This window comes from Scaptodrosophila lebanonensis, unplaced genomic scaffold (assembly GCF_003285725.1).
Source record: "Scaptodrosophila lebanonensis strain 11010-0011.00,11010-0021.00 unplaced genomic scaffold, SlebRS2 tig00000080-arrow-pilon, whole genome shotgun sequence".
NCBI lineage: Eukaryota > Metazoa > Arthropoda > Insecta > Diptera > Drosophilidae > Scaptodrosophila > Scaptodrosophila lebanonensis.
In genome coordinates this window covers 5758815-5830903 of record NW_022060561.1, presented here as the reverse complement: position 1 = coordinate 5830903, position 72089 = coordinate 5758815, and the positions used below count along the sequence as shown (strand labels likewise).

Here is a 72089-nt window from a genome sequence, read left to right as displayed (position 1 = left end):
AAAGGATCTTGCCTGGTTTCTTATATGATATTCCTTTTCTTCAGCGAATTCTACATCATAAGGAGATTCTTAAAACTTTCTTTTTGAATATTCCATATTCTATCTCTTAAAATGATTCGAATACCTAAAAATATTTGACACATTCCGAATAATATAGGTTTTCTAGACTGGGTGTTCAGGGCATTTTACAGTCGATTGCGCTGGAATAAAGAATCGTGTCCTGTTTTCTTTTCCTCTCGTGTGTGGCATTGGATGGCCTCATTAATCAAATCTACAGTCGTTTGATGCATTTTTAATTCAATTTTTCTGTGAAATTTTGCTACAACAGGCAGTTAATGGGACTCTCAATACTCCGCCTAGGCGTGAAGACTTAAACGAATTTTGTGAATGTATATATACTTGTATACTATGCTCGTATATATACAATGTATATGTGTGTGTGCGCGCGTACGAACAAATTTTACTTACTTTTGTCAATATTTGACTTGGGTCCCGACGCGTGGCTGTTTGCATTTTCACTTTGGCAGCAATTAATGAGAACTAGGAGAGAATAACAGGAGCAGCGACGAGGTCCTTCGTTGATGGCTTTTCAATTGGGCCGAAGGAGAAAGTTCTGCGTCAGCAGGTACATAAATTGAATTTCATTTCAATTTCGTAGCCATTTGAAAATTTAATATTTAATTTGCCACAAACTACGCACACTTCCAAATGCCCAAGACGAGCAAATTTTCAAAAGAGACAGCAGTAAATGAGAAGCATAACCAAAAAGTCCTAACTCGAGCAAAACTGGGCCAACAGCAGTGTGCGGTATGGCTGTTAACTGTGTTGTATGTCCCTCAGTGCTCATTTCTTTGCGGGCACCACTGTGCATATGAGATGGCCACAGTCCGTGCCTCTCCTCGCCTCGCTTCGCCCGCTTCCTTCTTCACACACAATTTTAAGCCAAACTCAATTTATTTTGGTAATAAGACGAAATAATGAGGGTCATTTGGCATAAATGATACCGATGTGGATGTACATGTATATGTGAATACATGTGTATGTGTATATGTGTGTAGCGCACCATGTGCTGGGCCATTGGGGAGTCATGAGCGGGTGAGACAGAGGGAGTGTGAGTCCTTTAAGTTATTTGTTTGCTTAAATTTTGGGCGCTTTGACAAATTTTTCTTGAGCACAAATTTGCTCGGTTATAAATGGAGCGTGTGTTGTCGAGAACATGCGGGTTTGTTTAGTAAATGTGTTGCCAGCAATTGGAAACTTTTGAGCGACAATCGGTGAGCGAGATGGAGAGAGTGAAAGGAAGTGGAGCAAACGGCATTTTGCTGTGTCAGCACTTTGTCAGAGAGCATAAGAAGTGGTTTAAGTGCAAGATGGTATCACAATATTCGGTTGATTGGATGCTTGGGTTCGACAATTGATTGATATCTCATCGCTTAATGCTAAGAGGTTTGACTAAATTTAAGCAGCCGCCACCAGTCTCTTCATTTTCTAAATTACTGTGACCCTTGTAAGCGTTTTTAAAATGGGTTGCCGTCTGGTAAACTTTTGATTTATAGTTGACACCAGCTGATCTTTCTTTCTATCAGTTAAAACGAAGTTTACATGTTGTTTTAAAATGAACAATTTATAAGCAATAAAATTGTGTCGCAGCGATAGTTTCGCAATTCTTTTTCATTATGTTAAAGCATTACTGCATTCTTCTCAGTTAAATCCTCAGTGAAACAGCAACATCTGCGTGATTAACTATATTCAATAATTTATCTACTGAAATCTTTGTTGATTCAAGCTTTCACGATTTTGACGAAATTTATTGGCATTTAAAGAGCAAAACAAATCAACTCCTATATCATTTAAAGCTAATACAAGTATAACCTATAATCCTGCTAAAAGTTTTTTAAAACTTCTGAGAAGCTATCAGAAAGGGTTTGTTAGTTCAGCTTCATTTAATTACTGATAATATATTAAGCAATGTTATTGTTTGTTAAAATTAAACAAATTCGAAACTCATCGCTTTTAAACCGTAACAAAATCTGATCTCAAGACATAAGTTTATCGAATCTTTGCATTTAGATGCACATCAAAATATTGCGATTATATATCCTTTCCTTTGGTTTTAGTCCTTTAATACAAAGCCTGTCATTTCCACCAATCTTTTTATTTCGTTTCAAACAATTTTAAGGGTCATTTAAGATATTTAATATTACTTAAGAAAATTAACGTAACCCCATTCACTTCAATCTTTACGTTTTTTTTTTTTCCAATTTTAAATCGTATTTATTTAGTTTTAATATTTTGTAAGTCTGCTACCGTTGTCATTCATCGTTATACTACAAGAATATTAAGGCGGATCTATTCCTAGTCGTTTGTTTTTGAAACCCAAAAGCTTAATCGTGTGCTGCAGCACATTTCAATCGAATTTTGAAAAGAAGATGCTTTTAATCCACTGTAATACACTTTGCCAGCGTCGCCATTATTGATTAGTTTTTTGTTTTTCATATTGCTCCTTATAACCATACCGAGAAACTGGCAAGCATTCAATTCTGGTTGCCGAGCAAGTCTTAAAGTTGTTGCTCTCGGATTGCCTGGCATGTAACCAATCGCTAATCAGGTGAATCGCGAATAATGTGGCATCATTGTAGTTATTTGCTGTCTTCTCTTTATTATTATTATTATTATTATTTTTTTTTTTTTTTTTGGAAACAATAGCAGCAATTTTTTATGATAATAATTTTTGAAGTAGTTTTTTAAAGTTAGTTTTCATAACTGTCGAAAACTATGGCAATCGATTTATTGCAATATTGAATGGTTTCGCATTTATTACATGTATATAGCGATAATTAAACAATGATAAGCTCGTCATTGTAAAACCGTTAAACTTCTGAAATATTTAAACAATTAAATAGTGTTCTTTAGTTAAGGCAGCAAAGGTTATATGAAATTATTTCTGAAGTTTGCGGTGTTGGCATTAATATTCAGCATCTTAATGGCGTTCATTCTTTTCATAGAAAATTATTTAGTGTTATTACTGAAGGCTTAAGGAATAACTTGGTATTTTATATAATTAATATTTGTAATTATTGTTATGTGCGGGTAACATAATTAGAATCTTCTGCAAAGAAGTTATAAGGAAACAATATTAAAAGTTTGTAGTGAAAGCTATAACTACGAAACTATATTTCAGAAGAAGTATATAAATCCGTCTGGTAGTGTAAGCAGCTCTACGAACTAAGTATCTCATCTTTTTGAGAACTGAAAGTGCCAAATTAAATCATCAGTAATTTATATACCCGCTCATAAATTGATTATTTGTTTCAAATTAATGGCTGCTTATGCTTGATCGAACGCTGGTTTTAATCATTCTAGTGGCGCATTGACAAAGTTAATCAATTTGAAAAGCCAATGTTCATTGAATTGCCAAGTCGAAGATGAATTATTTTGATTTTCAATACCCCACTGCCTTCAAGTGATGTGCCCCAACCCCTTGAAGTGCAAAATTCTGTTCAATTCAATGCACAGAAAAGAGGAGCTGTATGCTTCAGGCAAATGAAATATAACATACTCGTATATGCTACACCCTAGTGGCCACACCCAGCTGGCAGCAGCAACAACAACCACAAGAACAGCCCGTTCACGTCTATCATACAATTCACCAATTTTCATTCAAATAAAATGTACGTGGCTTGCGAGAAAAAAATGCGCGAAAATTTCAACATCAATGGAAATGCGTAATAAAAAGCGTCTATAAAAATCAGCAATACACACACAAACACGATACGCGATATGGATGCCGGAGCCGAACCGAGCCGGGTTGAGCTGGGCTGGGCTGGCACGGTTGTGTGCGAAAGTAAATGGCGCACTTCGTTTAATTTTTAATTCCGCGCAGCATTATCCTTGATTTATTTTATAGGCGGCGGCAGCAGCAGCAGAAACGCGGACTTCACTCAGCCGCATTCAACAATTATGACTTTCAATGTAAGCAGCAGTAGCAGCAGCAGTAGCGGCAACGGGGCGTATGTGCAATGTGGCAGATGAGCCATTGAAGCGCGCCAGCTGTGCAAAAAAGTATGCAACGGTAATGCCAATCGATGGATGGATAGACATAGCCATGGCCGAGCATTCGAGCTTCGCCTGCCGGCTTGCCAGCCTGCCAGCCACCCATATCGTTAGCCATTTTTTGTTTGTTTATAGCACATTTGTGGCCATGTCTGATTAACTGTAAATTTAATTTCTTTTTTCCCCCAGTCCACACAATTTTTATGCATTGGCCACTGGGCAATAATATTTACAACTGTTGCTAACGAAAAATGCAAATATAAATAGTATTGGGATTGGAATCGAAGCCCGGCCAATGTATTGTAAATTGAGGTAGCATTGAGGTTTCGAAACAGCAGACGAGACTGGGAATTCGTAGCTGTGTGGTGTAAATTGCAGCAGAAATGCGGAAAAGTATAATTTCATTTCGCAGAAAAATAAAAATTAATTGTCTTTGATTTGCATAAAAGGAGAAAAATATGATACACAAAGTGAAAAAGACAGAATATCGATTTTTATTTTTAAAGTGTTGTTTTAAGTTGAAGAAAAAGTTGGTTATAAAATACAATTTGAGGCTTACATGTGGCATTAAAATGTCAACGGTCTTTAATAAATGAATATAAATAAAACATGGTTTTATTTAAGAAAAATCCTTGTCACTGTATAGTTATTTTGGCCTCTGATGGACGATTTCTATTACCTGTATTTAAGGTGAAGAAAAAAGGTTTAGAGAAGAGTATAACAAATTCTTGTTTATACAGCAAGGTAGACAAAAGCATATGCTGATTTGTAATGCATAGGAGAAGTTCCCATCCCCTACGGTACATTTAAATAAATGTATCATCTTTCAGCCCAATTGTGAATTACTATTTATTGCCACTGGTGTGTGCAAAGTAAAAATGTAGCAGGCAGAAGGAAGAAGGCAGAAACAACTCTGACCCAATAAGAAATATATTATTAACTAGAAGAGAGCAATCGATACAGCCATGTTCATCCGTCTGTCTGAGTAAACGCCTGCATTTCGGAAACTTCTTGGTATGTAGCTTTGGATTTTCTCCCCTTCTACCGCTGCAGATTCGGCAAGTCTGTCCATTATTCCAAAGCTATATAAGCCAAGCTTTGTCCACGTGATTAATATATATATCTGTATTTCACTGTCGGGATTGCTTGACTATAGCATTCCCTCTTGTTTTTCCATCTTTTTTTTTATCAATGTTTGTTTACATTTATATAAATATTAATTTCTTATTTTAAATTCTTCCCTTATAATATAAGGACATTTTTGGGTAAATGTCAAAACTTTCATTACATGTTTCTTAGAATTGTTGCTGACGCACAAAGTGGCATTAATTTTATTTACTGTTTCTCAGTCATAAGTATTTGCTAACCATTTCCTGGTATTATAACCAAACCGCCTGTCAAAGAGGCAGCGTAATTTTCATTGCACGCCAATTTGTTTCTATTTTCAAATTCAATAAATTTTCTTCATACAAATGTGCTGCTTACTAGGCCAGTAAGCAACCCCCCCTACGCCTAACCTCCTTCCAACTCTTACCAACTTCGTTCCACGCGCATTTTATCGACGTCAGTGCTGCTGGCAATGCCACAAACACCAACCCACACATAGGTATATGAACACGGCAAGGACATTACACAGCCTCCGTAAAATCGCGAGGCTGATAAGAGGAGAAATGTGCCCTAAAAAATAACAGGAAAACAAAAATGTCGCCAGCAAGCCAAGGGCGCTTTGAATAACTTGCAACACGCAGATAAACAGCAAACAAGAAAGGCTGGCAGGAATAGGGGAAGGGGGATGCGCGAGAGGAAGAGAGAGAGCCAGCCCCGGGCCTGTCATTATCAAGCGGCGGCAAAAGGACTTTAATAAGTTGGCGCTGGTGTGGGAGGTGTTGGCTGCTTTTCACGGCTACAAAGCAGGTGCAAAACTGGCTATAAAGCAACTGAGTTGGAAGAGGGGAGTGGGAATGGCTGGAAGAAGGCTGCCACCCCCAAACTCATTTTGTCCGCAGTTGCATTTTAAAATTGTTCAATCATAATTAATGCAAGTTTGCAATTAAATGCGATGCATTCAAATTATGATGACGGCAACGATGCGCGCACACTGGGACCGCACCAGACCTCACGAATATTACTTGTACTTACAGAATTCAGTGAACTAAACCTACATTAGTATACAGTTTTAGGTGGAGTTTTAGGAGCAAATGTTTTTGTAGTCTGTTTAATTGTTGTGTGCTTTGTACTTCCAACGTAACTTTTTTAAAATTAATTTTATGTTGACAAACACAAGGAAAGGCTTAGTAGGAACAATCTAATAGAATTACAATATCTTAAAAACGCCTCCGAATCGATTTTTATTTGCCAATCGGCCAGCTATGACACCGATTCACCGCCAATTGTAGTCAGAGATGATGCAACTAACAACTAACTAAAGTAAATAACTAAACTAACTAACTAAAAATACTGATTTTAAATGAAAAGAGAAACTTTGAATTAATTTATAACTAATTAAAGCTTAATAAAGCTAAGAATAAATAATGTAAAACAAATATTGAAAAACAAAATGGTCAGTGATTCCGAAGATGCTTGAAAAGAGAGGCTTTTCGAATGGAAAGTGAGAGTTTCATTGAGAGCAAATGGAAATGTCCATAATAAATTGAGCAGGAAACCCGTAAACGATTGTACAATGAATAATCAGCTGTGTAACTATATGGTATAAGAAGAAGATCATTTCTTTCCTAAAAGGGAAGGAAGAAGAAACGACTGCCACGACCATCAATTCATGAGCGAACACAAGTACAGTCCTCCGTTTAACTAGCAAAGAACGTTAAATGAGCAGCAGTCTCTTTGAGTAGCGTAGCAAACGAAGATTGGGATCCCAGTTAAAGCCACGAAAACAAAAAAAGGGGATTGCCAAATCAATATTCTAGAAAAGCCTGTACGCTAGTTTAGTGCTATAAGGATCATTAAATTTTTTGGACCAATGTTTAACGAGTTCAAGATAACAATCCAGTAATAACAATAGTTTCACTGCCCTATATTTTAAAATTCTCATCTTCTTTCAAACCTACATTTCTTGAATGCAAATTTATAATCTGTTCCTTTATTACAAATAAACTCGTCTAGGAAATATACATATAACGGTCATGTCTAGATCGATTTTCCTCACATGGCAATTTAGAATATACTATATTTCCTTTATGCTGTCGCAGATAATTCCTCCTGCCTGTTTCATATTTTAAATTTTTTATCATTTTTGTCCTAAGGGTTGCCTTAATTTATACGAGTACATGAAATGTATATGTAATATTTATACTTTATATTTTACTTTATTATATTTATATTTATTATTATTATAATTTTATACTTTATTTATACAAAGTATCTTTTAATTTCTTTTCATAAGATTTTTGCTCTAAACCAAACGAGGAAAGGCTAATGTTGTATTTCCATCAAATTCTCATATATTTATTTGTGTTAAAGCACCTATGTTGGATTTTTTGATAATCGTATTTTATTGAGATATTAAAACAAAGTTTTTTTGATTTTATGTGATTGTAAGCGAAAGTATGTAAAACCGTGTGTCAAATGTGCTGCTGAAGTCTGAGAATCTGAAAAGATACCACAAAATCAGAAGATAACATTATAATAGGGGGTCCAAATATTTGTTCATTCAATTAAATCTAATTTTAAATTATCCGGCCATAGCTATGTTTAGTCAGAGGTTTGGTTCCAAACCAGATTTCTGTTCGACTATTCTATGTTCGTTCGCGCTGACTTACAGTTTCCACATGCTCTTTTATGCAGCCTTTATCTATTAATTCCCAACACAAACTCGATCCCACTGTTCTGCATTATCAGCCACAGCAGAGTGCGGCTCTTGCTGTTGGCTTTGTTCTGTGTTGCTGCAACAACAGAAACAACAGCAGCCACAACTGCAACACATTTGCAGGAACAATATGAAAGCCGACAGCATTTCCTTTTTACGATGGCCGCATTTTAATTGAAACTGTTTTTGCAATTTATGAAGCGCATAACTTTAAATGGCACTAAAGTTAATTTCAATGCGGTTGCCACAGACAAAAGGCAACTCTATAAAGAGTGCACTAGTGCGTAAATGGGGCGTGGCCTCGCCGAACAGAGAAGGTACCCCATAGGAGACAATGGCAACAGAAGCTTCATCAGTCGCCGCCATTCAAATGGCATGTGCATTGAAAAGGTTTTGTGGAGCTTAGCTGTGAGAAGCGAGTAGGAGAGCTTGTCAGTGTTGCCACAAAACTCGAAAGCTGCTTAAATAAACTGAATGAACCGAGCGCTATTGAAATGCCAACCGACTGTGTGTAGATAGATAGTGAAGCTATAGAAAGTGCACATACTGAAAATGAAGTGCCGATACTTAATTATTACAGTTATGAGAGGTACAAAGATACAGATAATGCTGCGAATCTGGTTATTGTGGTTGCTGCACAAATCATTGTATAGTATATTTAGTATATTAGTACATGAAGAGAAACTATCAGATATTAAAGAAGTACACTATGAAGTATTCCAGTAGCGCGAAATAGTTGTTACAAATGGAATATTCGTATTACGGGGACAAATATAAAGGCCCAATATAGTGAAAAAACCAAAAATTCAGGTAAAGCTTTATATTTGTTATAGGCGTCTAGTAGATGCCAGTTGTGGAGACTAATACTGTGGCAGCTTCTTAATAAACAGATGTTGATTTTTCTAATATGTAAACAATATGATTCATTTGATTTGAATATACAGTTAGCTTCTCAATTATTCGTACACTCCCTAATTGTAATTTTGAGTAGCAGAATCAGATATTATGTCCACTGTAATATTCAATTAATATGCAAAACTTCTTTTTAGGGCCTTTTGATACCTAAACTATAAACTACTTAATGTTAGAAATTACAAGTGGAAAGTGAGAAGGAATAGTGCGATTGTCTAGAAAACCAAAATATTGTATGACTATACATATACTATTATATTATAATTATTACTTAACAATATTTAACTAACTCGTATATTGAATTTAGTAGAAGCTGACCACTGCTTCTTCCTGGATTTGCCGACACCGAATACCTACAGCTTTTATTGTGTGTTTGTTTTTTATACTCTGTACATGAAATGTACAAGAGTATATTAGGTTTGCGGGAGCTGAAAAATGTAACAGGCAGAAGGAGGCGTGGCAGACCCCACAAAGTATATATATTCTTGATCAGCATGACGAGACGAGTCGATCTAGCCCTGTCTGTCTGTCTGTCCGTCTGTCCGTCCGTCCGTATGAACACCTGGATCTCAGAGACTATAAGAGATAGAGACACCAAATTTTGCACAAAGATGCGTTATGTGTGTATTCTATACGAGTTTGTTTTATTTTTTTGATTTTCCCCCCCACTTCCCCCCTATGGGGGTTTTCCCGATTTTCCATTCGTATAATCGCCTATATCTCGGAGACTATAAGACCTAGGAACACCAAATTTTAGTCCCAGATGCCTTATGTGAATACGCAGAAAATGTATATTTTGGAATTCCCCTCCCTCCCCCCTCTACCCCGCAAATCGTAACTCCCGTAATTCTTGGAATTTCGAACTAAAATTTTGGAAATACCCCCAGTTGGTTATTCATTTCATTATGATAGACCGATTAAACAAGAAGTTATAGCCGTAAATATATTTGCTGATGCAGCGCTGCTGCAGCGCTGCTCAAGCGCTGCCCGCGGCTGTTGTTGATGTTGCTGTTTGGTTGACTGCGAAAATGCTTACACAGACACGAATAGATGCGCATAGGCATACATACACTCACACAGACGCAATTGCTATGTAAATGTGCAATTATACACCCTTTACGTGAGTTCGAATACCGAGAGAGGTAAAATCGATCAATTTTTTTTTTTATTTTCTTAATTTTTTTATTTTCTATAATTATTGTAAACATATGTACAGAGTATTTCAAAGTCGGGACACCCGACTTTAGCTTTTTTACTTGTTTTTATTGTGAATTTGCTTGATAATTAGGCCAAAAGGGCAAAAGCTAATACAAATGTTAAGTAAAACTTTCTTGGAACGGCAACAGCACTTTCCTAATTGACAATTACTTAAAACAATATACAGTACGTTCCTATAACAGAAAACCTTTGATAGCTATAGGCGATGAGAAATAAAATAAATAGTTACCTAGTTATCAAGTCTGCCAATCATCGCCTTTTTTAGGTCAAGGTGCATAGTAGAACCGAGAAAGTATCAATCGCATTCAGTTCTCAATTAGTCCGTTTGCGCTGCAGTCATTCCCCAAATCTGGAAATTGTGTGTCCAAGTCTTCCTTTCGAAGCTTGGATCTGCTGCATAGTTCAGTTGGTTTTCTAAAAAGGTCCACTGAAGCTTTGCTTGTTTCTATTTGTATGCTCGTGGGTGTCTATAGTATACAAGTATAACGATATAGTATGCATACAATTTAAATGGAAAAGTAAATGTGATTTTCAGTAAGTGTGTCACACGCTTTAAACTGCATGACAAGTTTACACAATTGAATGAACGACTCTGTACATAACAATAAGCAATTAATTGACATTTTTATTGTTGTTATAAAAATTAATGAATTTAAATGCATTTTTTATGCATCGATATTATGGCTGTAAGCAATAATTAAAGCATCATTATTGTAGTTGCAATGCACTTACTGTCACTCGCAACAATAATAAACAAATTATTTATGAAGTGTTTACAATGCTAGTAAGTAGTTTTTAACGCGACCCCCCAGTGTCCAACCAACGACCTCGCCCAATGCGTTCGGCCAACGCCAATAATTGCATAAAGTTTTAATGCTCAGTGACCTGTGAGCGTGTGTTCGGGAATGCAACTGACAGTTGATATACATATCAGGCTATATAATAATTGAGCTCGAAATCATGTGAATCGATAAATGAACGGCCACAATGCTGCGGCGCCCTTTGGGGCCTTATCCAATTGGCCTAACTGATATCGCGGACGCAGATAATGTATAAGCATCATTATGCGAATCAACCAGATGATACTATATATATGTATACACACAAGTACATTGCTAAAATAAATTGGCAACGCTCATGCGCCTAGTTTTCAATTTTGGTTTAGTCATAGCCGAAAAAAAAACACAACTAATTAAGCTAATGAGTATTTGTATTTGAAACTTAAAACTGAAGCCACGCCACTTGTAAATTCACAACTCATGCCCAAAAATTGGCAATTTATGAGAGTAGCGTTGAAAAGTTGTTCGTCTAAAGTTTCCAACTGGTTTGCCTAACTGAGGGGGTTAGTCAGTGGTGGGGACTTGACTCTTGAGTTTGCTTTTTATCTGGGGGAATGAAAGTGAAGTTCAAGTAGCAGACTCTCTGGAAACACTCGAAGTTTGTTTTACTTGAAACGAAAATGAGTTTTTAATGCGTTTTCTATGTATAGTATGAGCGAAATTTACTGAAAAATGTTCTACTTTTACTTTTCTAATAAAGTGCTGAAATGTCTGAATTGTAAGAATTCTTTAATATGAGTGAACAAACAGTTAACTGATCAGCGCTAAATAGTCTCTCTACGCAACTGTCAGCTTCCCACGTTCTGTGACAAAACAATACGATTATCAACATCTAATAATCGAAATACATAATTTGGTAATTTGTAGAAATCATATTTTGAATATATAGTCTATGAATCAATTATTGAAGTCTGAATATTCATGACTTCAACATCATTTATGACCAAGTTGCTGATGGTTTTTGATTTCCTCTGGTAATACAAGTATAATAAATTAAGAAGCCTTCGCGAAGTGAAGTCAGAATTGCTACAAAAATAAATCAGATTAAGATAAATTATTATTTTTTAGAATTTTTGTGTATCTAATATTTGTTTGAAAAGTAGTGAAAATACGACTCTAGAGTTCAATATTATTCAACTGTAAGTGCTTTGGCAAACGGAACCATATAGTGTTGGTACGTCTTTATTTATTTATTACGTATTTTTATTAATAATTTAATTTGATAAAATGTGTTTTTGAAGAAGGTTAGGATTGTGTGATTTGTGTAAATGTCGAGCAAAGCAAAAGGCATTTTTGTTTCTTTTCGAAAAAATGTTGAAATGTTTGCTTTTGTACGATATTAGGACTCTTATTCTCTCATTTGAACAACAAATTTATATTTATCGCTATTCTTCACGTATACTTTATATTTCTTTTGTATCTTTTTTCCCCAAACTGGACATAATTGCTAATTATATCAAATTGTAATTTTAAAATCGATAAACAATATTCTTCAATATGCAATATTCTTCCATTATTCTTAGATAAATATTATTATTGAGTGGCATTTCAATTGTTTACCTAATGATGAATAGAAATGTGTCTTATTATTCCTTAGGCAACTTATTTATTTATAGTCGTATTAACTCTAAACTCTGCTTGAACTGAGAGCGTGTCTTACACTATGCCACAAAAATGTTTACTTTAGAAGCGGAATAGCTTGTTTTTTATTTAAACTATATTGGCAATGGACTCAGTTCAATATTTGTTAGAGCTAAAATATATTGGTGCTGCTGATGATGCCTTATGGTGTTGAATACACAAAAATCGTATACTTAACCAACGCTATGGGTTGAAAACCCATACACAAGCATGTCAAAACATGATCGCAACGAACCCTTTCATTGCCACTGGCATTGCTCTGGCAATGAGCTGGACACCACATTCTTGCGAAACGCCTTGCCTGAATTCCTGCCTCATTAGCTTCCAGCTGTGAAGTGCGACATGGGCTGGCACTTATCAACAGTCGACTGGGCAATCAATAACATTATAGGCCACTCGTGCTGCCAGCCAGGCACAGATTTTGGCCAACTACATATTTTCCAATTATGCACAGCTTCGGCTCGAGTCCCACATCAAAGTCAGCGATCGGAGCTTGTGGTATGTTTAAGTGTCAGCAGGATATCCATCCAATGCCAACGCCCACAGGTTACACAACATCCATGTGCTACGCCCCATCTAGGGTATGTTTGTGTGTGTCGCCACTGCTTATTATGCGTGTTGATAATATTGACAGCGTGTAATTTTGATTGAGCCAAAATTACAGCAACTGCTGAAGTGGGCCGAGCAGGTATGAGGTGGAGGAAGCTAAGCAAAGTAGCTTGAATAGAGGCCAACGCTCAACCAGTAATCAAACGCCTAGCCCACTCAGTAACCAGCTTTTGCGACTAATTGGCTCTTAATGGCCACCTGCTGTGTGCGCCTTATGGATGAGAGGACGCCATAAAGCGGGGGAGAGGCCAGCGACATGGTATGTCATCAGTGACCCCATGCGCTTGTTATTAGGTAATTCGGTGGGTTTCTGTGTGCGGGTGTGTTTGACCCCAGACTTAATTCGCTAGTGGTGGGATAAAGTATGCTGTGGTTCCAGAAACGCAAATAGTCACAGAATGATAAAAGAATAAAATAATTTAAAAATGTATTCAACAATATATAGCTTTGTGTTTACGCGGATAATGGAAAAGTTTAAATTTAAGTGCAGTTATGCGCTGAGAAAAATAGTCATCTGACGTGCAAATATCTGATGCGTAGAGCTGGATATGTGACTTTTTTCGCAATTCTTTTCCAAGGCGAAATGCATACAAATTTTTAATTAAATTGTCTAAGAAATTTATGTAATGCATTAATACTGCGATGACAATCCCAGGCTCCCTCTAGATTTATATTTTTCTTTCACATTATTATTCTCTGTTGCCATTATAAAAGACTGTAACATAATATAAATACGACTCAGATATCTGACATGTAAACATTCTTCTTCACATTCTACAAAAACAAATAAATTTCTACCTTGAATCTGTTTACCAAGATAACTTACCGATTGCCAATGACAGCTTCTTTTAACTTCAGATATCACTAAGCGATGGCTACTTTGTAAATCACTGCGATTAAGTCACAGTTAAAGGTGCTCTGCGCGACACCACCGCCACACACATCAAAAATTTGCAAGTTTATTTTGACATGTGCTCGCCTCGAGCCCAAAACACACGCACACAAATTGTTTTTACAGCTTTATGACAACAATAACAGCAACAACAGCACGAACAACAAAAGCATTGGCGAAATAATGCCAAACAGAAAGCTCAAAAACGGTTTGCGCATTCATATTAAAATGAGATTTCTGGCAGACGATTAGAAATTATAAAACCAGACACGTGATTGTCATGCTAATAGAGAGAATTGTGTTCTTTATAGGTATGTAGTATGTATATTAAAATTTTATACAGCGTTTAGGGAAAGTTAGACAAACAGTTTTGTGCTTGATGAGTTTTGGGATGAGTCCTGGACAGCTTTAAAGCAGGTGGAATAACATTTCGACCTTTGCCCAACTCATCCTGCATGGCTTGGGATTAGGGCGTGTGCGGTTGTTGTCTGTTGTTATTGTTGTTGTTGTTGTCTGTCTGTTGTGAAAAGAATGCAGAAACACGAAATTAATCTCCTGTGGTTTGGTCACATGAATGCGCCTCAGACAACGTTGCGTATGTGTAATGTGTCTCATGTTACTAAGCGAGCGCGCATTGTTATGCCGCTGGCACCGGGGTTAAAAGTAACAAACGTGGTCGAACACAAAAAGAATAGAGACGGAGAGAGGAGCAAAGCTAAATTAAATTTTCGTATTGTATGCTACAGTTTTTGTTGTTGTTAGTGGATCCCCTCTTGTAATTTCAGGGGTTAGCGCACACCTTTGTCTGGAACATGGCGAATCGCAGGCTAAGCTTTTTCCGCATTAAGCTAAAATACCAAGTAATCATTGCAGTCTATTACATGCCGCCTCGGCACCACACGGAGTTGTATGTTCTGCTCTCGCCATGTCGCTATCCGCAGTCTCAACTAATATGCTACAAAAACTGTTGATGAAGTCCCTAAATAAGCTGTTCCAAGGGACATTTCTGTATACTTGTAAGCTTACTCTACTCTAACCATACTCTATTAATTTGTTTATTTTCAAACCAATTTTGTATTAATGTTTCAAATTTAATATTAAATTAATAAATGTTTACCCTATTTTAGAGTCGAATTATCAAAATCTCTTTGTTCGCAACTCAAGTAAAATTTAGGAATAAATAAGCTGTTCCAAGGGACATTGCTGTATAAGCTTCCGCCTTCGCTTGCAATTCCATACTCTATTAATTTGTTTATTTTCAAACCAATTTGTATAAATGTTTCAAATTTAATACTAAATTAATACATTTTTACACCAGTCGAATTATCCAAATCACTTTGTTCGCAACTCAAGTAAAATCTTTGGAATGATTTAGGAACGTTTCGAAGACTAACTAATTAAGACATAATCGTTCATTTTTTAATAACTTTACTAGCCCAGAGGAAGAACGAAATAATTCAATGATTTAGGAATGTTCATTCTCTAGTATTTTTGCAGTAAAGAATGACAGTTTGTGTTGACTTGTAAACAAAAAGTGATTCCGTATTTAGTTAAAACTAACATTTACGAACATTGTCTAATACCGTGTATCCACATGGATAGCTTCAGAGAAAGTTATTATCTCAAGTGTGGCCTTTCAGAGACAAATTTTAATTTATGTTTGTTTTGAAAAGAAACGTTCATCTTTTGTAGAATCGGATTAAAACAGTTTGTGCTAAAATGTGTTTATATTTTATTCCGAAACGATTTTCACATTAAATTGAAGACACTGCGAAAACTATAACAATTACGATAACTGACAATCTCCTTAAATGCACCCTTATAGATACTATAGGTGTCTTCTTAAAATCAAAACTGGCTTGCATCAATCGGTTTGGCATTAGCCTCGAATTCTTAGAAAAAGAGTAACGGGAGTAATTTTTGTTACGAAAGCGAACTTATTAAAAACTTTTTGCCAATACATCAAAACATCAAATACGCTTCATTGGCTGCCCTGGCAGTCAAAACTACAAATGCATGGCCACAAAACTGCACAAAGAGTCACACAACATTAACTTGAACTATGGAAAACTTTGGACTTTGACAAAGATGCCTGGCATCACAGCATCACGATGATGACGACGATGCCGAAGACGGTGACGTTGAAGATGAAGACATGCCAGACTCATCTCTTACCCACAGTTGATAGTAAAAGTTTTTCAAAGCTATTTTTGACTGCGGTCAACTAAACACACACAGAGACCGAAAATAGGAGTATGGATGGATGGATGGGCCTTAGGAAGTAAGAGAGGAAACCCCAAACAAAACTGTCACCAAAGCACAAAATGCAAGCAGGACCAACTTCGTCTTCGTCTTCCTCATGCGGTCAGATTCAATTAGGCGCAGACTGCGGCAAGTTTAAACTTTCTTCTTTGTGTAAGGCAGGCAAGGAAGGATAAAAATATACAATATATATATATTGAGATGACCAGCAAGCCAGGCTAAAAGATATCCTGCTGACCCGAACTGATTTCAACTGCCCATCGGGGACTGTTAAATGATTAAAATGCTAACCAATTAAGCAAAATTAGCCAAATGTTATTGTTTACTATTGCTAAAATTGTTCTTAGGGAGATCATTAAATTCTTTTTAATAGTCAAGCATTAAAACAATTTTTTATTGTATTAACAGAGTGTTTTTATTTAAAACTGTCCATCGTGGACAATCGTTAACTTGGTTAAATAAACTTGAATATTTATTTATTTCATTTATGATAAGGTTTTTGTAGTTCCGGCTTGTCCCAGGACCTCCCATAAATAATAATTACTCTTTTTTGAGGTAATTTAATATGTTTTTCAAATTTCTTTAACATTTTAGTACATTTTAAAAGATTTTACTATATAGTAATGTGTTTTCCAGATAAGAGGCAAGATATTTCCTAAGTTTCTTAACATGTTGATTATTATTCTAAAATATTTGAAACATTATTGAAAAGTTGTTTATTAACTTAACTTTGTAATTATATAAAACAATATTTCGCTCCATATTTTAAGAAACATTCTATAATAATAAATCACAATGTTTTTTTTAAATTTTTGGCCAATTCTCTAATTTCAAAGAATTGTATGATCAATACATTAATTGAAAAAACAAGTTTTTATCAAAACACTACAAATGTACTGTTATGAATGTGATTATTATTATGTGGAGTTGCTTTAAAACATAAATAATACAAAACCGAATAAGGCGCAACAATGCACATTATCTTGTTTTACATTTCCATTTAGCTGAATTGTTTAAAAATGTGTCTTTACTTGAGTTTCCGTTAACCAATCGCCTTAGCCAGCTTCCTAAAAATGAAGTGAAAACAGAGATTTGGAATTTTTGTGCATATTAGCTTGAAGTTAATACTTTTTTGTTTGACTAGCATTTTATTAATGATGTACTTGTAAGATTACTAAATACATTGGTTATGACATAGTATAACCGACGAGAACTCACTTGGGAAGTATAGTTCAATGTAACGACAAAATATATAAAGATTGCACGGAACTTGATATCAAACTATAGAGAGATTTTAGTTTAGGCCTCTCCTATTTACCGTATTAAAGCTTAGATTTATTTTATTCCGATGCTTGAAATTGGATTATTGGTATTATTTCATTTAAATTTCGTTGTTGAGAAAGAGCATTTTACATTGACATTTTGTAATAGGTTTATTTAAATGTTTCAAGCGCTTCTTGGGAATCAATATGCCCGAATTCTTCATATCCATCGATAGAGCCTGCACAACTCAAATTTTCTTAAGGCTGACCTCTAAGCTGTACGGCATTTGATTAGAAGCTGTCGGTTGATTAGACACGGAGCGTTGAGACTGTTTAGATGACGATGGCGATGAGGTCCAGTGCAGTGAGCCAAATACATAAAATGTCAAAATTACAGCAGACATGGCTGCTTGCTTCCGTTCCCCAATATCGTCCTGCTCTCTGCTCTTCCACTGTGTGCTGCTTCTTCTGTACATTTGCATTTTGGCCACAAACAGCCGGAGGCGTTGGCTTGTTGTTGTTATTGCTGTTGCTGCCACATTGCCGTGCCACATTATTAAAGATGCATAGCTTGCAATATTCAATCAACTTCAGGGCGACTGACTGCTCCAAAATTGGTAGCGTTAGGGCCGTCAACGTCGCCGCCGCCATCGTCGTCAGTGTCGTCGACATTGTGTTGATTTATGCAACGTTTGGACGTTGCAAGCATTCTCGCCACTGCCACCGCTGTTGATGTCGTGCTCGTCGTCATCGTCGTCGTCGTCGTCAGCATCGACATGAATGTTGAAGTTGTCGTTGCGTTGCATTTTAAACCTGGACCCTGACTGGCACTGGACAGACGACTGCCTCTGGCCGTCAGTCAGCGACATAAGCAAATATTTTGTGGCTATTGCTATTGCTCTCTGGTTGATTTGGCCCTTGTTGTAGTTGTTGTTGTTGCTACTGCTGCTGCTACAGCTATTGCTACTGCTGTTGTTGTGTCCTGTGTCCCTGCAGGCATTCAATTATGTTGTAGTACTGTCCGAACCGAACTGTCGGCTGAATGGCAATGGCAATAGCAATTTCGTGCTCACGCCGCCGCAGCGTGATCTGATGGGCGCTTGCTTCCTTGCAAACGGGTGTGTATGTGTGAGTGTGAGTTAATTTGTTATTCAAATTTGTGTGTTATATATTGTTATTACCTCGAAAATGGTTGTTGTACCGAGGCTGGTCAGGGCATTGCAATTGGCTTTTGGCCGTGGGGCAAACGCATTCAGTAGCAGAAAAATGATTTCCGAAGTTGTCTTCCCACGAGCGATTGCCTTTCTGGTTGGCTGCTAAGCTCAGCAGTCACTTTTCAATATAGTTATTAACTTTTATGCTTTGCTTGCTCACAAACATTGAAATATCATAAAAATCAAATGTGCACGTATTGTAGATATGTCTGTACTAGGTCTCTGCAGTAATCTGTAATCGTTTGCGACAAATGTATTGAACAAAATTTTTATGTAAATATATGTCTGTATTGTTAAAGCAGACTTTACTTTATGTTTTTTGTTAATTTTTTCGATTTAATTGTATTGAGAAAAAAAAGAAAATGGTTTCAAATCAAAGCATGTGATCCGAAAATTCTTAAATCGCCTTCTTCGCAGCAATATTTCTAACCTGCTTGGCTTTTTAGCATAGGCTTAATGTATAAAAGTACGATGAACTCAAAGCTTACTAAAAATTTATAAAAATCCAAAAAATGGATGCAAGGCAGTCCCAACAATAAGGAAAAGAAAACAACGAAAAATGAACACACTTATATAAATTCGTATATTATTACTGAAAAATGTATATTTTAATTATATTTTGAGACTGAAATTGTAACAGATTGGAGAATTGGTGGTGGGAGATTTATTAGTCTAAACATCATTTGTGTACATATAAGATTTCACATTGAAGAAAAATACCCCAAATATCACAATTTTCTGAAACTTTGATTCCTTGATTTAGTTGATTGATCAGTCAGACAACATAAAATTACAAAATTATTTAATTTTCCTTCTTCAAAATATATAGTAACGAATTGATAATTAAAATATTTATAAACTCTTACGGTTATTATTCGTATTAAATGTATAATTTCTGGGACAACATTCTGCTTAAAACAATGTTGACTATTTTAATATATTTTTTGTCAGCTTCCTAGCTGTAAGTACTTTCTAACAACGAAAGAGGGTAAACTACCTGAAATTTTTCGAATTGTAATATACTTATCTCTCCTTAAGTTTGTTTTCAATTGTTTCTTCTTTAGGCTAGACCACTGACAAATATCATTCCAAAATTTGTTCGCTTATATGTTATCTGATACGTTAGATTTGAATACGAGGTTTAAGAATGATTTCTTGGCCATGTACCTAAAATGGTGTTTCTTTATAAAAGTATTTGCCTAATGAGTGTTTCTGGACTCCTCCCTTTCCACTAAACTCTATTTATTATACTTATGCTATGCAATCGTACTAACATTTGTTCACCACCTTGACCCTTACAATGTACAATAAAGAAACCGTAGGAGAAGGAAAAGCCGGAGAAGTGAGTTGTTATGCACAAATAATTTACTGCCGCCAACTATTAAGGATTAGGGCTTAACTGTCTGGCTATGCGTCTGGGCCTGGGCCTGAGTCTGGGTCTGGCCGCTGTCTAGTCGCAACCCCAGTGGCAGTCTCTCCCACTCAATAAGGTAAATGCCAGCGTAAGCGGATTAATTTGTTGACGTGTTGTTGGCCCATACAGAGAAGAGAATGGACAGAAGCAAAACCAGTAGTCGATGCACAGAGGCAAGGTCTAAAACTATTGTAGATACTTACATAAAGGAAATCCAATAGTTCGAACGCGCACAAATCGAGACATTGAGAAATTTACACAACAAAGCACCACCGCCACCGCTCGCTCGTTCAGCTGGCCAGAGGCCTTGTCAGCATTAATTAAAATGTTTTCATATATCAACGACGGAGTTCTAACACCTTGGCGGAAAAACTCGAGCGAGCGGAAATGTCTTTTGAAATGAGAATCAAAACATGGGGTTATAAGACGACGACACTGCGGCATAAAACTGTCAAAGCAAGAGAAATGATTGCCGAGAAATCGGCGGAGGGAAGGAAAGGGAAGGGATTGGGCGACATGTTGACGCATGTTTTTTGAAATTTCCAAATTTATTTTGGGTATCGAATTAGTCTGCGGGCAGAGCAACAAGCTATAAGTATACATATATTTTTGGTTATATCTTTTCAGAAAACCATGGCATAAATTATGTGAAAGTTAAAAGTTATGGCTTAACTTTTTGCATATAATTAAATGCAAATAAATCAGGCAGACAGTCGGCATTTAGACAAACATACAATATAATTGTGCACATTAATTACCAAAGCATGCACGACCACAATAAAGCCCGAAAAGCGAATCGTCATCATCAAATATTTAAGCAAAAAGGCTATTCTCACTTCTATTTGCCACATTAAACATGCATGTGGCTGAAAGTGTTAAGCCGGTAACTTTTTGTGTGCAATTTTTGGTAAGTTTTAACAGCACTTTTTCCCTTCTGGTATTTTCTATCTGACAAGTGTCAAGTGGCCGACAGGTTAAGCGGCGGCCGGACGGCCGGCCTCTGTCTGTGTCTCTCATTGAATAATTGAAAATCATTGCTGCAGTTTTTTGGGGGTAATTAAAAAACTTTTTCAATATGGCCAGTTAGAGTTCCAGCTGCGTGTCAACTGTCGACCAATTGACAATGCTTCTTTCTTCCTCTTTTTTTTTTTGTTTTTTGTTAGCTATTGATACTGCTAATTGCGGAGTGCGGGGGAGGCTGGAAATGGGAAAATGCCGCTGCATCGCAGTGACGTAATTAAAAAGGCGTCAAGCCCTCTACTTTGTACACAGCACTGCGTACTTGGATAATAATGTCTAATTGATGGAACTTAACTCGCTTTTATAAGTACGAGTACGGCTAGCTGGTGAATACTGCAGTCGGAGTGCGAGTGCATAGCAACGCCTCGGACTCAGACAGCTTTCTAATTAAAAGCACCAGCTATAGGGGCATTTGTCTTGGATGTCCAACTATTTCTGACTTATGATGCCTGCAGCGCGACAAAAGCTGAACAGCAAATTGTGGCACATTCATCTTGCTCTGAAGGGCGAGAACAAGAGCCAAGCCAAGCCAAGTAGTGGCAAGTTCTGCTAAGATTTATGAGGTAAAAGCAATTAGAAAGTGGATGAAGGACAAAAAAAAAACAATGCAATAAGTGCAGTTAGAAATGGGGTTACAACCCTTCAAACAGTTGAACAGCAGCTACTCATAAATGAAAGGGACAGGAAGAAATCCTTAAATACTTGTATGAAAAAAACGTATAAGCATTATACAATATACTATATTTATCTCTGTATACAGACATCGTCCAAGGAGTAGCTGTGTTATTACTATGCCTATTTTGTACATACATTAAGGATATTTCAACACTATGTGTAGAGTTGAAAAGCCCTTTTAAATGAACAATAGTAAGTGCAGTTTAGTTAGAAACAATGTTAATCATTTCAATTTCAATCCCAACATTAACGCGCAAAATGTGTGCAACCTTCAATTGAAGAAGATAACCTCTCCACCTTCACAGTGCTGCGAACATTGTCGAACCAATTCCACTAAGTCCAAAAAACAAAAGGAAATAATACTGTTCTATTATTTGTATTATTTTGCGTTTTGGTGAACCAAGATCTTGGTTGATTTTCATGCTTTGGGGGTATATTCAAAACAAGATCCATGCACACACAATTCGAATGCTCAGAGCCAGAATAAGAAATATGTCGCCCAATTAGAGACTTCATAATGCAAGATATTAGAAAGATATAATTTCTGAAAATGTAGTGGGGTGGACGCTGTGTAGTACCAAATGCAGAGGACGAGTTGATGTGGTGATGGTGTCGTTTATTGTTTCAATTAAAACTTCACAGATTAACTTAAATCGATTTGGGGGCGCGCATGCGCTGACTTCACACTTGCGATACAATGCGAATACTAAAAACTAAGCCTAATCTAAACTTATTCTAAGCCTCTGCTAGGCGGTCGCCGGTGTGGTGAATTCAAAGTCGGCAGCCGACGACCGACGGACAGTACGCACTCCTCTTACGCGAACATTCCGCCCCCCTTGCAATACATTGCAAAACAACGTGGGGACGGCTTGGGAAGCGCTTAGCCGCTGCAGAAGCCGGACAAGATCCAGCCGAAGAGGGTGTTCTGAGCGACGGGGATTTCGGCTTGACCCGGCAACAGCCCTTGCTGTATGATTTTTGGGTACACATCAGCGCCGAAGACCAGGAAGACCGTGGAAGGCCGGTCAAAATTGGGGTCCGCCAGTGACAGATGCGCGAAGTGGCGCCGAACCGACTCGCCCACTGCAGCCGAGGGGGTCCGGTGCTGGACCTTGGCCTCCACCTTCAGGATCACCTCCAGTTCGGTGGAAGGGCTGTGCTTGGAGCGCACCAAGGCTGAGCAGGCTTTTTCGGCACCGATCGGGACACTGGCCAGCTTCAGGCCTTTGGCGAAGGATTCGCTGATGCGGCTTACAGGGCTGCAGGGATCCAGGAGGACGCGGACGTCAAACCATTTCCGCCCTGAACCGACTTGGACGACAGCCGTGGGCATGACCAGAGTTTTCCCGTGTTGGAGGAGTGAGGAGAGCGTAGGAGCCTGTGGGACAGGCAACGAGGACGGCGCTTTGGCGGACCGCCTTGGAGGCGTGCCTGCACGGCCTCGTCCGTGTTGGCGCGGCAAGCGCTCGACCACGACCGGCGCTCTGGCGGACCGCCTGGGAGGGGTGCCTGCACGATCGCGTGTTGTCCCACGATGTGCGTGCTCCCGCATGTGGAGCAAAGTGTGGTGGTCCTTTTCGCAGATCCGACACCGGTCACCGCTCCGACAGTCAGCTCCAGAGTGCTCGTGGGCCAGACAGTTGGGGCAGTACTGATTAATGAGCACTGCCCTAAGCCGCTTTTCCGCATTAAGCCGCAGGAACCGCTGACACTTGCGGAGGGGATGGACTCCCCGACAGACTCTGCAGCGGAACGAATCCACTCCCATGCGACGCTTGCTCCCGTGCGACCGGTTCTTGTGAGGTGCCATGGTTGTGGGAAAAGAGCTGCACGAAAAAGCGAGGAAAAACATTAAAAAATTATGCATGGAAACGGACGTTGGGAATGTTAGTCATTGGACAGTGGAGCTGTCCTCGAACGGAAGGAAGACTAATTTAACGATGGGCCTTTTGATGGTGCCTCGTGCAGTCCGAACTTCGACTACACGGACTCTGCCATCCGAGCCAGGAAATGTGTCTTGAACACGGCCCAGGCGCCATTCATTGGGAGGAATGTTATCTTCCTTTATGACCACCATGTCACCTGATTGGAGATTCCGCGCGGGCTGTTGCCACTTGCTGCGCTTATGGAGCTCCTTCAGGTACTCGTCTTTCCAACGAAAACAAAACTGTTGGTTTAAGGCCTTGAGACGACGCCAACGGTTGACAATGGAGACTGCGTCTTCTTGGATTTCTGGCTCTGCCAAGGAGAGAAGGGGGCCACCGGTCAGGAAATGACCTGGAGTAAGAGCCAGCAGGTCACTGGAGTTCTCGGACATCGGAGAGATTGGGCGTGAATTAAGGCACGCCTCAATCTTGCAGAGCAGCGTGGACATCTCCTCGAATGTGTATTTAACACCGGAAGTGTGTTTGTAGAACAGAGCTTTGAAACTCTTGACACCGGCCTCCCACAAACCACCCATATGGGGAGCACCGGGTGGAATGAAATGCCAGGAGAGGATCTGTTGAGGATAGGATGCAGTTATGCAAGCTCGTGTCGCCTCAAGGAGATCACGATCCAACGCTTTTGCCGCTCCGACAAAGGTCGTGCCGTTGTCAGACTGGATTTGCGTTGGACATCGCCGTCGAGCCGCGAAACGTGCAAAGGCTGCCAGGAACTTTTCGGTCGTCAAATCGGAAGTCGCCTCTAAATGGATTGCTTTTGTGCTGAAGCAAACGAATACGCAGACGTATCCCTTCGTTATGAGGCAGGCACGGCCAGTGTAGTTTTTAATTTCGAAGGGGCCGGCATAATCAATACCAGTGTGGGTGAATGGCGGAGAGAAAGTGCTCCGTGGTACTGGTAGCTCTCCCATCAACTGTGTCTGGAGCTTCTTTTTGTGGATAAGGCACACCTTGCACGAGTTGATAATAGACTTGACCAGGACCCGCAGCCTCGGGATCCAATACCTAGATCGGACGAGGTTAATTGTGAGTTGGTTTCCTCCATGTAGAGAAAGCCGATGAGTGAACAAGACCAGGAGACGAGAAAAGCAACAACTGTAGGGGAGCACAATAGGGTGGCGTTCATCATAGCTCAATGTCCGAGAGGCCACCAATCGACCACACGATCTCATGATCCCGTGTTCATCCAAGAAGGGATTCAAATTATGGACTGAGCTTGACGAGGACACCGGTTGCCTTTTCTCCAAGGATTGGAAATCTTTCGGATACTCCCTTCGCTGAGTGCATATGATGAGGGCCCGTTGAGCTTCGACCAGCTCAGTGCTGCTAAGCTCGCGGAGCCGTTGGGGACGTGCCTTCCGGCATCGTGGGCTCAAACGAAGAACGTACGCTGTGACCCGAAGAGCTCTGCCGAAGTCAGAAAAACGTTCGAGGAAGTCTGCAGCTGGTGGCACTTGCGCAAAATGGCTTCTAATGGTGCGCTTCTCCATGTCGGTGTCAAGCATCGGGAGACCCAAACGGGGCCATTCTGCATGAGGGTACTTGAGCCAATCAGGGCCATGCCACCATAAGGTATTTGACCACAAGTCCTGCGGAGACGTACCGCGGCTTGCCAAATCCGCCGGATTGTGCTCGGATCGCACGTGTGACCACTTCTCTGCGGCGGAAGCAATCCTTGCAATTCGATTGGCGACGAAGGTCGTCCAAGTGCAAGCTGGCTTGCTGAGCCAGGCCAGCACAATCGTCGAATCCGTCCAAAAGAAAGTGTCGTAGCTGCTAAGGGGGAGATTCGGCAGGACGGCAGCAGCCATATCAGCCAAAAGGACAGCACCGCACAGTTCCAGCCGTGGCAAGGACACGGTCTTAACCGGAGCCACTCTCGTCTTGGCTGTGAGGAGATGCACTCGCACATCGTTGCCGAATTGAACCCGGACGTAAAGCGCGGCTCCATACGCGCGTTGGGAGGCGTCACAGAAACCATGGAACTGGAAGGATGCTTGGGGCTCATAATTAAGCCATCTCGGTACGCGGATGTGGTTAATTTGGGGGTACTCCTGCAGGAGCTCGTTCCATTGACGATGCAACTGAGGAGGCAACGGGTCATCCCACCCGATCTCGCTCAGCCAAAGCTCTTGCATGAACATCTTCGAGCGCAGGATAAAGGGAGCCAGCCAGCCCGCTGGATCGAATAGCTTAGCGACATGAGAAAGGACCTCGCGCTTTGTATAGGAGGATTGTAGTTCAACCTTGGGAACTACAAAGAAGAATTCATCTGTTGTGGCTTTCCAACGGACTCCTAAGGTTTTTGCTGTGCTGGCATCTTCGAGATCCAGAAAATCAACGCACAGCATGTGCTCACGAGGCACATCTCGTAGCAACTCCCGATTGTTGGACGTCCACTTTCTTAAAGGAAAGCCAGCGGTGCCCAGAGCTTCCCGCAGCTCATTAATGGTCGCCACCGCGCTGCGGATTGTATGTGCCCCCGCTAGTACGTCATCCACGTACATAAAGTTGGAGATCACTTGGCTCGCTAGCGGATATTGTGTGTGGATGTCTTTGGCAAGTTGCTGTAAGACTCGAATGGCCAAAAAAGGGGCGCAATTTATACCAAAGGTGACTGTGCTCAATTCGTAGTCACAAAGATCACCATCTTGGTTGCGGAAAAGAATTCTTTGAAACGGCGTGTGTTTGGGATCTACAAGAATCTGGCGATACATCTTCGTGATGTCGGAGCTAAACACATACTTGAAAAAACGCCATTTCAAAATTTGCATGGTGAGATCGGATTGTAAAACCGGACCTGAATGGAGGACATCATTTAGGCTCTTGCCGTTAGAAGAAGGGTTTGAGCCGTTGAAAACTACCCGAACCTTGGTAGTAGTACTGTCAGGCTTGAGCACGGCATGGTGAGGCAGATAGAAATTGGCGGATGCGGTATCGGGAGCGACTTGTCGCATATGACCCAGATCAAGGTATTCTTGTACCACTGAGTCATACTGCTCTTTCTGAGAGACGTTCTTCTTCAACCGAAACTCGTTTTTCAGGAATTGAGCCAGAGCAATGGATCGGGAGTGCCCCAGATCAATGTGATCAGGATCCTTGAATGGTAAGGTGACCACATACCTGCCGCTCTCTTCTCTTCGTGTAGTACGGACAAAATTTTGTTCGCATACGGCATCAGATTCCTTCATCACTCTGCCTGGAAGATCCTCCACCTCCCAAAATTTGGTGAGAAGATTTTCTAACGTGCCGTCATGGCTCACCGCCACGTGAGTGGAAAACGAAGCGAGAGACTGCACGGGGCTCTGGGTCACTGGACCACTTAGGATCCAGCCGAAAATCGATTCTTGCCCAAGGAGAGTGCCACAAATATTCTTCTGGAAGCCGCCTAAAAGAATCGATGGGAGGATATCAGCGCCAATCAGCACGTCAATCTGCGAGCTTCTGTGGAACATGGGGTCAGCCAGCTGAACATTTGGCAGGTCCCTCAAGCGATCTTGAGGAATGGTGTACGAGGGAAGATTTCCTGCCAATTGCGGAATTACGAAGGCTGAGGTCTCGACGTGCAACCTTGGTTTAGTTGGCGATGCGAGCGTAAAATGGCAGAGCTTGTGCGCTTGGGCGGATACAGCTTGGTTAAGGCCCGAAACTTGGGCTTGCACCGATTGGAATGGAAGCTGTAGACGATTAAAAAGTCGCTCGGAAATAAATGTGGCCTCTGATCCGGAATCGATCAGGGCTCGCGCTGTATAATTTGTACCCAAATGACCAATGTCAACTAAGGCGGTGCCCAGCAGGACATTTTGGGAACTGGCAACAAAATAAGTATGAACCCTTGCTTCGCTATCGGATGTGGACTGTATTTGTGGCGTGGAGGACTGAGCAGCCGGAGGAACACTGGATGCCACAACAGACGAAGGGGAGGCACGATGAAGTAGAGTGTGATGCCGTCCCTTACACGTAAAACAGGTGTGCGCACTACTACACTCTCGTAGTTGATGTCCTCTCGCAAAACAATTTAGACACAGTTTGTTCTGCTTGATGCAGGCAATCCGGTCTGTGATGGACATTGCCAGAAAACGAGGGCACATTCGGATGGCATGGTTCTCCTTGGAACATATGTTGCATGCCTGTGGCTTGGCCTTGGTGGATGGAGGTGGTTTCACGCTAATCTTTGCCTCGAATGAATTGAGTTTCTTAGGCGGCCCGTCCCTTCTCTGAGGCTTGGAATGGCTTTGGTCCTGAAAACTAGACGCCGACCTCTCGTCGTCCATTGCCTCAAGGGTACGGTAGCGTTCAACCAAAAACGTGTTGAGATCCGCCCATTTTGGAATTTCCGTTTTACTTTTTAAGGATTGCTCCCACAGGCCTCGGGTGACCTTGGGAAGCTTGCGCTCGCAGAAAAAACACAAAATAGGGTCCCAGTTTTCGGTTTTTACCTTGGAATGTTCCAGAGCAGTAGGACACCCTTGAATGGTGCTTTGAAGGGCTTTGACAGCTGCTCCAGACTCTTGGCCGATTGTGGAAAGGCCGAACAAAAGGTTGAGCTGGCTATTAACCAACAATCTTTTATTCTCAAAATGCTCTTTTAAATTCTCCCAAGCGGACTCAAAGCCGTCATGTGTGAGCGGGGACTTAGCAACAATGGATTTTGCTTCTCCAGCAGTTTTGGCATTGAGATGGAAGAGTTTCTCAATGGGAGTGAGCCTCGGATTACTAATAAAAACCGCAGTGAACAAATCACGGAAAGTAGGCCACCGTAAAGGATCGCCACTGAAAACTTCAATGTCGACCGGAGGGAGTGAGCAGCCTCTGTTGCTGGTCGCAAGATGAGGTGACAGCAAGGGCTGGCTAGGTGGCTTACTGGCGGCAGAAAGGCTGTCAATGCTCTCGCTGAGCTTGGCGGTACACCTTTCATATATCAGATAGCAGTGCTCGTACTTCTTCAGGACTACTGCAAGATCATGCCTGCTCTCTTCAGTGGCCAACGCACTTAGTGATCTTGTGCATTGATCACACTCCTGTTCTACTTGTGCCCATAACGACTTGACTTGGTCTCGGCGAGTATTGAGGATATACAGGGATGACTCGCATATTGAGGCGGCGGACATCGTAGCCTCGAAAGCGCTTAATCTGTCGCTCACGAGGAGGAAGGTGTTGAGCGACATTTGGCTGGTCGATCTAGACTCCTGAGACACGGACCTTGTCCTTTTTTTCTCAGTAGGAGCAGTCTTGGCTTCGGAAACAGAAGCCTTGGAATTCGCGCTTGATGCGAGCGGCTGAGTGGGACTGGCCCTTGATGTTGAGGCGGATGGAACGCTTAAAGTAGCTAGCGCTGGCGTGGAAGGTGTATCGGCTATGTTCTTTTGCTCTGAAGCCTTAGCCTGATCCCCTGCTGGCATAGTAAACGTTGAAAAACGGACTTGGACTGACTATGTTGGGCGGCGCTACGAACGGAAAGCCTCGGATTGCTTTCGTAAATTTTTTTTAAAAAATAAAAAAAAAATATTTATACGGCTCCAATATTTCGGATTGCGAAAGGACAAAAAAAAATATGTAAATATTTTGCGCGGGCAAAAAAAACGAGGAAAATATATTTCAATCAACGCCGCGGTTGGTATTGGACCCAAAATAAACGCTTGTACAAATTATGGATAATTTGCACACGACCAATTAATTTGGAGGAAAAATTAAATTTAATAAAATATAAATTTTGCCCAAGTGCCGAAGAAATCCAACGATGATGTCCAAATATATGTATATGTGGGCCACAGAACGCAATTAGATGAGGAATTCACAAAAACGAAAAAATATTTTTTTCAAAAAAATTGCAAGGGCAGGAGCATACATAAAAATCGCAACACCCGGTCCGTATAGGGTATGCGCATGCATAAACGCTGCGGAGAGGAACAGCTGGCGGTCAGTCTACACGCTTATTGTTTCAGCTGCGCTCAAACTGACGCTGCCAATGCACTGCTGCAGCGAGACGTTTTTGTGTGGGTATGTGTGTGGGTGTGAGCGCCAGAGAGCGCTAATAACGGCCGAAGAGCGAAGGCGTGGTGAAAATATTGATGAGCCGAGGAGCCGGCTTATCTTAAGCGCTGGAAAGTTTAGCAAACAAGACAAACGACAAAAGCCCAAAAAATATGTATGTACATATATGTATGTATGTATGTTGCTGATGTGAATAATAATGTTGCTAAAGATTTGGGAAAAAACTTATATGCAATATAATAATGCGGAGGTAAATAAATAAGTTGGTTTATTTGGCGGAAATTGTACAAGTGCAGTGCGCGGGTTGGATAAATGAAAGAGAGAAATATAAATAATAATGGGCGCTCCGTGTGTAGTGTCTTAACTTAAGCGTGTATAGGCCAATTATGTGTGGAATTGAATATTAATAAATGCCTATGTGAATTGTGCACTTATTAACACTCATATGTTGGCACAGTTGGGTTTGAGGCACAACACAATATGTTCGCTTATACACGTTTGACACTTAAGACCTTTGGACCTTACAACACGGCCGAGTTTGAATTGGAAATTCGAAGTTCGCAGGAGTCTCTCTCTCAAAGGCGGGAAAAACAGTATGGCGACTTATATATCTATATGTACATATGTATACTTGATGTAAGATATGTACATAAGCTACATATAAGCCGCTACAATTTTTCCTTTCTTTTGATTGCACTGGCACTTGCACTTGTAAATTGCTTTTTTTTCGGAACGCACTTGGACAGTGCGGTTTAGCAATAGTAAATGGATAATTTACAGATGGTACTTAACACTTGAATCCACCGATGCTAGCTGGGAGGACTTCAAAGCAGCACAAGACGAGGATGAAGGTTGGAGGTGCAGCAGACAATATCCGGCTCGAAGGACCAATGAAAATGTAGTGGGGTGGACGCTGTGTAGTACCAAATGCAGAGGACGAGTTGATGTGGTGATGGTGTCGTTTATTGTTTCAATTAAAACTTCACAGATTAACTTAAATCGATTTGGGGGCGCGCATGCGCTGACTTCACACTTGCGATACAATGCGAATACTAAAAACTAAGCCTAATCTAAACTTATTCTAAGCCTCTGCTAGGCGGTCGCCGGTGTGGTGAATTCAAAGTCGGCAGCCGACGACCGACGGACAGTACGCACTCCTCTTACGCGAACAATTTCTATTTGCAAAACTTTTCTCACAGTAAGATATTCTAAGGAGACCTAGTTAAGGAGATCTTTTAAAGAGAGATTAAAAAGTGGCCATCTGGGAAATATTGTGTTCCATACATAATTTCTTTTTGCAAAAATATTCTAATAGTAGGATATTCTAATGAGACCTAGTTAAGGAGACAGTCCGTAAAGACATGTCCGATTATCTGTCCGTTTATCTGTTGATCTTTTAAGCTATAAAAGCTAGAGAGCGATTAAAAAGTGGCCATCTGGGAAATATTGTGTTCCATACATAATTTCTTTTTGCAAAAATATTCTAATAGTAGGATATTCTAAGGAGACCTAGTTAAGGAGACAGTCCGTAAAGACATGTCCGATTATCTGTCCGTTTATCTGTTGATCTTTTAAGCTATAAAAGCTAGAGAGAGTAAAAAAAGTGGCCATCTGGGAAATATTGTGTTCCATACATAATTTTTATTTGCAAAAATATACAGTAGGATATTCTAAGGAGACCTAGTTAAGGAGACAGTCCGTTAAGACATGTCCGTTTATTTGTTCGCCATCTGTAAGTCTTGATCTTTTAAGTTATAAAAGCTAGCGACTCTTAACTTGTCGAGTAAGCTTGTTTTATCCATATGTAGACGAAATTTATACAAACGAACTAAGTTAAATAGTATAGCTAAGTCTCCTTAAACAAATTCTCTTATCTCAGGAATTTTAACAATCTGTACACTTTTCCTCTTACAGTCAAAGTACCTTATATTCGTAGAGAAATATGAAGTGCGGAAAACATCAAATGATGTACGAATTCTTAATTATCTTAAGTCAATTTGAACACCATTCTATCTGTTTATCAGTCGGCCTCTTTAAATGACCAAATTGTACAAAATATTTTTGTTTATTTTTGTAAAAATAATTTGGGGGACTGGCTAAAGCCCTCGATTGTCATTCGGAAATTCGGTTAAAGCGACATGGCATTCAAACTGTTTATCACAATATATTTATCTTTAATACTTTTCTTCAGTAGAAAAGCATTGCTAGACTTACGTCATTAAGCTTATATCTACAGTGCATATATAGTAAAATGATTGCGATTCTCAAAAATCAAGTTAAAATCTACAGTGTACATTGCAACCTCGAGGCTTATGGAAAAAAAACGGAAGTAAGGGAAGTTTTTACTTCCAAGCAAGCAGTCTTAGTACTGATTAAGCTCTAAGAATGCTCCAGAAAAGCTGTTCTCTTTTAAAAAGTGGATATTAAATCAATTAAAGATTTCATCAATGTGATGATCACATTTTATAAAATTTTATTTAATGCGCGAGTAAAAAAAGTGCGAGAAAAAAAATATTCAAACTGAGAGTTTTGTGTTAAATAATTTTTTAAAACTTTGTCATGTTCAATCAATACATTCTCACAGTCACACGTTTCTCTAAAATATTTTAAAAAATATTTAAAAAAAAAACCAAAATAACACAAAACAATAAAAAAACATAAAAACACCAACACCACCGGCATTATACCATCCTTTAAGAATGCCGCGTACAAAGCCCACACGCAAGACCGATGTCATCGGTAACTTGGATCTGAATCCTGAAGATGCTGTGCCCTACTTCCGGGAATCACTCCAACAGGAGAAATTCTTCGTGTAAGTGTGTTTACCGTTCAACTGATTCATCATTACAAGTACTTTGTCAACGTAATCGCGCAGTAAGCCTCCGAACTGGGATTCGCCTGGAGACTCTATTGAGATGTTGTTCCTTTCCAATCAGCGAGAGTACGAGCAAATGACAATTTTAAAGAAGGAGCTCTTTGAGACCGCAAAGAATCAGGCCGAGATCAACTGCACTCGTATTCAGAAAATGTACAAGACCCAGGATCGGTTGCGGAAACGGTTCATTGAGGTGAACAGCTTTATCAAGGACTGCGCGGACAAGAGGCGTAGTGCTGAGAAGGCAATTCAGCATGAGAGTGAACTTCACGAAGAACTAACGGGTGGCATCGATGAATGCAATAGCTCCATTAAAGAACTGGATGCATTTCGCAACGACCTAAAGCGAACGGTTAAGGAATTCGAGCCCTACGAGCGCGTCTTGGATGATGTTGTGAAGGTATCGGACATATTTGAGTCTCCAAAAGATTGCATGGATCGCTGCGATGCACTCAGTAAGTTCGAATTACACGTCATATACAATAATCCTTAGTCTGTGCCTTGGATAGTGCTCGCCCAAGTGGAAATCAACAAACTGGAAATGCAGAAGATACAAGAAATTGAGGAAATGCGAAAAACTATGCTCAAAGTAACCAACGAAGCAGCCTTAGCTGTTCTGGGGCTGAAGAATGATTTGGCCAAATTGGAGCGTTCATATAATCAGTCGCGTACTATGTGCCTGAAAATGGAGAAGCTTTTGACCACCACCAAGGAAACAATCACTACGAACGACCTGGACAAGGAACGAGCGTTGGACGGTGTTCAAATTATGTATCGCCTGCTGTGCAAGAGACGCGGTTAGTCAGCAATGTTTTTCATCGATAGACTACTGTCTATAATTGTAATAACTCTTGCAGATATGGAACCTGAATTTGGCCGCCGCGATCTAGAAAAGTCACTAGACTTTATCAAGCGAGAGGTGGAACTTTTAGTCAGGGTTCTGCGTAAGGCTCAGGCGAAACAAAGTTCCCACAAACCTGGAAAGCATGCAACGCATGAGGATCCGCCATGTTAGCGCCGGGTATTGCGGTATTAATACACTTACTAAACACATTAAAACAAGTGAATAAAAAATAAAAATAATACTTCGGACAGTGTTTGGCGTTATTCCCTAGTCCAGTCCCTAGTCGTAGAACCGTCCGGACTACGTCTACGTTTTTGAAAAGAGCTAAAACAAATCGTGAATCATATTCTTAAGAAAAAAGAAAGAGTTGTTATATTAATGTATTATCTACAGCATGTTTTCAAATACTTCAAATTTTGTTAACACTCAGCGCCGTCGATTGCTGTCGTCCCAGGCATTTTATCAGGCACCTTGGTTGCCTTCCGTTCCTCAAACTGTTTCAAAATGGCTTTCAAAAGCTCGACCTCCTCCTTAATGAAGTCCATGCAGTTTTCCACATCAGAGCGCATATATGTCGGTTCCATATCTGAAAATATTGAAATTGGTTGTAGATACATATAGCAAGGAAAGGAAATGGAAAACATACCGCGTCTACGACAGAGCAAACGATACAAAACATTAACGGCGTCTAAGGTGCGCTCTTTGGCCAAATAATTTGTGGATATGGAGTCCTTCACACCCGCCAAGATCTTCTCCCACTTGAGGCAAAGACTGCGCGATTGATTGTAGGAACGTTCTAATCTGGCCAAATCGTTCTTCAGACCCAGCACAGTCAGTGCTGCCTCATTGGTTATTTTGACCATTTGTTTACGCATCTCCTCGATTTCCTGGGTCTTTTGCTGCTCCAAGTTGTTGATTTCCACTTGAGCAAGCACTGTCGGGGACATTAGTCCGTTAATTTTTATGTATCCGTGAGCCGCAAATACTTACTGAGCGCATCACACCGATCCATACAGTCCTTGGGTGAGACAAATATGTCGGAGACTTTCACAACCTCATCCAGTACCTTCTCATAGGGCTTGAACTCCTCGACTGTGGCCTTGAGGGCACCACGGAATACCTTCAGCTCGGCGATAGACTCCTTATATTTCTCGCTTGACTTGATGAGCTCCTCGTGCAACAACGTCTCCTCGCTAATGGCCTTCTCGGCAATGCGTTTCTTGTCCGCACAGTCCTTGATGAAGCCATTGACCTCGATGAAACGCTTACGCAATCGGTCCTGTGTCTTATACATCTTGCGTACACGATCGGCATTAATTTCCGACTGACGCTTCGCATTGGCCAGCATTTCCTGCTGCAGCTTGAGCATTGTTTCATGTTCCCGGGCATTGGCTATGAAGAGGAGCTCGATGGAATCACCAGCCGAGTCCTGATGGGGTGGTTTTCTAAGGACAAGGATAGTGCTGCTATAATAAAAACCTTAAAACACTCCTTGTAGCAGACTTACATGAACAATTCCTCTTGCTGCTTCGACTCAATATAATCGCCCACAGCGGTTTCAGGCCGAAGGTCCAAGCTTCCAATGACATCGAGTTTCTTTGTGGGATTGCGACGCGGCATGTTAAATCTTTCCGAAATCCGTTTTTTATTGTTAGAAATAAAAACACAAACCGCAACAATGGAATGAAATAATAAAGAATCTCACTTGTAGTATAACTGCGAAATAAACAGAAAAATATAACTAATACAATTAAATGAACATAACAACTTCAACATGACAACAAGGGAAACTTTGTTTTTTCGATTATTGTTACCAAGCAACTAACATTGTTTAGGTTCTCATTAGAACGAACTAAAAGAAGCTTTCAAATGGCCAGGAATGCAATCAAACAAATGCGAAATTCAAAGAAAATGTGATAACATTTATAGCTATGGAAGTTTATATGCGATAAACATATTTTAATTTAATTAATTGGAGATTTTTGTCATAAACCCAACCTCAACAGCATGGTTGAATTCTGTCAAATAGTTGTAAAAAGCACTCTACATAGTCAGTCTAGACTAATACATTCTCACAAACACACAACTAATACATACCCACAACCATACAATACTCGCTATCAAGCGAATAATACTGTAGGACAACTATCTACACTACACAGGTTAACATAATCTAGTCAGAATGCCACGTAAGAAGCCCACACGCTCTTCCGATGTTATCGGTAACATGGATCTCAAGCCTGAAGAGGCTGTGGCTGACTACTTCCTTTCACGCCAGCAGGACCGCTTCTTTGTGTAAGTTTCCCAGCCCTCTCCTGACATCCTCACGCTGCCAACTGTATCGCACAGGAAACCACCGAACTGGGACTCGCCTGGGGATTCTATTGAGATGTTGTTCATTTCCAATCAGCGAGAGTACGAGCAAATGTGTGTTCTGAAGAGCGAGGTGTTCAAAAATGCAAAACGCCAGGCCGAGATCAACTGCACTCGCATTCAGAAAATGTACAAGACCCAGGATCGGTTGCGGAAACGGTTCATTGAGGTGAACAGCTTTATCAAGGACTGCGCGGACAAGAGGCGTAGTGCTGAGAAGGCTATTCAGCATGAGAGTGAACTTCACGAAGAACTAACGGGTGGCATCGATGAATGCAATAGCTCCATTAAAGAACTGGATGCATTTCGCAACGACCTAAAGCGAACGGTTAAGGAATTCGAGCCCTACGAGCGCGTCTTGGATGATGTTGTGAAGGTATCGGACATATTTGAGTCTCCAAAAGATTGCATGGATCGGTGCGATGCACTCAGTAAGTTAAAACCATCAAGTGATCTAAAATAATCCTTAGTCTGTGCCTTGGATAGTGCTCGCCCAAGTGGAAATCAACAAACTGGAAATGCAGAAGATACAAGAAATTGAGGAAATGCGCAAAACTATGCTCAAAGTCACCAACGAAGCAGCCCTAACTGTTTTGGGTCTTAAGAATGATTTGGCCAAACTGGAGCGTTCCTACAATAATTCGCGTACTATGTGCCTGAAAATGGAAAAGATCTTGGGCACTACCAAGGATACAGTCACTATGAACGACCTGGACAAAGACCGAACCTTGGATTGCGTTCAAATTTTGTACCGTCTTCTGTGCAAACGACGCGGTTCGTCCGTTGTGTGTTTCATATGTTCAGAGAATCTATTAATAATAATAACTGTTACAGATATAGATGCTAGCTTTAGCCGTCGCGATGTGGAAAGTTCGATGGACTTCATAAAGCGAGAGGTTGAACTTCTAGTTAGGGTTCTGCGAAAGATTAAAGCGCAAAAAAGTTCCAATAAACCCGAAAAGCCCACAACACATGAGGGCCCGCCATGCTAAAACCTTGCTGATTATGTTAGCAAGAGTGAAGTTTAAGTTATTTAAAGCAATGCATATCTAGATTAGAACATATTAAAACAAACAAATAAAAGCCACTAACAATATTTTGTACAATATTTCCGATGTACTTTCAATTCAGGTTAAGGCTTTTAATATACTCGTAAAGTGTTTCATTTTATTTACGAATGGTATTATGTTGAGATGTAAGGATTAAAAACCCATATCATGGATCATCGTAATCTATTTATTTCTAAATACCCTTTATTTTATCCAATAATGACTTCCTATTGTCGCTGCCATGTCTGTCCCATCAAGCCTAGATACATTGAAATAGTAAAAGGATATCGAAATTAGGATTCCATGATTAACCCAAGTGTTTCCATTCCCTCCTCGCAGACCCACAGGTTAACTGTGAAATTGTTATGCATTGGGCGGCTTTTCAAAAATTATGAACGGGTTATGATTCCCATCTTGCAGTCCTTCTGGCACTCTGTTTGTGTATTTTTTAACGACATACGAGTATACCAGTTTTCCGTCAAATGAATAGATTTTTCCAAAAGATCGTAAAAGCTTTGCAGTACTGAATACATTCCCACAGCTACACTACAACGTACTACATATAAATATTTCAAAACATCAATTTATTTTTAAAAGTAGAGACAATTTAATACTCTTTGAAAATGCCGCGCAAGAGGCCCACATTCAAGACCGATGTCATCGGCAAAATGGATCTCAAACCGGAACATGCTGTGGGCGATTACATTCAATCGTGCCAGCAGGAACAGTTCTTCGTGTAAGTGATTTTGCATCTAACTGGTTTATCATCACCTGGCCAGCCTTATCGCACAGCAAACCCCCGAATTGGGACTCGCCTGGGGATTCTATTGAGATGTTGTTTATTTCCAATCAGCGAGAGCACGAGCAAATGCGCGTTATGCAGAGAGATATGCACAAAAATGCGAAACGCCAGACCGAGATCAACTGCACGCGTATACAGAGACTTTACAAGATTCAAGATCGGTTGCGGAAGCGATTCATTGAGGTCAACAGCTTTATAAAAGAATGCGCTGACAAGAAACGCAGTGCCGAGAAGATTATTCAGCATGAGAACGATGTGCACTCGGAACTATCGAAGGAAATCGATGATATGAATGCGTCCCTGAAAGAGCTGAAAATATTTCGCAAGGATCTGAAGTCAACAGTTAAGGAATTCGAGCCCTATGAGCGCGTGCTGGATGATGTTGTGCAGGTGTCCGACATATTTGAGTCTCCAAAAGATTGCATGGATCGCTGCGATGCACTCAGTAAGTTCGAATTACACGTCATATACAATAATCCTTAGTCTGTGCGTTGGATAGTGCTCGCCCAAGTTGAAATCAACAAACTGGAAATACAAAAGATACAAGAAATTGAGGAAATGCGCAAAACTATGCTAAAAGTCACCAACGAAGCAGCCCTAACTGTTTTGGGTCTTAAGAATGATTTGGCCAAACTGGAGCGTTCGTATAATCAGTCGCGCACCATTAGTCTGAGGAGGGAAAAGGTGCTGACCACCTGCAAGACTGCAATCACTACGAATAATCTGGACAAGGAGCGAACCTTGGACGGCATACAAATTTTGTATCATATGTTGTGCAAGCGACGCGGTATGTTCATAATATGTTTGGCCTTTTGAGCACTCGATGATAAGAATATCATTTACAGATATAAATCCTAGCTTTAGCCGTCGCGATGTAGAAAAGTGCTTGAACTTTATAAAACGTGAAGTTGAAATTTTTCACGCAGTTCTGCGAGAGTCTGACAAACCAGGAAAGCGATCTTTAAAAGGTCCACCTTGTTAAAGTCTCTGATTATTGTTCTGTCAATGGACTTTACATAATTCTGTTTTGCAATTTTTATACTTAAACAGATTTAATATATAATTAGGATCTTATCAACATATTTTCCATTTTATTATGGCATATCGTCAATGATTTTGAATAGATGTGTGTGGCGTCCGAAAACTGTGGAACAGTCGAAGGCAAATACATCTGAGCTGAAGATTCCAAGTTAAATAGATAGTAGTAGTAGTAGTACTTTAACATTTTGCATTGTACTTGAAGATATATGTTCATACATTGGTCTAGTCGGGCCCCGCTTGAATACTTACATAATTTCGACAATCTCTAAGTGTGATGAGCTATCCTCGTAGAACTATATTTTCAATACAATGTAGCTTGGAAACTGATAGCGGACCAATCCCTTGTAAAAGGCTGACGCGAGAATTTACATGACATATTCAAAACTTAAGTTGATCACAAACTAATAGTAGAACCTCAGCATGCACGATCATGTACTTCTGACCTACATGGCACACATTCAATATTACTAAGGTAGAGGGGATTGGCATCCCAAAATCAATTTCAATTCAAAATAAACTCAAATCCGATGTTGTATGAATAAATACTCTAACTTATAAGCAGAGCCTAGTCTTAAAGTTTTCTAGCCCAAGCATTACTTATTCGTTCATTTCAATACATATACAATACAGTAAGCACTCGTAGTTAAATATACCTGCAGAAAGAATCCAGCAATCTTACAGCTCTATGCCTTACCCCCGCTATGTATCTCACAGACATAAACCAGTATCTTTTACCTCCTATAAGGCATATATCGTTTGTCCTTGTCATTATTATTTAATTTGAATATCCCGAATAAGGATAAGGAAACGCGCACTCACATGTTCCTTCCATCCATATACGCGTGTCATACAAAAGCAAACAAATTTTTGCTTAAACCCAAGCAAATCAAATCAAATTCAATATAAAACGAAAGAGGAGGAAGGAAAGAAAAACAGACAGAAGCTCGAGAAACTTCTCAAGTGGCTCTCATCGCAGCAACTTAACTTCAAATCAAGTGGCAGGCAGAGGCGGAGAGCCCAGTAAAATAAATTTCATTTGCCATCAGCTCTGTAAATCTAATCTTTCCATTCAATTGCCAATTGGATTGTATGGCCAAAGATAATCTAACTTAAGCACAGATAATTCTTTTATACGAACATTTTGATCTCTATTCGCAGAACTAGCAACTAATTTTATAGAGCGAGCTGCTTGGCGACAGAGGCGGCGACACGCCCCCTTCTACACATCACATCACATCACATGCCAGGAAACTGCCGGTCCTCCTTCCTTCGCCTACTCGTAGGTAGGAGGCCGATGGTTGGGCGTTCCTGCTCTTTATTCAATTTGCTTTATTTGATTTGCGATTTTTGCTGATATCAGCTTGAAAAAATGCCCCTGTGGAGGGAATGGGGGGGACAGGACTTCTGCCCAAAAATCAAATCAAATATTCTACACGAAAATAAAATACAAAGAAATTTATTTTATTTTTGCTGCTGGTGAAAATTCGAGTAGTTGCCAAAGTCAATGGCAGTCGATGTTGTTGTTGCTCTTGTTGTTGTTACTGTTGTTGGTTTATTTAAATGTCGTCCATGTGGCCGCCCACAAGTTGCGCCAACGGCGTTTTGTTTGTCGTGTCGTGGTCGTGGCGAACATCTAGAGGGGCAGCAATTACATTAAGTTGATGGTCGCTGCTACCTTTTTCCCCGCTCTACTATATGTATTTTCTTATTTGCAGTCGTTCTAGCTTTTAGGCAAATATCGCAATGCAAACACTTAAGATTTGCAGCTTGTCATTTAAATAATTGAAAATGGATCAATTGTTGAAATATTGAACGAAAATTGAAGTGCTTCTCCACGGCTCCCCTTGTAGGTAAGCGTAGAAATATAAGAAAAATGACGATGCCAACCAACAGTAAGTCATTATGCAACATCAACTTGAAGTGGATTATTATGCAAAAGCTTCTCATTAGCTGTCCTCTGTGCGTGTGAATTATGCGCTCTCTTTTTCCTATTCACCAGAATGACAATAAAGCCTAATGGCATTGTCAGTTAATCCTTTAATTGCATTACATTTTACAGTCTGCGAATTAAATAATAAGCTGGCTGGCTGGATGGCAGACCCGCCATTGGGGAAGAAGCGTTGTACGTGTTAAGATTCTAGCTGAATTTTTTAGCCTTTCAATGGCACAAGTAAAAAGAAAGTACTTTAAGTACCAGCGTGGGTTGATTTAAATATATGGTTAGACTTTTTCTTCGAAGCGATAAAATGTAAGACAATAGATAAGATAATAAATAGCATGATACTTAAGCTGATTAATAAGGTAACTGGGATGATTGACAAAACCTACAAACCAGTAAATTAGTAGGTCATTCATTCTTAACATCTTCTCATTTGAGCGCCGGTTCTGCTTTGCTGGAATCATACTAGAGAGTCTTGGGTGAAAGCTATTGAGTCCGGAAAGCTAGTAGACTCAAAAAGCACAAATTTGTAGGCTTCCAGAGTCCCCGGATGCCGATGGTTATCAGTCTCTGTTTTGTTTGATATTAAGGTATGCGCTTTAATATTATTTCGATGACTAAAACTAAAGGTGTTATAGAAATTTTAAAAGTATGCCAATGACACTTAATTATTTATTCCTAATGTACTCCACAAAAGATGTACTTCACCGACTATTATTTATCTTCCAGTTTACATATTTTTAAAAGGACAGTTTTTGAAAAATATAATAAATACAATTACAGAATACTTTTCATTGAGTGATTAAAGGCAACTATTTTTAGATTAGAAGTAATTTGTAAAGAAATTGCTTTAAAAAGTGTTAATCTGGGAATGGAAAGAAAGGTAGAGTCTATTTAGAAAATTGAATGTCTCATATCTTAGAATCTAGTCTTATAACCACATTAAAGAATATATTGAACTATCTCCTGCGATGCCAGTTTCTCAATTCTTCTTCTACAGACCCAAATAAATAATATTATGGAATTTTCTAGCGCGACTTATAATAATGTTATGGATGTTTGAAGCCTAACTAATAATCATCTAATCTAAAATACATTGCATTTAAAATTAGAAATATTCAAAATGTTGTGTATAAAGTTTTTCATCCTTTATCTTATACTCCTGACTTAAGTTTATCGAACATTTGACCTTGTGGGTACAGTTTGGACCCCCTCCTTCTCCTTCATTAGGCAAGTCTGGGACCAAGTTTGAAGTTCAAAATTACATTTTCTACAGCTTTTGAAGAAACATTCTAATGCCCATCTGTGAATGTAGTGTGAGTTAAGAGGCATGTGATAGAAGTTTCGGGAGCAAGTAAACTTATCTAGCCACACACGCGTGTCTGGTTTCACTGCCTCTTCTCATAGCAGTCGAAACAGTTAATTTAACTTTACAAGTCCTTAATGTGACGGCCAGACAACAAGAGTGGGCAGAAAAAACCGAAGGCGACAAGAGCAAAAAGGGAACGACTCGAAGGACGACTTGCAATTAGAGAAACAATTCATGATGGTTGGGCTGGCAAAAGGCAGAAGGCAGGCAATAAGTGCAAGAGCTTAAGCAGCCAAATGCCTCAGACAATGAAATGTAAACGAAGTGCAATTAAAAGCATCCAACTTAAAGTTCTTGGCAGCGACTTTAAAGTGTAGTTCGTGCATTCTACAGGATGTCAAGTTCAACTCACTGGCGTAATAAATGTCACACGATTGCTGCAACAACAACAAGAATAAGAACAAGAACAACGAGAACAAGCGCTTTAACTTGATTAATATTATAACACATGATTTATGACGACTGTCAATAGGCAGGCAGTCAGCCAGCAAGTCAGTCAGTCAGGCAAGCAGGCAGGCAGGCAGGCTGGAAGCCCATTATGAAAGCCTGTGCCTGTGAAGGCTGAGATTGAAATCGCTTCTTTGTGCAGTGTCGAAGTATCGTCAGTTTCAGAGTCCCTGGACCCGTCGACCAAGTGGTGAGGTTGAGAGGTGGAGAGGGGGAGAGAGGAGCGTCTGTCTGTGTGATAAGATGGCAAATCGGCTTATGCTTCGCACTGCTGCCATACAACAAAACAATCGTCATCATCAATTCAGTCAGCGACATTAATATCCTTAAGGGCTGGCAAAAGCTGTCGTCTGACATTTGTGACACCTGCATTGATTTGTCTTCTCGTGTATTTGGTCTTGCCGTTGTTGTGGGGCGGGTAGCTTTAAATGGCACCTGTCCCCCGCCTAAAACTGTCTGTGACTGACTGCCTTTCATGTCTTACAAATGCCTTTTTTATGCGTTAATTTTTCTTCAGTGGTTTCTCTCTTTCATGTACTTAAAGCTGTTGTTCGTCGGGCTCATGCATATTTGAGTGTCGACACCTCGCAAAGAGACCATTAGAGAGACGACAAGCCAAGGTACATTAGAGCTAAATATTTATACTAATAGCCTAGACGACAGGCAACTGCAATTACGGCCCCAGCACGCACATGCATGTAGACTTTACTTACACATTTTGGCCCACAAAGTTGATAATTTATTCATTTGCTGATGACGTCGGCCGGCAGAAGCATTTATAGAGAACTCAAGTTTCAATTGCCAAAAAGTTAACCACCACATACACGGTTGCAAACCACCCCTAATGACTTCATTAGAGTCATAGAGAAGTCACCCCCTCTTGGTCTGCAACTACTACTGCCAACAATTGACGCAACCAGAGTCCTTGGGCGCCTTTAAAACCCCTTGAGTCGCGCCTGACTGCAGAAAAATTGCTTAATTTTTAATTTGAATGCAGGGCGTCAAAAGCAACAGCTTAAATATTTGAGAAATATGTGTAAAACATCTGTGCTATTGTGATTGTGGCTATAGTATTCACACTCTCACTCTCTCTCTCTCTCCCCTCCAAATTTCTCACTTTTCATTTTCGATTGCCGCGGCCCTTTGTTGGGCGCTCAACTATTTAGCGGGGCATTTTTGTAAGCCTATGCAGTTTTTTGTATTGTGTTGCTAAGCCGCGCATTTGTCAAGGGTTAAGGAGGGCGCACAACTGTTGTAAAATTCGAATTGTAAATTTTACACTTATCAAAAGGCATTTGTTCCATTTTTATTGATCTGTATTGGTCGACATATGCGTGTGCGGGGGTATACATATGCCTTTTGATTTGCATAAAAACATCATTGAGTCTTGGAAATTATGTCGGGTTTTATGGTTATTGAACAATTTAAGGCAACTGAAATGTTGACGTTAGTGGTTGGGGCAGGAGTTTCATTTGTAATACATTCAACGTGAGGAAAAGTGAAAGAAAAGGAGCTACAAAGGAAACAAGACAGATGATGACATGGGCTGAGAGTGCAGTACAATGAATGTCGAAGTAAATGCAGGTATGGATTATTTCTATTCGAGTTGCTCCATATCATAAAGAATTACGTGCGTATTTTCTTGTTAAAAATTTGCATAAAAGTAATTCACGTTCAACTTGAATAAATTTCAAAGGAAATACAAGCAGGAGGTGTGAGAAGAGCTCCTTCTCTGTGGCCTGTTTTGACACTCTCCAATGCAATTGACTAGTTTTTGAACAAAATAAACTAATAATTTTCTTCAAATTTATCAAGCACTTAACAAAAAAGGTTTGGTTCGCTTTATTACTATCGAAATCGAGAAGTCAATCTTTTTCTTTTGATATTAAAGTATTTTTTAAACTGTAACCCCATGGATTGAACCTTAATAGACGTATACCTTATCAAGCAACCTAGAGTCATCACCCTCCCTTGTGTTATGCTGTTCGTAATATTCTTGACGTCCTACTATCGATAAAGGTCCTGAAGGCTAGGGTAAGGTTGTGCTTCTCATTTACTCTTTTTTTGTAACTTGAGATGACTGTAAGATATTGAAGATGATTGACTTTGTTAACAGTCATATCTAAAGCTGTTTTGGGTACTATGTACTTTGAATTGAAAAAGTTTTGAAGCAACACTTTCTAACATTGGGGTGCAAAGTTGTACCTCATAATAGTACGCCCTGTTTCTCCGCTGGCTAGATAAAAAAGTTATATATAGTAAAAAGTCTTTGAAGCACTCTAAAAATTACGATTATCATCGCTTTGTATATTTCTTTGCTTCAATAGAAAAAGTTTTTGAGATTTGACTGGCACCTTACAATTACAATTTATATTGGATTAAACTTTCTAATGGGAAAGCTTCTAGATAAAGCTGAGGTTTGAACATAACCCTAGATTGGTAAATATATTTTTGTTTTTGATTAATGAAATTGAATAGCCGGCAATATTTTTTACGAGCTTCGTTTCTGGTGTTCCGATCTTTTAAAATAGACTTTATTCTAGAAGTTCCTGATGTCTAGCAGATGAAATTTATTTGAAGACAAAGACTAGATACAGCTCTTCCAAAGATGATTCTTCTGATGATGAGCTTTCTTCTTAAGACTTCAAAACTCTATAAAATGCTGCTATACTTAGTAGTTAATGTGTTATAGTTTTTTAAAGAATTTAAGCCTTAGATTAAGAGTTTACTGCTGAAAAAATGTTATGTGTGGACGATTTTTATTAGGAATAATTACTAACCTTCATGTTTAAGTGTAAGAAGGTGTCCTTTATCCTGAAAGCATATTCCATTTAGTGGCCATTTCATATTTAAATTGAAAATTATTTTCTGTAAAAGTTACATCATAGTGGAAGAAAAACAACACTTTGTTAAATTATGTTTGGCTATTTATTTTTTAGAATTTTTGATAAGCTGTTCATCCTATACTGATAACCCCCATAAGAATGCAACAAACAGTTACAAGGCTTTGTTCTTAAAGTGGCAAATTGGCCTGCCAAGCTCTGTTACAAGTCAATGTTAGCTGCGACATTTGAAGCTTGTTACCCTTTGAAAGATTAAAGACAACTTACATGGAAAACAGAGCACATTTTACACTTCCATGGCTGCATACTCGTATCTTTGGCACACGTAAGCTGTCGGAACATCGCATTGACAACCGAAAAAAGTCTCTGTCAATTGCAAGACATAAATCACAACGAAATTTACACAGCACACACAAAAATGGAAATGTAAACGCTTTGAGGGGAAGTGCAAAAAGCGAAAAAGTTGAATCCAAGCTTCTTGCTGCCCCCATACCTCCCTCCCCTCCCCCGCCTTCATCCTCCCCGTCCATCAGCCACCTAACATGTTTATCTTGGCCCATGTGACAAGAGTACTGCCACTGCCAGAGACTGGCTGAGGGAGTGAGTGCCTGAGTGAATGAATGGGTGAATGGGTGAATGAATGAGTGAGAGTGAGTGACGCACCTCGTCGTCGCAAATGGCGACAATTTGTGAAAAGCAAGAAAAACGCAGAATAATGTCAATGGAAACTACGACTTTGGTTGCGACTGCGAATGTTTGCAATATGACTATAAAAATATTGCAGTCGCTTTTATTTGCTTGACCCACTTTTAGCAACGACTTGATTATGTTTTATGCGCCCCCATGAATAGCGTTTTGATGGAGTCTAATGCAGCTATCTGGCACTGAGATGCAGTCTACTTAGTGGCAGTTTAAACGCCTCACAGTGGGCTGATCTCCTCCAGATACTTTCACTTTAAGTGAATGTATTTTGTGTGTGTGTGTGTGTGTGTGTGCGTGTGTTTGTGTTGGTAGAATACAACACTCTGTCACATTTCACTTATCTCGACTACAAATTTACGTAAATCTGTGCCGGCTGGCTTGGCTTGGCTCCTAAACTCCCTCAACTCCAACTCCATTTGCTAGTCTAGTCTTCCATCCAGTTCCATAATGTACTTAAAATATTTCTGCATTTTCCTCTGGAGAGTTGGTTTGCTGCTTCTTTCTACTGTTGGTGTTGTTGTTGTTGTTGGCAACTTTCATTTATGACTGAGTGTCAGCCTCCACTCCTGAGTGTCAGTTCGGCCAGGCAGCTGACATTTTCGTATCTCTGGCACAGAGTTATATTAAAATTGCTGCCCACATTTGTGAGCTGGCAAAGGATTTATGGCTGTGCGATTATTGTTTTAGCTTGTCTGCAGTATCTTGGCATATTTAGGTATGTCTCTGTTGTTGACGGCATATGAATTTCAAGTAGGGGAAAAAATCATATAAATTGTAGTTTAGCAACGGCTATTGCATCAATTTAGCCATTATTGCATTTTGAAGGCGATTTAATTCGTACTATATATCTTGGATTGAGAGGGAATTCATTTTCATTCATGATGTGGTTTAATGCTTGTTTTAGGCAGAAAGAATGAATTTGTGTTCGAATATCTGAACCACTTTTACTTGGAGACTATGAAGGCTAGAGGAATCTCATTTTATATGAGAATAAATTGAATGATTTAGTAAATCATGTTCGAAAAGAATTTTCAATTGAATACCTGCAGTTTTGCAGTTGTCCCACTAATAAAGATACACAAAAAGAATGATGGCAAAGGATTTATTTCAAGAGTAACTTACACTGTAAGGCTTAAGTATGACTGTATGAACCTCTTAAACTGGCAGGCTATGAAGTCTGCAAACATTATGCTTTCAATTTTCATGCTTTCGTTCTTAAATGTAAATAAAGTTTCTTTTAAATAAGCGACAAAACTAATCTGTAAATATTAAACCAACCGTAAAAGATGTGCTTTGACTTACTGAATATGTTCAGCACATTTTTTATTTACCTTGCCACGTAAAGTTGATCTTATCTATTTTTTTCATCATATTCAATTGATTTTAAATATAGCTTAAAGAATGTTTTCATCGAGTTAATAATTACCTTGCCACGTAAAGTTTATCTTATCTCTTTTTTTTTATCATATTCAATTGATTTTTCGATTTGATTTACTCTGCTTCAACAGCTAATTTTGGTTTGAAGAGTGTATTATTTCAAAGTCGACATCTCTGAAGTGCTATCTAGCCTCTCATTGCTTTAAAATTGTGGATAAGTTTCTGCTGCCCTGCTATCAAAATATCTTATTTTAAACCGCCGTTTGGCCGGTTTCTTGATGGAGATGCCATCATCTACCCCAACAACTTCCGTTTCCACTTTTAATCTTTGCTACAATTTGAGCTGTGTGCTGTTGGTGTGTTCTCTTTGTCAGCATTTAGGCCCTAGGCGCGATACTCTGTGCATTTATCCAATTAAGCACTTAATTGTCTGACAAGCAAATTGCTTTGTCAATATTTTCACCAAGTCATTGGACGCACATAGTGCTCTGCCTCTGCTTCTGCCTCGGCCTCGCTTTCTCCTCGCACTTGACAATGCTCTCATTCCCTCTCCCTTGGAATCACCTCACCCACATTTTCAAGTAGCAACTTCATTACGCACGCTGGGTACAAACCATCTAACCATCCAGCCATCCACCCTCGTGGCCTAGTCTTGAGGCAACCATCAAAGAGGCTTTTAAGTTTGACCACAAGTGTTGGGGCTTCGCCTAGCCCGAAAAAGCTTCCAATTTCCTTCCTTTTCAACAGTGTGTGTGTGTGCGTGTGTATATATACAAGTATATATTTAATAATATGTGTATTCGTTGGGTAGATAGCTATGCGGGTGTTGGGTTGCTTTCTAAGTATCCAGTCGCAAGTGCCTGCTCCGTGTCACTTATAAACTTCACTTCAAGCTGTCAATATTTATAAATATTTACACGCAACTGACAAGGGGGGGGACAGCACGTGTAGACCGTGGAGGCACATCAAATTGTGGGCTGGCAGGGCAGGGCAGGACAGCCGTCAAGGCTTTATATGTTGTCTGGGCTATATCAGTGGCATCATTGATATCTGCTTCAACAGATAGTACGTGAGACGAGCTCCAACTTACTCCGCCCTCAATGCCTTCGCACTTTCCGCGTTAAAATTAATTCTCCAAAGAAAGTATACCTTACTTTCTATTTGCAGCAAATTGTAATTTAAAAAGGATTAACGTTTGTTGAATTCGAAAGCGAAATGGAATTAAATGTTATGCTGAGTGCGTTTTATTCTTTAAAGGCATTAAACTTGGGCGAAAATTTGGATCAGGCACGGCAACGTATAATGCCCTTAAATCTGTTATTATTAGGATTTTTTTGTACAGTGAAGTCTTATTTAAGCAGAGCTCTAAGAGCAGTCTGTTTGACCCGACAGAATGTGAACCTTATTAGCTTTTAGTATTTTTTGATAATATTTATCTTATTATCTCCGTTCTGCTGTCTGCAATACTTGAGTTGTAATATTCAGAATGTATGTCGCTGTTCCGATTGAAATAATCTCCGAAATTACTTTAAAAGTAATTCTAAATGCTTGGATATGTCGCCCATCTAGAGCTGGAGAGAGATTGTGTAATATTTCTGATTGAATTTTATTTAAAGCGTCAGAAAATGAATTTACTTTTGGGACAAGTTTTTTATTTTTGAATTTTCTACACAAAATACTATTCTATAGTATGTAACGAAAAAAAAGCAAGTCCGAATTTTCGTATCTTTTAAAATAGCTATGTTTATTCATTTAAGTCAATAAATTAATAGGAAAGGAATTAATATTTGAAAAATGTATACCTATTTATTGTTGTTTCTTTTTTGTTTTGATGATATCAAAAAATTTCACTTAATTGAAATGTTTCTAAAAACTCTCTTTCTATAGAGTCTTTTCGAAAACAGCGTAAACGACAACTTTAGTCAATTTTTCCACACGTTCAACTAATAATTGCAATTTTGTTATATTTACAGAAATATATTTCAAATAGTTACCAGTTTATGTTAATAATTCGGTTTAAAAAGCATTACTCTTCGAATTCTTAAATTTCGAATACTGCCGTGCTGGGAAAATTTGTTACCAGTGACGGGGCTTTTAATGTAAAAAAAACCGGCCTTCTCATTTCCTCATTGGATGTCAATAAATCTTCAGTAATTGATTCATTGACTCCAGCTTTTGTCCAAAATAATCGCTCGTTGTGAAGAACCTTTAAGCACAGAAAAGGTCCTTATTATGCAGCAGTCAGGTTGCCAAAATTGCAGAGTCCGTAAATGCCCAATGATGTTTGCTTTGGGGAAGGACTTATAGCTCTTTTGAGATGTACACGATTACTACCCCCATTCCCACACGAGCTAAAGAGGTCAACCCTTTCTCTTCGCACCGACCTGAAACCACAAGCCACAACCTATATGCCTATGCCTATACACACGCACACACACAGTGCCAAAAAAGTTAATTACTTGCCAGGCTGCTGGGTTAGTCTCTGCTTACTTATGGCCAGAAAAACGGGCACGGACCAGCAATTCTCATCATTGGCCCCTTCGCACCTCATAACGCCGGCAAAGTAGTCGCAATAATAAACGCAATTTTAGCAGAAATCCAATTAAATGTCGTACGTAGCATACATACATATTGAAGAAGAAGAAGAAGATGCCAAGACCCAGAACAAGTCCGAAACGCTTGGCACTTGAGTAAATAAAAAACTTGCTGGGAAAGTGATGTGAATGGGCAGTAGGGTGTGGGGACTGGAGGGGAGGCAACTTTCCCGACATCATCGATGATGAGGCTGATAATAAGTGCTGGCGAGCAGACAATTTCTCGGACATACAAGTACAAACATATAGCTGGCATTTATTGCGTTCGCTAATAAAAATTGCAATTATTTAGCCAAAATGTGCGCTGAATAAGTGTGTGTGTGTGTGTCTGTGTGTCTGTGTGTGGTGTTGGGATTGGTATTGGTGGTCACTCGACAACATGACAAAGTCGTCTGTAATTTATTTCCACTTGGATGTTGGCTGTTGGCTGTTAGCTGTTGGTTTTTGCCAACAGACACAAAAGTAAACAACGAGGACGGGCTGCTGCGGAAAAGGCAACTTGCAATTTTTGCCATTGATGTGGCTGATGACGATGATGATGATGAGCTGGGACTGAATTCTCTCTTTTCGCCCCAAGAAGCGACTTTAAGACTTGTTGTTCGAGCAGTTCTCTGACACAGGAAGTAACTTGCTTGTGGTCGTAGTGGGCGTTGAATGCGTCGGCTAATGAAGTGTATGCAAATGTCTTGATTTAGTGCACACTACTGGGCTGGGATTAAGTTGCGGCTGAGGCTTTTAAGCGAACCTACAGCCAGCGAAGCGCTTAAGTGTGCATCTAATGAGTCGAAAAAGTTGTGAAAGGGCTCTTCAAGTATGAATGCCTGGGTGTGCCAGAAGTGTAGCTCTTCAGGTTGCCACGAAATGTGGGCAGTAATGCTCTACAGAATAACCAGAGAGAGAGAGTTTGGAATGGGAGCAAAGTCTATTTTGGCGTTTCAAAGAACAAACACTTCAACAAGAGCTGAGAAACTGTAATCAGGGTTGCGAAATCCTTTTAAAAATCGCAATCACTGACCGCTTAATGGCTTTGATTCACTATTACAAAGAATTTGTGTTCTTTTATTAGAGATTAGGCAGGAACGACACTGGGAAATGTAGCCCGATTTAGAGACTTGAATTATATTACGTTGAGAGAACTTTAATATACGGAGCATGTCACAGATTTTAACTATTCCTAAAACCAGCTAACGAAATGTGTAAAGATTTATGAAATTACTTTTTTTGTCCAAATATTTAGATCGTTAGAAAGAAAAGATGACATGTTTTGCTTACGGGTTTGTCGCAGTTATTTTTTTGTTTACATCTTTATTCTTTATTTAAGATCTGTCCTAAGTTGGACCATTAGTAAATTTTATGATAACTTTGACATTTTTGTAATCATGCTCGTCGATTTTTTCTGAACTTCTTTTTATTTACAGATAGACGAATATGTCGCCTCTTCCCAACCTACTTCAAAGTAGTATACATAGCATACATAATATCGGATTATGTTTTATTTGAGGAACTATCGAAAATCACCCGTTTTGTAAGTATTTACTTTTAGTCTTTTTTTAGACGGTTATACGAGATCGAGACAAAGATGAAAGAACGCTTCATTCCTTGAAAAATATACACTTTTTAGATAATCCACTCTTGCTTTTGACTTAATCTGATAAAAATATATATTTTAAGACTTCTTTTGGGAGGTACGCTATTACATTGGTTTACTTATTATTCCTGTTACTGACTTATTCGATTCATCGCATATGTAGCTTTAAATTCTTTGATACTCATCGCAGGCTCCTTTTGACGCTATCTGAATTTTTTTTAACAGATATACATGTAGACATTACCAGATCAACTCAATTCGCAATATCATAAGGTACATTCAATTATCTGTAGAGTTAGCTTCTAAACTCTTTCCATTTAGATTCGTAGTCTCTATTGTGTCTAGCTGAAGACAATGGGTGCAGTAAGTGCTGGTCTCCTTTTCTAAGTTTAAGGAGTCTTTGGGTATTTGTGCATGAACAAACTAGGCACGAGATTGATTGACTGTTTGCTTATAAATCAACTTGCATCCCTGGTAAACACTGGTAGGGGACACCTTTGTGTGGAAACTTTTTGCAAGTTTTCAGCAAACAGTTGCATCACATGGAACGGGTCTGCATTGAAACTTTTTCTCCACTTGCCACTTGATGCGGCCAATGTGCTGCCGCTTTGCCATTTCATGTTGATAAATGATGTAGCATTTTCATTTAGAGAATTTGTTGCCAAAGAAAAGTCACTGATTGACTAACACGGCAGCACATTGAGCCAAAGTTACCGACAAGCTGACAGGCTGGCAGGCTTGCTGCTGCACCCGCCAGGAGGAGAGAGGCTGCCTGTCAGCAAAACGTTTAGTGGCAAACACAAACACTCTCTATCTCCCTCGCACACACGTGCTTCGTTAGCGAATCAATTATGCCACAGACACCAGTTGCAGTTCCAGTTGCAACAACTTCGATGGCAGCAGCTGTGCTGCGGTTACTCAGCCACTGTTTTTGTTGGTGTGGCAGGTCGGTGGCGGTAGCTGAGCTGTGATTGAGTGTGGGATGGAGGTCCGGGGTAACTATCTTACATAGTTAGATGCTCAAGTGGGGCTGCAGTTAAAGCGGCAAAATCAGCATTTACTAATGCGAAAAGTTTTCGATTCAGTCAAGTGCGAGAATCATTGGAAGCGTTTAATTCAATTGGCCAGTTTTCGGACTGATCGAGTGGGCTTTGATCGACAATATGCTCATTAAAATCATAACGCTATTGGAACATGACTGAGGCATTTTTTTGATAAAATATATATATTTTAAATTAAGAATTACTCTGCACCGATTTTCTATATCAAATAGAACTGTAACGGAATAGCAAATTTGAAATTTTGAGCAATAAAATCGTTTTCTTACTTAAGAAATATGTGTAATTATTTCATTACATTTGGTATCATTACAAAACAAATATCAAATTTGAAGAACAATAATACCCTGAGAAGGGACTATGAACTTAACTTAAAAGGTATTGCGCATTTATTTGAGTATATAGTTTTATATGTTAAATGAAATTAATAAAATATATTAAATCAATTTTATATTTTATATAGTTTTATATGTAAAATCTGGATAGTTTCCAATCATAATTTTGCATCTTTTCAGTCATCCTTTTATTACTTGCCCAGCTACGGCTAAGGCTTTCATATAAAATATCACTTTGGTTGAATTTTAAATACCGTGCAGCTTTTCTCACAAACATTCGGGACAGACAAATCAAACTCTGGACTTCTATTTTAATTTTTTGATTCTTTGCAAATGTTTCAAACAACTAACAAGCTATAAACAAACTTTTAGTTAGTGATCAAACGAAGTTTATGAACGTTATTTGGAAATATAATAAAAATAATAGAATTTAACTTTGATCTTGAGAATTTTACGAATATATTTATTTAGGGCATCTTTATGTAGGGCATTGTGTTCTTATTATTTTAATGAAAATTCGTCAATTACATTAAGTAATAATAATAATTACAATTACAGAATTTCTGAACATTCGGTTCTTGTTCAAATGCATTCTTAATTTGTGCTTAAACTGATTAGGCAACTATGTACGAGACGTCTGTGGTCCAATGTAATCGCATGAAGATTTGTGGCTTGGCAGCAGTCCCTTGGCTTTCGGATGTGCATCACAGGGCGCTTCTTGGGTGACAGTTGAATGCTGGGCAGGTGGCATCCACAATACTCTCGGCAGCTGTGCAACAATGCACCCTCTTTAGCCAACCAGCCTGTGAGTGCAATTGCAGCAAAACATTTCTTGCAAATGTTTCAAAACGCAACTCAAGCATCAAGAACAATGCCATGCCAGATCCTGTCCACCCGCCCACCCGTCCGCCCGCCCACCCGTCCGCCTGTCCATGGTCCCTGTGCAGTTGCCAATTGTGCGCCTTGGCACATTGTCGCAGCGCACAACTTTTGTTCCGAGGCACAGGGCTTTAATCTTAAACATGCCAGCGGAACACTTGAATATTGTCAAGTGGCTGGCAGTGCTAAGGCGTGGAACACGACAAACGCCACACACCCACACCCACACATACTATGTATATATTTGTATATATATCTATACACTTGTTATGTCCTGCGTGCGCAAAGTAGACAGTTGACTTAACGCTAACTGCAGTAGCGATTGTCGTTTGCACTGCGCCGCAGCCCAGGGCTTGGTCGCTGCACCTAGAGATGAGCAACTGACGTAGTCGTGAGATTTGCATTCCCCTTTAACTCTTACGTGTTCCTTGTGGATACAAACTGCAAACTTGGTTGTTGCTTTTTGTTTTTAATATCAATCAGCTTTTATGTGAACTGTTTTCATAATGGTTTCGGATTAGTCCCCCAAATTTAAAGAAATCCAGCTATATGATTTCAATCAATTAAAAAGTGTATTATAAATTTATAAGCCGTTGTATCTAATCTAGATGAGTATTCAATGTTGTGGTTTTATTACTTACTTGTAGAATGAAAAGAACATAGGTGTTTAATGGTTGAATTCATTAGGCGAACTGCGCGCGATTTATACATACTTGTACAATCGACGTGCATCTTATCGATGGATTACAATACTTGTATACTAAAATTAGTATGACAGGGTTCTTAGTGCAGATTCAAATTAACTGACATTTATATTGCTTACAATTCCAAATATTTCAACATCTAATTGCTTCTTTCTCCACAGTCGTGAACAGTGTTTAGTACACATATTTATTTATTATTGAAGCAAATACAAGTATGTAATAATCTGAATAGGATATGCCAATCATATATATTTTATAAATTTTAGTTTTAATTACTATTAAAGTGAAAGTAGCTTAAAAGTTTTACATATTTTATCATATGGAATATTAATCTGGAATCTATCTGAATTGCAATAATTAGTTATGTCAAAAACAATCAGATAAAAGGTCGCTTTAAAAAAGGATTATTGATTAAAGACTCGAAATAGAGAAAATAATGCTCTAATCAAAGCTACCGATTCCAGATTTTGTTATTAGAATGACCGTTTTTTATGAAAATCAATTTGGCATTTTCTTTGTTTATATTTAAATGAAAGTATTTAAGAAATCATTTTTTCAGTATTCTATTCTATTTTATACTCTATTTTATACAAGTGAAAATCGACTATCAATTGAAATATTAGATAACTTGGGAAATATTGTCTAGTTCAATTACTATCATGATTTATTTTATTTACAAGCATAATACGAGTCCATTTACATTTTAAAAACTGATAAGTCCGATTTATTACACGCGCATCGCTCATTTCTAACCTTGGCTTATAACTACTTATATTTTTGAAATGCTTATATATTTAGGTTAAATTACATTAAATTAGATTTCTTAGACTAGATTCTTCTACGGAAATACAAAACTTGGCACGCACCCATCTCTAATTGCAGCCTTGACTTGACTGCGCTTGATGCTCTGTCAGCACGCTATGTGCCTGGTGTCTTTTACTCTGTGCCAAGTGCAAGGAGTGTTCCTTGACTGGCTGGTTGGCTGACTGGATGACAATCCCATTCAAACACACACCCACCCACCCACTCACACACTCAGTCACTCATTCACACTCTTTATTCTCACCATGCTTTAAACTTCTGCTTAATTTCAATTTCCCCTTCCGCCACCTCCCCGCTGTGCTGTGCTCATCAAGCAAACCACAGCACAAGCTCAAATGAAAATCCTTTTGCCATTTGAAGTGTTTATCTATATCGCTTACCAAACCAAACCAAACCAAGCCAAACCTAACCTAACCGAACCGAACAGAACCAAAGTGGAATCGCGGCCAACCGACGCATATCCCTAGCTAAATTTGTTGTTGTTTTGGTTTTAGGTTTTCGGTTTTCGGTATTCAGTATTCAGTATTGTTGTGCTCCTCCTTTTTGGCATGTGCGCATTTAATTGAAATTTCCAAACACGCCTCACGTCACGTACCACCGCTCTTGGGGCAGTCGATGCGATGGAGAAGCTCCTTAGCTAGCTAGCTAGCTAGCTACTAGCTACGAGCAGCTACTGAGTGGGTGGTTAGGTGGGCGTGTCTTGGGCGTACGCGCAAATTTTAATTAAAATTTTCGTTGCTCGCGTTTTTTCCTTTGGCTTTCGCTGCAGTTCCTGTACACGGGCTTTTAAAGTGTGAAAATGGGGCAGAAAAAAAGTTCTCTCACTGCCTAACAATTTCGCCATTAGATGTGACACCCCAGAAGCTGTGGCACCCGCCCCCACCCCCACCCCCAAGCGGGCCCTTGTAAAATATTTAACATGCAAATGAGTTTGACTGTGCATAAAGTTTCGCTTTAAACGTGTTTATTTTAGTTTCCTCTCCACTGCCACGCCCTCCAGCAAACATCCACTGCGCCCCCTTTACGCACTCGTTCAAAAGAGTTACAAAGTTAGTGAATATTTTAACACTTCTTCGTTGCGTTTAACATTCATTTACTCGGGCCACTTGTCGGTTGCTTGGATTTCCTCGCCCATCCACCCATCCATCCCAGTCGCTCCTTTTTACACTTTTTACATTTTAATGAGTTTTTAAATTTCAATGAGCAATATCGAGCTGTGTCGTGAATAATAAGGCGGGACTAGTATTTTAATAAATATTAGTTGTTATTATGTTTTTTTTTTATTTATTAATTATAATTGAATCGCATTTTTTCTTCGCAATGGTAATTATTCTTCTGATTTCAGAATAACACAATTTTTGTTCACTTTTAATTTTGAGTTCTAAATGCATCTTAACCCTTTTGGAACCATGCGTCTGTCAACTCGTTTTAGGTCTTTTAGCTTTATGAAATTGTGCTACAAAAGCAGTTTATATCATAGTTCAATTTATTCAGGAAAAACATAAAATAGGCAATTGAGCAAACAAAGTAAATAGCCTTTAAAAACAATAATCATACAATAATTTGTTACTTTAAATACTTTTCAAATGAAAATATTATTTTCTTGGTATACACATTACCAATATTATACTGTATTGGGATTATAAGTATGTCCCAGGATAAAAACACTTTCAATGAAAAATACGTTTGTTTTCTCAGAAAATATTTCATTTCAGCTTTTCTAATTATACATGCTTTTATTTAAGCTTAAAGCTATTCTAATAAGTTCGAAAAATTGTATGCATTTTTTAGAAAAACAAAGTATTAAATAGTTTATAAAATTCTTGTTTATAAAAAAAAGGTCTTTGACGTTTTTTAAACCGATGCTCCTAGGTAACGAAAGCGGGCCTCTTCAGATTGATTTCGGTGCAATGTATTTCTTACTGTAAACCTTAAGCGTAGAAGTATGTCATGCATGTAATAATATTTCTACTGATACATAGTTTTCTTCTACAAAAAATAAAACTTCATTGGCAATTACTTTTTAAAATATACTTGTCAAAAAAGACACAGGGGCATGCAAATTATTTCCTAGTCTAACCGCAACCTCACAATTTTGAACAAATTTAACAATTTGCCCATTGAATCAATGAAAACAATCGCCTGCTCTGTCTCGTCTTCTTCTTGATATCACCACAAGCCACAGCCCAAACTTTACAATCACTATCAATATCAAGTAAATAATTGGCTTATAAGAGCTGTGGTTACAACTCCTAAAACCTTCATTCCAACAGACTAGTCTGAAGGTATTCCGTGTCGAGTCATCCCAATCAGCTCTTTAGTAGAATAACTTTCATGTTGACGCCTTTTTCACACATTTCGGTTCATTAAAGATTTTATTTATTTTTTTGTTGTCTGTTTTCATTTCTCGATTTTATTTGGAGGCCACAACAACTTGAGAGTTTTCGTGTAAGAAACTTTTTACAAAAGCTTGCATTGTCGTCGTAGCTTGCTTGCTTGCTTGTTGGCTTGTCTATTCAACACTAATCAACAACACCACGGACCAAATTACACGCACATATACACACACATATATATATCCACACCCACGCCCACTACGAGTACACACTCATGCGAGCAAATCTTTGGCACGTTTCAATTCATTAGCTTCGTGACATTTGTCGTTTGATTTCATTCGGGCAATAACTTTGTCCCAACTCCGCCGTTCCCCTCCCCATGCAAGGCAGCGTTCCAATGCTGCAACAGCGAACTCATTCATGCATTCATTCACACGCACGCCCTACAACCCTTGCCCCTTGCCTCCTCCTCCTACCCCTCCTCCGCCTTCTGCCCATTCCACTCCAATTGGATGCAATGAAAACGCATTGTGGTCGAAATTGTTAACAAAATGTCAAACGGAAACGGCGTCGGCGGTGACGGTGGTGGTGATGGTGGTGGCGGCGACGGCGACATCCAATAAAACTTCAATACCCGGCGATCGAACCAACGACCATGGTGAGTGATTTTTATGCACCCGTATTACAAGCGGGGAGGTGCAGAAAGAAAGACAGAAAGGCAGTGTTGGAAACCGCTTCAAGCTGATTGTGCGGTTGTTGTTACAATTGTTGGCATTGTTTTGCCCTTTCCCAGAGGCTATTTATGCATGTCATATACAGTTTAACAAACTCTTTTAATATGAGAAGCGTCTTTTTTCAGGGAATTAAACAGGAACCATATTGAATTGATACAGTTTTCGAAACCCGTTGACCGTTAAACTTAATTCTTGAAACTAAAAAACCGCATTAAAACTAAGTTTTCCTTAATATTTCCCCATTACGATTAAGATTTTCTTTGCCAATTTTTATTCAAAAATTGACTTAAGCTATACTATACACTTGCAAATATAACATACATATGTACATATTCATATCTCAGATGAAAAGATATTGGTGGAAATTTAAATAAATAAATTTAATAAAGCCAAATAAATAAATAAACCATTATCCGATACCGGCTTAGGTTTATCTGTACTTAACTTTTCAGAGAGTGTACGGGCATACATCATCTAAATAGATTTAACTTTAAATAGTTCGCAGAACTAAACCACATAGCTGTCATAGGATGGATCGGTGTTCTATTTAATTTTCAGATGGAAAGAGTTGTCCGATGCAGAAAGTTTCGAAGTTTGAGCTCAATTAGCTTTTATATATTACATCTATGTATATAGCATATCTTTATTCGCATTCTGCTGATTTTTATGCGCATAGGTAGTCTTTTCCCTTGCATAAAATGTGAACTCTTACTGACATATTAAAGTGACCTTGAAAACATTTTTTGGAAATTTTAACTCCAAATAGGGCAAAATTTGTATGCGAAAGTTGTACTTTTCATTCAATTGACATCAAACTTGGGTTAGCTGCTCTGAAAATGATAACAATGATAAACAAAATCCATTCTCCGTCTTTTGAGATTATATTTCGAAGCTGTGTTATTAGGGGATTTCCAAACGTTTTGAGAAGCGAGTACACTGAAATGTGAATACAAGTTTTGTTATATAGAGAAACATTTACTTACTATAGGTGTCGATTTATTTTAATGTCCATGTGTTACGATTGAAAAAGAAGAGGAATTGTTCATCAATACACAGCCCAATTGCAAAGCTGTAATGTGGAAAAATTTCGGAAAGCTTCTTCTGTTCTTATTGAAATTGGTGTATATATTTGATTGACATCCAATAGACATACTTTTAAAAGTCAATTAGAGTGCAAACTATTTGCCTGTCTGACCTCTAAATCTGCGATCCAAAACACTAAATACAAGTAGTATTCTTTATTCAGATAACTCCTGCATCTAATAACATAAATCCGTGATGCTTTTAGGGTATTAAGAGCTCACTTATATATTCTCCAACGGCTATTGTTGTTGTTGTTGATGCTGCCACTACTGCATGCTATTGCTGTTGTTGTTGTTGTGGCCAATGGCACGTGATGAGAGCAGCGGTGCACGCGACTCTGCGACACCTTTGCAACAACAATTGTTACTCCCGGGTCGGGTTCAATGCAGTTGGCTTTAGCTTTGCGAGTACACTGTATTTCAGCTCATTCTGTATGAAATAATGCATTTTGTTGTTGTTGTTGTTGTTTCAGATGCCACGAGGTGTTGTGTTGTGTGGTGTGGAGTGGAGTGGTGTCGCAGCTGCATTGCTGCTCTTAATTTTAGGTTTCAGTGCCAGACACGTAGCACGCTCCAATGTAATTATGGAGTGCACATGTGTTTGCTTGATTAGGCGGTCCGGTCGATGGATGGATAGTGTGGTGTGGGTGGGTGGCGGCACTGTTTGCATTTGCTTTGCAACAACAACGACCAGCAGTCCAACTGACATTTGTATGCACTGCCATGCCCTTGGCATCGTGCTGAAGGCGACATTAGGAGGTGGGTGAGGAGTATGCGGCATACCCGAGCATTGGAACGTGGGAACTGGATGGGCAATGGACGTTGGTCGTTGGTCGATGGGCGTGCGTGACCGGCAGTTGTTGCGATGTTTGACTTACAATTAAATACGAACGCTACTCATTATCAAATTTGTCGCGAATTTGTACAACTTCCTCCTCTTAACGTTCGACTGGATGGGACTGGGACTGTGCTCTTACAGGTGTGAAGAATTGCGGGGTAGCTGTTGCAGATAAGTGCGAAAGTTTTGTTCGTTGTTTATCAACTCAAGTGGAGTGCGAAGTGCAGACAAATGGGCAGCCAAATGCAGTTCAAACATTATAAAACATTATATGTGAACAGTAAATTGTCTAAATAAGTGTAACTGATTAAAATTATAGAAACATGTCTCAATCTAAAGCCATAGCGGTCAAAATTCCGCACTATTTACCACATTGGGGCATGGCTGTTTGCAAAACTGTAAATTTCTTAAACTGTCATCAAAATTGGACCGCAGTATCAACAGCGCTCCAAATGATAACCCAAACAAGAAATGACTGTCATATCATTTTTAAAAGCCATCAGGCTTTAAGTTCCCTATCGTGAAGTTTGCAGGAGCTTTAGCTAGGAGAACCTTCCTCTAATTCCTCTAATTCCAGCAACACTTTTCATTTCGAAATCCATATTTGTCTGTCTCTATTTAAATTTGGTTTGATTTGCTTGTGACGTTTGCTTACAATACTTATGTTTTAGCATACAAAATTATTATTTATAAAAGAAGAAGAAAAGCCAAAATCGAGTGCCTCGACTCACAAGAAAAGCTTTCCAATTATAACTCCATCGGGATTCTTCTGTAACTTTGTGCATCAGAAGATTAAATAAACTCGTACTGGGTACCCATAATCCAGGTGCTCATACGTACTTAATTAGGCACTAAACGGCTTAACTTTCAATTAGTGGGACTAGTGTTAAGAACATTCCGTTGTTAGTTTGCGCTTTTAAAGCAAACAATTTTCGCATTAGTCCCAATTCATTTAAGATTGTGCGTTGTCAGTTGTCAGTTGACAGCCTCAGCCTTTGCCGCCGCCTCGTCGTCATCGTCATCTTCCCATCTTAACGTGCGTGTCAGCGTCAAACTCATTTACAACTTACAAGCTACCTGGCGTCAGACTCAGGTTCGGATTCCGACTCAGGCCAGCCATCATGTAACCGGGGCAACATGCACAAAATTTGCGTACGCAGCGCAACTAACGAACTGTTTTGGTCCAGGGCCTAGGCCCCCTTGCCTGGTTCTGGGCCTCAGCCCGTGACTGCGACTGTGACTGTAACTGTGCCGCGGGCTCAAACGCAAACCAATTTGCGGCAAGTGCCTTCGTTGTCATGACACATGCCACGGCCCCGCTGCAGCGACCGCGGACGTCATGGGACGCATTGGGCCTGACTGCTGCATGATGTATTGCTTCCGAATATGATGACGAGGCGTGTTAAATGCTGTTGCAACAACTACAACACAGGCAAAAAAATGAAGAAAGGAATGCTCGAGTCGAGCAGGCCCGACTCTTGAATACCTTGCACCCGCCCATAAAAAAAAAAAACAATTATATAATATTTATTAAATTAATTTGTTAAACAAACACAAACACAATTATAAGATGCTCTATACCAGAAATATCCAACAGGTGGGATGATGAGAAACTAATATCTGATTCATGTTACTTACAATCAGTGGGAGGAAATGGAAAACGATATCTCTTGTGTCTACTTCTAATTTTGTTAAAAATATAGTCCGACAAAGAATCCTAAATTTAAAAAGAAAATAAATTGAATCATTTTAGGCTTGTTTATGCACAAACATCATCTTTTTTATCTGAAAATTAACAATATATGTACATAAGAAGTTTGTCAATTTTATGACTGTTTAGTTAGAACAATGGTAAAGCGTGTGTCTAATAACTATTTCATCAAATAATTAAATTTCGCTCATACACTTTATTATCTAAACATAAGTCAAAAACGTTTTTTTAAAGCCATACTCTATATATAGTTTACTTGTACAATTATTTTTATTTTACATTCTTCAACATTTTATAGGTACGTTTCTTCTGATTTCACCGAGCGATAAACTGAGTCTATCTTAGTTGCAGTATTTGTGCTTAATCGACTTTGTTGAAATATTTTCTATGAAGATAAATGAAAATATTGAATTCTTTTGAATGCAATGCTTATATTTTTAGCAAATATTTATTCTCTTTTGATATAATACACACATTTACTGCCTCCTGGTCATATTCAGGGTGATATTTTTGGCCGGATCATCATTTGAACAGGGTGTCTCAGAAGACTGTAGGGATCGTCGAAGGATAGAATAGAAGAACTGAAATAAATATTTAGTAAATCAATATTCAATGCCATCAACTACATAGTAGTAATAACTCTGGCTGTGAAAATTATTGCAAAGCCTCCAAAAGTACGAAAAGAAAACAATGATTTTAAAATAAAAACAAACAGAGAAACAAATAATTGGCCAACAAGAAAAATCAATCTTCAATGTGTGTGTGTGTGTTTTTTTTTTTTTTTTTTTGTAAAGTCTATCGCTTTTTTTTGATACTTAGAGATTCTATTAATTGTTGCTAAAATCAGGCTTCATTTAAAACTTTTGAAACCGGACCACTGACAATTTGATCATTCACTTTACTTCATTTATGGATAAACTTAAATATTTTACATGCTAAAAACTTTTAATATAACCCTTTGAGTTTGTGATTAAAATGTAGGAGATTGGCCTTCGCGAATCTGAACAGGTAGAATAGTATACTATATCACGATTATTCTTCTCTGTTTTTCACAATAAAGGCAAATCTTTGAGCTTTTAAGCTACTTATTTTTTTTACTTACGAGTTACAATCATCTCCGTACCACCATCCAATTCTCCAACGCCTTCCACAATTACTATCAATCAAGTCTGGTGTACTAAATTGATGTTTTAGGAAGTAAGTCATTAAATCAAATCCATTGCCTTCAAATGCTCCTAGGGACTCTATCTTATATAGCTCAGTTTCGTTCGCAACAATGAATTTATTATATCGCAAGTATTGCCTCACATTGTTATTAAACCGTATACCTACAAGCAATTCATGTTGCATAGCATTTGTAAGTTGGTGGAGTTTCTGCAAACCCAGCCAATAATCCCCCGAGAGATCGCCAAAGCCATTGCGGTAGTCATACCAAGTTCGATTCCAGATCGATAGAAGAGTGGAGTCCTGTTTAATAACCATCCATCCACCAGCATTGCACCGAACTTTAAAGGGCTCCAGGCCGGGCAAATGGATAGATTTTATATAAGTCCAGTTTTCTCGAACGATTGGGTATTATTGGTAGGTGTTCTTCTGTCACTAAGGTCGCAAGCTTCCCTTTTCTGCTTTTCTGAGTTAAGCGCTTCTAGCAATGCCCTATTATTGTTTTCTAATTCTTCTCTTTTTTGCTTTTCCGACTCTTGTTCTATTACATACAACTTTATAGTTTGTTCTCTTTCTTCTATTTGTTGATTTTTATATTTGGTTTCCGACTGTAACCCACGGATTATATCCTCCTTAGATTTCAGTGACAACCGTAACTCATCTATTAGTCTATTCTGACTATCACTTAAAAATTGTATATTCATTCTGCTACTCAAACGACAAGCTTGCTCCGTAATATTTTTGATAAGGGATGCTTGTGCTTCGTTTTCAAATTGCAGTGTTTTAATTTCAATAATCTTGTGGTTAAGTTGAACTTCCAGAGAGATTGCTTTCTTTAATGTTGGCTCATAACGTAGAAAACAATAGGTTCCACATTTGTGTTCCATTGCCACGAAGTTCATGCAAGACTGAAAGTTTATAATTAAATTAGAATTCGTGTTGTCAAAATAGTATTTTGCTTTTTTTTATATGCAATTAAATCTAATTTAAAATTTATATTCTAACATATATATTTTACCGATTGATCGTCATAAACACTGGATGCACCAAAGCTTACAAAGCTTAAAACAATTAATGTAAAAGCAAACATTTTAGCAATTTCCATTACACTTCTGTTTAGGAATAATTCCTTGTAGCTGATTGTTGCGCTGTCTTTGAAACACTGAGCTCTGCTTAATTTCCTTCCATCAATTTAAATAAACACCAATTTGGTGCTCAGCATAAACGATTCATAAAATACTGAGAATAGCAGTGTCACATTTTCGGTGCACATGCTTATCAACATGCTTATCAACATTCTTGGTATTTTACTGCCTCGTTTATAGGGTTCCTTAAGAAGAACATTTTTATACCCTGTACCCGTAGGGTAAAAAGGGTATATTAGGTTTGTGCAAAGTATGTAACACCAAAGTATGTAACACCGACCCCATAAAGTATATATATTCTGAATCAGCATGACGAGAGAAATCGATCTAGACATGTCCGTCCGTCTGTCCGTCCGTCTGGATGAACACAAGGATCTCAGAAACTATAAAAGCTAGAATAACCAAAGTTGGCATCCAGATTCTCCTAGGTCCGAGAAAGGACGAGTTTATTTTTTTTTAAAACCCCCCCCCCCCACGCTACAGAATTTCGTCAATAGCGTCCACATTTCAAATGCTACCTAAACCAAACTTTGCACACATAATTTATATATAATTAATGTTAACTTTGCACAAATCCAATAGACTCTTGTATCCTTCAAGTACAGAGTATAACAAGAGAGAACGCTACAGTCGAGCAAGCCCGACAGTGTAATACCCTGTACCCAGGTAAACTTCCGTCACTGAGTTATATGCGCCCAAAGCAGCAGCAAAAAGAGGAAGAAGAAGAGCGAACTTGTTGCTGCAGTTTGGTGGGGTTGTACTGGCGAGAATTTATTTCGCTAATAACTTTTCTTAGAATTGACAGAATTGAATTTTAAACAACAGTAGACAATTATATATAAATTATGTGTGCAAAGTTTGGTTTAGGTAGCATTTGAAATGTGGACGCTATTGACGAAATTCTGTAGCGGGGGAAGGGGGGGAAAATTAGAAAAAAAAAATAAACTCGTCCTTTCTCGGACCTAGGAGAATCTGGATGCCAACTTTGGTTATTCTAGCTTTTATAGTTTCTGAGATCCTTGCGTTCATCCAGACGGACAGACGGACGGACGGACGGACATGTCTAGATCGATTTCTCTCGTCATGCTGATTCAGAATATATATACTTTATGGGGTCGGAGATGCTTCCTTCTGCATGTTACATACTTTGCATAAACCTAATATACCCTTTTTACCCTACGGGTACAGGGTATAAAAAGTAGTCGAACGGGTTCAGAGCCACTTAACACTTTAATTTATAAATTGTCATACAATTCTAATACGAGTATTTATTTGTAAATGCGAATCAGGTTTTCTAATTGAATAAAATACCAAATAATTACAGCTTTCCGCCGATTTAAAAAACTCTCTAAAATAAAATTAAAATAAAACCCTGTTTTTAATTATTACGTGATTTAACACATTTTGGGTGATTTCAATTATAAGAAACCAAAAAAGGAATATACAAGATAACCTACGAATGAACTTAGATAGCATTATCTTTGCCTGAACTTCAGCAAATAAACAAAAATCGAAATGTTTTTAGACTCAGACTGTCATAGTATAAGCTGGCATTTAAAATTATAGCAAATTATGAATGCAAAGTGTTGTTTTATTCGTCATTTAAAATGAATGGGCAGACAGACAAACAAATGGACATGTCTGGATTATTTTGTATTTCGTCATGCTGTTTAAGAATATGTATACTTTATGGGAGTATGGAAGAAGATCTTAACACCGCACATAGGGCCAGGCGGCCGATTTTTTGGCATAAATTCGAAACATGAAGTTAGAGACTGAAATTTGGTACAGGTGCTTCTAATGACATGTATAAGAACTGAGTTAAATTTTGGATCGATCGGACCACGCCCACTCCTACCGCCCATATAAGACACAGACATTGTCACTTCTTATTCAACTAATGTGTGTTCGTGTATTAGTATTATACTAAATAACATTTATATTTATGATTATTTGTGCTTTAACTTACAAATAATTCAACAAATTGAAGGAACACCAACCATTGCAAAACTCATGCCAATCTTTAAATATTGCCATTTTGCATAAATTATTTTGTGCTTGCCTCACAGATAGGTCACAATTGATACGATTTTGTATTTGTCAAAACCATAGAGATAATGTGTAAAAAGCACTACGATTTAACCACGAAACATTTCCAAAATCATCTAGGAGTTTTAGGGATTACAAATAAGGATTTCTGTGCACTTTCAGCCTCAACTACAAAATAAAAGTGCCCGAAAAGTCGCAAAAAGTCGTTAATATAAATATTCAACTTTAATTTGGCAATATTACTTTTTCGCAGAAAATTGAAGAAAGTATGTTTTCAGTCCCCAATGGAAGGGCACTTTGTTTAAGTTTTATACAAATATGAACCACACAACTAAATGCACACAAAAAACAAATTAACAAATACGAACAAATTTTGTTTCTATATGAACTCCCTACATACCCAAGCCTTTCATTTCCATTGTTAACATTACGTATTTTTCAAAATTATGAAATTAACAAGCTTGCAGTTAGCAAAAAATGTCGCACCATTTTTACCAAAACGCCTTGCAGATCGAACAACTGACTTTGAAATGTTATCAATATTACAGTGTTGCAATTTTTTAATTTATGTCAAAAAATCGGCCGTCTGGACCACTGTGCACCGTTTAGATCATAAAACTACATAAGCATGAACAAAGTTATAGTTTTATGAATCACAGACAATGTGCTTGATGCTCATTCCTGATATGGCTTTGAAAGTGACATCCTATTTGAAAATCAAATCGATGTGTTATATACTCGTACAATATATTATATAATATTCCTATTTAATTCTATCTTGAATTCTAGTAGGTACTTTCGTTAGTTCTGCCTCTTCATGAAACTTAACTATAAGTAACGCTCATTGTGCTGTGCATAGGATACTCGTATATGAATTCCATATACCCGATTCGGAGAGCTGCAGGGTATTGGAAACTAAAATCTGTCAGTTGCCAGGCCGGCCGACAGTCTGGCGGCCAGTCAGTAGTCGGCAGTCAGCAGTCGAGCGTCGTGTCATGGGCCATGCTCAAATTTATTGCCGCAGTTGTAAAGTACGAAATGCGTCGTAATTAGTTGCAACTTGAGTTATTTGTGCAACAATGCAGCAACAGATCGTAGAGCCGTGTGGAGGCCCCCTCCCGTCCTCCAATTGGTCTTCCAGCGTCTCATTAGGCTGCGACCACGATGAGTGGAGAGTCCGTTTTTATTTTTTGCTATTCGCACATTAGACACGTACAAGTCACATTTGCTTTTTAAATATTTCGCTTACATTTTCAAATGCATAAATTTCGTTGGCCATAAATTTTGAATGAACGCCACGCCGTCACTAGTCTGGCCGAGTCGAGTCATTCGAAGTCATGCCAATGAGTCGGAGGCAGAGGCAGAGGCAGCGCTTGCCGTTCCGTCACTTTTGTTGTTTTTCGATTTATCAGGAAATTGTTTATTATATTGTAGAAATTTTATGTGCGCACGCTCATCGAGGACATTTGTACGCCGCCAATGTGTCGTCGAGTCTCGTTTACTTTATTGCCTGTGGCATGTTTTGTTTTTGTCTTTGGCGACTCCATGACCATTTGGGTGGCAATGCCTGCACAAATTTATGTGCTAAAAAGCGTGGGAAAAGAGTCTGGCATAGGGCTCGGGCGCATTGCAATTGCTCATACTTGGCTATAGCTGCTTGATTTATGTGATATGAACGTATATACAGCGATATGAATATGCCAATAGCTTGCAAGTCCATACATTCTCGTGCGCGTATGTACATATGTGGCATGATTTGCTAATGAAGCTAATCGTAATCTCAATAATAAGTGCGGAGGAAATCATATAACAAATCTTGTTGATAATGTGCATATACTTATTAATCATCAAACATCAGATGCGTTGTGTTGTTTAATCAAATTTTAGAATTCTTTACTTGAAGTTTTCATTCAACGCCTGACTTCGGCTTCATTCCGCATTGAGAATTTTGGTCAGGCGGGAAATTACCCTTTAACTGACATCAATATTGTGATCTGATTTACTGATTGAAGCTACACCTAATCTAGATAAGAGTTCGAACGCGAAAATTCAACAAATGCAAGAAATCGAGATCAAAAAAGAGTGTGAATTTCCTGTCTCTCGTACTTAAAAAACAGATCTTGTTACTAATCGATCATTGCTAATGAAGATACAGCTGAACTGGATAACAAGCTAACGGGCAAATACGCAATAAATTAATGAGTTTTATTTATTTAATAAAGTTTAATAAAAATATTTAATAAACTTTATTTATTTATTTAGATAATGATTGAAAATATACTGGGAATTGGCTCCTTCCGAAAATATACCTCCTCTCTGTTCTATAAAAGTTACAATTCTGGCTCTGAATCTGGCTGTGATGCAAATTTCGAAATTGTTGTGCTCTTGGTCCTGGAACTTCTTTGTGTATAGCTGCCATTACTTCAAATGAAAAGGATTGGTTCCGAGTCCTGTACTGTGTTCGGCTTCAGTAGTATTCTAATTCGGGAACTGATTAATACTTAATAGTACTTAAATAAATAAAATAAAATATAAAACTTTAATTTCAAGTACTGCTTCGGATTCTGTTACGGCTTCGCATCCGCTATTAGCTCTTGCTCTCATACGGTGTTTTTAACTCCGATTTAGGTTTCAGTACGGATGGCTGCTCCCAGTCCTATTTCAATGCTGGATTAGTTAGAACTGCCCCTTCTTCTCATTCACTATACGTTTCAATGCCAATTTTTATGGGACAAGGTCCCTTACTGTTTCTCGACCGTTACATGTCCTTCCAGCACCCTATTCGGCTCCCATAAAATACATATAAATATCTGGTTCTGATTTTGCTTTCAATACTGATATTAAATTAGTTTTGCTATTAGCTTTTCTTCTGTAACCATTTGAATTGCGTTCTATTGGTACACAAACAGTTTCGTTCATTTGTTTGGCACTGTGCTTCTTGCTCCAAAATATTGTCCGGTTCCGGTACCAGTTCCAATTTCGGTACAGAATGTAAAGTTGAGAAGTTAAAACTAACCACTATGCCGACTTTTTAATGGATGTCACTAAAGTTAAACTTTGCATCTGAATTCTTATGTAGCGCTTTCGAGTGAATTCCCTGTACAGATTTATTATATTAGAGGAGTTCCGTTTTCGTATTTTTCCCTTCAGAAAACGGTATTTAAGAGAATTTTTTTCCTGGTCGCTCTATGATTTCTTTAATCGCAATGTCAATTTGGTAAATCAATGTCAAGTTGCTAAAACATTTCTCTACAATTTCTGAACGATATACAAAATAAATAGTGTCCAATGTGGCAAGAGATTTTGTATTCAGTTGGAGTCGCACACATTTTATTGCTTAGCAGGTAAAGTATCCGTTTAAAGACGTGGCTTGTTGCTGGAAATCACGAACTGAAAATAAAAGAGTCTGCCTTCCCTCTCGCCAGCTACCCTTTTGAAGGAACACCCTCGCATTTTGCTTGTGTGTGGGGGCCACCCATGAGCACCCGAGTTGACGTAGAACACAGAAATAATTTCTGGCCGCATGTTTAGGCAGATTTGAACATCGAATCACACATGTTGCTGCTGCAGTCTGTTCCAATTATGGTGCACTCGAATATCAAATTAAGTGCCCGCTGCTGTGACAGTTTTAATGTCTTTAGCACCATAAAAACCGCAGCACCATAAACGGGTAGAACACGCCACAAAAAAATAATACTACAGATGGGTAAAAATAATTTACACGCCGCATCACGGCCACCAGTAAACTATGAAGAAGGCCGTACGAATGCCCTCCGGCAATTATGGAAACCCGAGGCGTGTTACTACACCTACGCAGTGGGGGCAGCGCCAGCAGTCCCAGTCTGTCTCCAGAGTACAAAATATGACACGGAAATTCTTTGAAGAAAAATGCTCAACTTTTACTTTTGTTGGCTGTGGAACAATTTTTCATAAATAGGCAAATAGGCGGCAAGGGTTCGAGAGAATTCATGCCACACTTGGCAGCCACTCTTCTAATCTGCCCAGCCCAGCCCATCGCAGCCCAGCAGCTGCTGTTAATTAATGGGTAGCCGCGTTCAATGCACCGGATAATCACGCGGCAGGGACCAGCAACACACAGGCAGTGGCAGCTTTAAAAATCTCAGCAAATAAATCTTCTCGAGAGTGAACAAGGGAGGAGGGAAATTGCTGGAAATAAAAAGCGAAAAGATAGCAAGAATTCTCAATTTTGGTTGTGATAAATGATAGTCAGGGGTGAAAGTGCTGCAATTTTTTGTTGTTGCTGCACAAACAACCATCTTGGCAGTTTCTTTAAGGGCAACATTTAATTGAGTAATGCTATAACAAGAACTTAAGACCCTTCAGATCAATCAAGAGCTGTTCGGAGTGAATCTCATGAAACCTATGTGTGGAACAGACAAGTAATGGCGGCAGTTTAGAATAACATGCATCCGTTTTGACTTAAACTTGTATTCAAATACGAAATGGAGCAGATGGATACCTGTTTCTTATTATGGTGAGGTACTATTTTGATGAACTCTTTCGAAAAATGTCAAATGCACCTTCAAAGCTGATTTTTGAGTTTCAAATCATATTTCTTCGTTTGTAGGGCCTCTTTCATGGTTTACAAACGTAAATGCATACTTCCCAGCAAAGAAGTAATCTTTTAAGGATCTATTAGTCGTAAATGCGGTTTTCAATAATTTCGTGGAATCGAAACTAGATGGACAATATTTTAAACTGAATAAAAATATCAGTAGTTCAAAAAAATAAAATTGAATTTATATAAATGTTGTCTGATAGATATTTTCGAAATTTTCAATGCAAAATGCAATGCACTTGTTTTTACAAACAAATTTCTCCCTAACTACTTAAGTGCGCTTTTCTAAATTTTAGGATGATTTCGGACATATTTTTCTGAGTGTAGAAAATTAACTGTTGTAATTCCAAGTACTTTTGCTCGAACTAAGCTACTTATCCACGTAACTATCTTTCAAATATTCATCATAAAAGAATATTTAATATTATGGTCGGCACATGCAACATTGTCAGCTGTGTTTGAATCCTTTATCTCTTTCGAACGCCCGCCATAGTCATTATATAAGAACTATCTGAACTACAATTACAATAAATACGCCAGCTCGTCCACGCATATTGAGCAATCAAAGCCAACTGTGTCCACTTTAGTCTTATCCTCGCCACCTCGCTCCCTCCCTACACCCCTCCCATCTGGTCCTCTCGAAGCCTTTATGGCAACGCACAGGCACTAATTGCATGTAGTGTGGTCGCAGTTGCTGTCACTTCTCTCTCTCCCCTCCCCTCCCTCTCCTTCCTCTCCTCTCTCTAACTACACACACACACACACACTATCTTTTATTCGCCATGGCCGGCCTGGCATTTGAGTTGTTTTGCATTTTTAATTGAATTTTCGCCATAGTTGGCATTCTTTTGCGCTCTCCCAGCACTGCACAACATGGCACTCGTTATTGTTGTTTGTTTTTTAACGCTCTTCCATTAGAATTTACACTTATTCATTAGTTGGAACAAGCAACAGCTGCAGCGACTATAATAAAATTTTATTTCATTGTACAATAAATTAGGTGCAAGAGACAACCACAGCAAAAAACTTGCAACACGCA

At 38.9% G+C, this 72089-nt stretch overlaps 4 protein-coding genes across 5 annotated transcripts; 3 read left to right on the top strand and 1 right to left on the bottom strand.

Moving 5' to 3' along the window:
- Positions 1-32343: 32343 nt before the first annotated feature.
- Positions 32344-33738, top strand: LOC115626225. Of its 2 annotated transcripts, XM_030521523.1 has the most exons (4): positions 32345-32583; positions 32647-33101; positions 33156-33443; positions 33504-33738. In XM_030521523.1, the coding sequence occupies exons 1-4, from the start codon at positions 32471-32473 to the stop codon at positions 33659-33661; spliced, it is 1014 nt and encodes a 337-aa protein (XP_030377383.1). In that variant the 5' UTR covers positions 32345-32470; the 3' UTR covers positions 33662-33738. The 2 variants fall into 2 exon arrangements, with proteins under 2 accessions (XP_030377384.1, XP_030377383.1); XM_030521524.1 differs by lacking the exon at positions 33504-33738 and having other exon boundaries at positions 32344-32583; positions 32647-33105; positions 33156-33363.
- A 96-nt stretch (positions 33739-33834) lies between these two features.
- Positions 33835-35191, bottom strand: LOC115626223. The gene is made up of 4 exons (XM_030521522.1): positions 34998-35191; positions 34481-34935; positions 34137-34424; positions 33835-34076 (listed from the first exon to the last, which is right to left on the bottom strand). Exons 1-4 carry the CDS (start codon positions 35108-35110, stop codon positions 33910-33912), a joined length of 1023 nt encoding a protein of 340 aa, XP_030377382.1. The 5' UTR covers positions 35111-35191; the 3' UTR covers positions 33835-33909.
- Positions 35192-35561: 370 nt separating this feature from the next.
- LOC115626226 lies at positions 35562-36971 on the top strand. The gene is made up of 4 exons (XM_030521525.1): positions 35562-35785; positions 35840-36294; positions 36350-36637; positions 36698-36971. Exons 1-4 carry the CDS (start codon positions 35673-35675, stop codon positions 36853-36855), a joined length of 1014 nt encoding a protein of 337 aa, XP_030377385.1. The 5' UTR covers positions 35562-35672; the 3' UTR covers positions 36856-36971.
- A 488-nt stretch (positions 36972-37459) lies between these two features.
- On the top strand, positions 37460-38796 carry LOC115626227. Its single transcript, XM_030521527.1, has 4 exons — positions 37460-37648; positions 37705-38159; positions 38214-38501; positions 38560-38796. The coding sequence occupies exons 1-4, from the start codon at positions 37536-37538 to the stop codon at positions 38694-38696; spliced, it is 993 nt and encodes a 330-aa protein (XP_030377387.1). The 5' UTR covers positions 37460-37535; the 3' UTR covers positions 38697-38796.
- The last annotated feature ends 33293 nt before the right edge of the window (positions 38797-72089 follow it).

Excerpts from the sequence above, each read along its gene's own strand:
- LOC115626223 (XM_030521522.1), bottom strand. The coding sequence starts at position 35,110 with ATGCCGCGTCGCAATCCCACAAAGAAACTCGATGTCATTGGAAGCTTG. Across the intron at positions 34,936-34,997 it reads CAGCAAGAGGAATTGTTCAT|AAAACCACCCCATCAGGACT; the intron begins GTAAGTCTGCTA and ends CCTTGTCCTTAG. Across the intron at positions 34,425-34,480 it reads GGATCGGTGTGATGCGCTCA|TGCTTGCTCAAGTGGAAATC; the intron begins GTAAGTATTTGC and ends TGTCCCCGACAG.
- LOC115626226 (XM_030521525.1), top strand. The coding sequence starts at position 35,673 with ATGCCACGTAAGAAGCCCACACGCTCTTCCGATGTTATCGGTAACATG. Across the intron at positions 35,786-35,839 it reads CAGCAGGACCGCTTCTTTGT|GAAACCACCGAACTGGGACT; the intron begins GTAAGTTTCCCA and ends TGTATCGCACAG. Across the intron at positions 36,295-36,349 it reads GGATCGGTGCGATGCACTCA|TGCTCGCCCAAGTGGAAATC; the intron begins GTAAGTTAAAAC and ends TGCCTTGGATAG.
- LOC115626225 (XM_030521523.1), top strand. The coding sequence starts at position 32,471 with ATGCCGCGTACAAAGCCCACACGCAAGACCGATGTCATCGGTAACTTG. Across the intron at positions 32,584-32,646 it reads CAACAGGAGAAATTCTTCGT|TAAGCCTCCGAACTGGGATT; the intron begins GTAAGTGTGTTT and ends GTAATCGCGCAG. Across the intron at positions 33,444-33,503 it reads CCTGCTGTGCAAGAGACGCG|ATATGGAACCTGAATTTGGC; the intron begins GTTAGTCAGCAA and ends TAACTCTTGCAG.
- LOC115626227 (XM_030521527.1), top strand. The coding sequence starts at position 37,536 with ATGCCGCGCAAGAGGCCCACATTCAAGACCGATGTCATCGGCAAAATG. Across the intron at positions 38,160-38,213 it reads GGATCGCTGCGATGCACTCA|TGCTCGCCCAAGTTGAAATC; the intron begins GTAAGTTCGAAT and ends TGCGTTGGATAG. Across the intron at positions 38,502-38,559 it reads TATGTTGTGCAAGCGACGCG|ATATAAATCCTAGCTTTAGC; the intron begins GTATGTTCATAA and ends TATCATTTACAG.